Source organism: Tasmannia lanceolata, unplaced genomic scaffold, assembly GCF_043159265.1.
Source record: "Tasmannia lanceolata isolate RefF3 unplaced genomic scaffold, GAP_Taslan_0.1 ptg000004l, whole genome shotgun sequence".
In the NCBI taxonomy this organism is placed as follows: domain Eukaryota; kingdom Viridiplantae; phylum Streptophyta; class Magnoliopsida; order Canellales; family Winteraceae; genus Tasmannia; species Tasmannia lanceolata.
In genome coordinates, this window is record NW_027518681.1 from 121767 (window position 1) to 193572 (window position 71806).

General features: G+C 39.3%; 3 protein-coding genes and 1 long non-coding RNA gene across 7 annotated transcripts; 1 reads left to right on the plus strand and 3 right to left on the minus strand.

The window, feature by feature from the left end:
• Positions 1–22150: 22150 nt before the first annotated feature.
• LOC143875975 (uncharacterized) lies at positions 22151–45899 on the plus strand. Of its 4 annotated transcripts, XR_013250245.1 has the most exons (7): positions 22151–22472; positions 22743–22836; positions 37207–37254; positions 41206–41563; positions 42003–42458; positions 42839–42893; positions 45590–45899. XR_013250245.1 is itself a non-coding variant. In XM_077377552.1 (6 exons), exons 1-4 carry the CDS (start codon positions 31556–31558, stop codon positions 42045–42047), a joined length of 594 nt encoding a protein of 197 aa, XP_077233667.1. In that variant the 5' UTR covers positions 31541–31555; the 3' UTR covers positions 42048–42458; positions 42839–42893; positions 45590–45899. The 4 variants fall into 4 exon arrangements, 1 of the variants encoding a protein (XP_077233667.1); XR_013250246.1 differs by lacking the exon at positions 37207–37254 and having other exon boundaries at positions 22152–22472; XM_077377552.1 differs by lacking the exons at positions 22151–22472; positions 22743–22836; positions 37207–37254 and adding exons at positions 31541–31644; positions 36568–36669.
• LOC143875976 (uncharacterized) lies at positions 30590–37221 on the minus strand. Its single transcript, XR_013250247.1, has 2 exons — positions 34230–37221; positions 30590–30976 (listed from the first exon to the last, which is right to left on the minus strand). It is a non-coding gene; the product is annotated as an uncharacterized LOC143875976 (long non-coding RNA).
• A 12847-nt stretch (positions 45900–58746) lies between the features above and the next one.
• Positions 58747–59947, minus strand: LOC143875676 (ubiquitin-like-specific protease 1A). Its single transcript, XM_077377284.1, has 5 exons — positions 59749–59947; positions 59569–59667; positions 59243–59485; positions 59054–59148; positions 58747–58974 (listed from the first exon to the last, which is right to left on the minus strand). The coding sequence occupies exons 1-5, from the start codon at positions 59824–59826 to the stop codon at positions 58809–58811; spliced, it is 681 nt and encodes a 226-aa protein (XP_077233399.1). The 5' UTR covers positions 59827–59947; the 3' UTR covers positions 58747–58808.
• Positions 59892–62252, minus strand: LOC143875915 (uncharacterized). Its single transcript, XM_077377494.1, has 5 exons — positions 61951–62252; positions 61226–61864; positions 61009–61146; positions 60875–60931; positions 59892–60779 (listed from the first exon to the last, which is right to left on the minus strand). Exons 1-5 carry the CDS (start codon positions 62062–62064, stop codon positions 59892–59894), a joined length of 1836 nt encoding a protein of 611 aa, XP_077233609.1. The 5' UTR covers positions 62065–62252.
• Between the last annotated feature and the right edge of the window lie 9554 nt (positions 62253–71806).

The window sequence follows — 71806 nt, forward strand, 5'->3', positions numbered from 1 at the left end:
AAAATTGGTTACGCTATTTGTACTTTCGCACACAGAAAACTTTTTAAAGCTAATCTAATGGAAGTTCTTTTTGATGCACCTTTAGGATTCTAAGTTGTTTTACACAGCATGTACTATTCTGTACCAACATACAAGTACATCACTACATTTTCTGCTGTCTCTGAGATTAGTATCTACTTAATTCAAAAGTACATTATATGACCTCCACTAACAACCTTTTGGAAGCACTAACACCTCCATGAACTTAGGCATCTTTTGATGCCCCTAAAAATTATTTGCATATAATTTAATATGCATATAATCTTGTTTGGATACAATCTTCAATGATAATGTTACTTATTATACTTATGAATCGATCTTTGTTAATGGCTTGCTAGGCATTAATGTCCAATTGGTAAATAAGATTAGCTTAAAATAATCATATTTGCAGATAAGGACCAATTTGGTCAGATCTAAAGTGGCCCTCAGTTTCAAAAGCCTGTGTCAAAACCAATCGTAATGCTTGTGTGCTTTTATCTTTTTCAAGCTCTCAGTGGCCCTAGCTGTCAGTGGCCCTTTTAACTCTCTCCCTGCTTCATCATTGCAAATCTCTCTGCTTGTTTTTCCTTGGTAAGCACATGAAGCACGAGTTGATCATAAAACTTTTCGCAATCCAAAACCTCTTTCAAAAGTGAGTTCTATTTTCAATTGTTACTTTGATGGCTCTGCCTAGGCATGTCAAATCTTGAATAACATCTAATGTGGAAAGAGGCAAATAACTCCATTAATCTCATACTAGGGTAGATTGCCTAATATACGAAATATGATGAATCACAGCCCCAAATAGCAAAAATGATCATAGACAAATACGAATAGGCTCAACTGCTCAAGTACTAATACTAATGAAAACGTATTACTTGAGTCAGCATATACGTGTAAGACCTTGCATGCTGAATTGAAAGTGACTTCCTAAAAGCCAAGCGATCGGTCAAGAATCTTGTGTTAACTTCATCAATTTCAGCGGTGTGGAAACAGGATGGTTTGGATAAAGAGAAAAATGATCCTTTAGATCCCTTTGCGTTTTGTACAGGATACTACAAGTCCTGGGAGGGCATTGGATCAAGAGAAAAATGATCCTTTAGATCCACATAATGGAAATCGTGAGTTTTTTTTTTTTTTTTTGTTGCCTCTTTCCTTCTATGCTTCTATGGTTTATTTGATTTGGGTTTTGCTTTACACAAGGTACTAGAGGTCATGGGAGAGCTTTGGATCAAGAGAAAAGTGATCCTTTGGATCTACATAATGGAAATCATGAGTTCTTTTTGTTATTTGTTGCCTCTTTCCTTCTATTTATTAGGATGTGGCAACACTATTGATATGATCTTTTGTCTCTTGAGTAATTGTTCATCTATAAGTGTATTCAAGATGCTATCTAATTGTACATCTACATTTATGATATGCATAATCTGGTGGTGGGTGGGGCCAAGATGAAGAAAAGACCCTTGAGGGAGATAACCGTCCATGGGGTTAAGCATGGTGGGGTTTATTTCGAATTGCCGAATTGGTATGCAAAAATCTCCTATTTCTGTTATCTATTTTGAATTTTAGCATCATGATTTGGTTTTTGTTTTTTAAATTTTCTATTCCTATGGTGTTCTCTATATCTTTCATGAAAGTATGGTGCAGTCCTTCTCTCCTTCTGGAGGAATTGTCTCAAGTATGTTACTATCACTTTATATGATGGCCAGTTAACATTTTACTTCAAATTTTTCAGCAAGTAAGCTTTTTCCATGATGTGGCAAATTGTTAGGTAACCAGTTAAAATTATATGGTAATTGAAACATTTGCATGGTATAAAGTACTTGAATTTGTATGCTAGGGATCATGGGTCCGGTTGGTGATGTGTCTACAATGTCCCCATTTGCACATGGGAGTGTTGCTTTGCAAGAATCCGACCTTAACCATTCCCAACTGTTTATATGGCCCTTCATAATTTCTCTTAAATATTAACTTTAAAATCAGTGTCTCTATGCCCACATATTCATAAAATCAGCATTGAATGGCTTCGCATGTCCATTACTGAGGAGCCCTTGTGATCACTACCTTAGAACAATCAATAAAGACTTCGATCAGGTGAGGAGGCTTTTTTCTTTCACATATTTATGTTTTAGGATTGAGTTTTTATATGATGAAGAACCGTATAAAGCAGTATTGGAGTACGTTGGAGATCCCATCCTTGATATTTTGATCCAACAGCAGCTCACTTTTTGAGGCAAAAAGTGAGCTGCTGTTGGATCAAAAAAAATATGATATATCTGCTCTGTATATTTGGCCAAGATTTTTGTGTTTTTTTTTAGTATTTGTGAATGTTAGACTTTTATTATGATTAGAGCTCAAATTTCTGTTCAAGTTCCATACGAGTAGATGTGTAGTAGCTTTAGGCAAAATTGAAGGCAATGGACTTAGAAAATATTCTTGTTTTGTTTTTAAATGCACAAGGATCATTTTTCCGATTTCCTTTTACTGAATATTCTATCTTGGATGGATTTTTTGAGCCTGCTCATTGATTCTTTTGAGCCTGCTCATTTACTCTTTTGAGCCTCATATGTCATACAAACTTTGTTCAAGCTGATTGTCATTCTTGAGTTTATTTGAGTCAATTAGTCTTGGATTACTCCCCATAGATGGTCAGCTCACTTGAAGGAAGGTAACATTTGGGTTACTCCCCATGTCATTATGACAATAGTAGCATGAACAGATTCAAAGTCAATTTATAGGCTTATAGGGTATTTCCAACAGTGGAGGATAATACGATATCGTAGGATTAATAATGTGATGCTGGGCTTAATATCTTCAGAGATTGATTTTCTTCTTTCCATATGAATAAGGTTTTTATAGACAACAGTAGCCTTTTATCTCATTTACATATAAAATAAGATTTTTATTATCCAACTGAGAGCTTTTCCCATTGCATTTAGGCACTTAAAAAATTATTTATTTTATAAACATTTGAGTTGAGATTAGCACTTAAAAAATTGTACATAGAAATCATGACCCTTAATAAATAATCTGAAAGCTTTCATTTCATGGTTTAAATGGTCTTGGAATTTGGTTTCAAGGACACTTATATATTTTTTGTCTGAACTCCCATTTTGAGAAGTAGGCATTAGTTTTTTTTTTTTTTTGTTATGTGGAATTCATTTTTTTTTTTAAAAGAGAGTTCTTCCTGGTTAGTGTCCTTGGCCCAGAAAGTCAGCTGCAAGTTGAGATTCTTTTGGATTTTTTGTCAATATGGTGGTTCATTCAAGAGTTAATAAAGTGCTTCTTTCTTTTCAAAGCTATTAGGTGTTGGGTATATTTTACCAAAATTTGTGATTTGAAAAACTATGGTATTATGCAATAGAGGAAAGCTCTCAAGTTTTTTTTTTCAAGTGTATTGCTTTGGGAAAATTGCAGATTTGACTTATTAGATAGCTGGATATTGTTGTCCATGTATAATTTGAATTAGTAGTCGATTCTCTTTGGCTCAATCTACTTATTCATAGAAAGTGCTCTTTTCAATCTCCTCGTCCGTATAATTAGTTTTTCTGGCTTTGTATTTGTTCAGATTATTTTTTCAGGTCTTTGTTTTTTTTAACAACTATTGAAATCAGAGTAGCATGCAAAAGCCTAAGTCTTATATTAATAGGTCTTCAGCTTTGTTTAATAGATCTTCAGCTTTGTTTGCTAGATCGACTTATATTAATCTGTCTTCAGTTTTGTTTCTTTGATCTGCTCTTGAAAATCTTCTCTTGGACTTTTTCTCACTCTAAAGATCCCAATCTGATTCTCCTCCAGATATTTTAAGCTTACCTGTTTTTGTGCCCATTTTTTTAGGAAAAATTCCTAAGTATGTTTTTTTTATGTTCTTTTTTTTTGAATGGTTTCTACTGCTTGGTTACTAATTATAGCAACCAGCTATGTTCTATATACAATTCTGTAATTAATTATTTCCATTCATTGCAATTGTTATAAAAGTTCCTTTGTGAGTCTGTAGACTGTAGAATAAAGGTCTTTAAGAAATTGGTTTGTAAGTAAGAAATTCCAAACCATTTAATGACAAAGTGAGCGAATGCAATGGGACAAGTTTGAACATATTAAGATTGTTTCATGAGGCTAATTACTTATTAAGACACTGAATGTTTGCAATTCTTTATAAATTGAGTGGATGCAACTGTTGGATTCTTTTCGAAAACTTTTATTAGTTACGACAATTGCTTGATTTTTACTTACGGAATGATACAGTATTGCTCAAAACATAGAATTGGTTAGTATTTCCCTTTTAAATAGCATAAAGTTGTTCTTAGTGAAAGTTCTATTGGGTTGAGATGCTTGTTGGTTTTATGTCCAATACATAGCATACAATCCTCTATAGTATGACTAGTTGAGTTTGTCTGAAAAAAAAAAAAGGATTCAACTTGTTATCCCTCTTCTTAAGACATTTGTTCTTCTTGGCTGATTGTTTTTAAAAAACAAAGAGATAGTTCAATAAGCTGTTGGATGTTATTTTTCGTAATCCTTCATTTAGTGGTGTCTATCAAATGCTCACGTATGCATCTTTGAGTGTGAAATTAATTAATTCTTCTTTCTAATCAATTCCACACGGTTGGAAATAAATAATACTATCTTATTTGATCATACAGATATTGGGCATGCAGTAGTTTAGACTTTAGAATGAATGACCTTATGTTTTTTTTAGATTATTTGAGAATCTCTTCTCTTTATTCATTTCATTCATGGTCTGTACTGCGTAGGTATTTGAAATAAATGATTTCATTAATATCATAATCTGATAAGTTTCCCTTGTTGATTCTATGAGTCGTTCATGATAAGCTTGTAGTAGAGATGGATTAATGCCATTGATTTTATAACTTCTATTTATTTTATTTTAGATTCAAGATGTTGATGAAAGTAGTTCAGAAGATCAAAGAGGAAGCACGAGTTCCTTGTGCTCGCTTGATACTCTGCCGAGAAGCAGATCCAATGCATCCAGTTGAAGGATGATGTAGCAGAAAAAGTAATTCTAAATCCATTACGATAGTTATTTTATTATATAGGAGACTCCCAAGGTTCCTAATGACATGGGATTTGGCAGGAAGATAGTGATCTGATGGACATATTCAAAATAAAGGGATTTTTTTTTTAAAAAAAAATTTATCTATATTTACCGACGGTCGATTTCAACAATAAAAGTGCAGCCATATCCTATTCAACGATGTTTTGTGAGTGTCAGTCTTATCACCGACGCTCCAAAAACGTCGCTGAATAGCATATTCACCAATGGTCAGTAACCATCGGTGTACTTATCAACGCTCCAAAAACGACGGTAAATATACGTATCCAAGGCCCACTTGGGATTTAACGTCGGTGTAATATTATATACACCGACGGTTTCCTAAAGCGTCGGCGATTATCTTAACAGCAACATTTGATTTTTATTTATAACGACGTTCATAAACGCCGGTATAAATGGTATCACCGACGTTTTCAAATAAACGTCGGTATATACATTTAGGCACGGTAGCATCAGTGACGTTCACTAAAAGTGTCGGTGTAAGTTACACCGACATTCATCGGTATATACACCGACAGTCATGACCGTCAGTGAATATCCCTTTTCTTGTAGTGGAGGTACTTCTAATCAACTAAGTTTCTTAATCTAAATAATTAATTAATTAGTACCCAATAATCCAATGGTCAGATCTTAATGGATCTGATATATTCTAACATATATTAGACTAGAATTCGGAGGCCCATGCTATGCATGAGTGCAAAACAGTGGGCCCATGCTCCGCTGTTTTCCATTCGATCAATGTCCACCATCGCCTTTTTTTTCAAAAAAGAGATCTAAGGAGGTATGTCCCTCGTATAAAAATGAGGTGTGTAAGATCCCACATCGAAAAGCGAGAGAATGTTCATAGGCTATATATGTGGATTCTCCTTCTCCATGTGTAGATGTGTTTTCAGCATCTCCAAGGGACGGGCCCCGCGAAGTGGGTCGGACTCAGTTAGTGCTATTGGAAAATAAAACCGAGGAGGGTAGAAGACCCAGAATCGAACAATATTTACAAAGTGGGGTCGAGGCGTGACAAGGTGCATTTATTATCTCGCTAAAAGATGAATATTTCCTAACTATAGCTTTTTTTGCTCCCATGTGTACCTTCTGCATGTGATCAATATTGTTGATCTATCCGGTGACCGAAAGTTTTTTTAAAAAAAATGACAATTTATTTCAATCTTTCAAACATCTTTACAAGGGTTGCGACCAGGAGTCCCAAGTACAGAACAAAAGGTATCCTAAAGTATGACCTCGAATACCCAAAGACTAACTCTAAACCTTTGTAATTGTACTTATGTTACCAAAAAGACCTAAGATTCTGAAAATGCCCCTAACGCTATGGAAACCACCCTACTTTCAGAAAATTCCAGCAGCAACTCATCTTTAGACAGCTCACCTATGCCGAGCACTTCTCCAACTCCTCCAGGATGTGCTGGCTTTTGAAATCCGGCATTTCAATGAGGAGATCCTCCGGAACCCGATCCAAGAATCCAGGAATTTTTCTGCTAGCAATCATTTCCCCTACCAGCTGGATGCCCACCACCTTGTTAGCTTCTGTGGACCCCGATCCGAGAGAGGCGGGGGACGAGCCCCCGGAAGTCTTTAGATCATTCACGTGAAGGAGAGCTCTACCAAGGAACTCTCGAAAGAAGTGCCTCTCACAGCATGAGTGGCGATGTAAAGTGAGATACCTCTCGATTCGAGGACTAGCCCGGATTCGAGACGTACCTTAAACAAAGAAGAGTCGCCATCCAAGGAAGTAGGCCCTGGATCCCATACTATGCTCTGTTGCAAAGGATAACCAGAGATATAAAAAGGTTCGTGCCTGGTTACGAATTTGGAAGGTTCGAAGAGCTCCTCATCCGCTCAAGTGCAAGCACCTAGTCTCTTATGCCATTTATTTATTGATTTTGAAGAGTTTTGGGCAAAAATCATGTGAAATGGGAACATATATCTCCGAGAAGACGTCTACCTAATCATGCATGTCTCGGAGATGAAATAATAAGCATACACAAAATAAATGAAAGAAGTGTCACCTAAGAGTAGCTAGGTTTTGAGTGTCATGCCTAATTGATGTCTAAGTTCTGGTGTGCAAACACATGCATGCTACAGCTAAAGGTATAAGGTTTACACAAGATATAACAAATACGATAAGCTAGAAAGATAAATGAACTACAGCTAAGCATCTGATCAAGGTAAAAAAGGTAAATGCTACAGCTAAGCATGCGAGTAAGTAAAGAAATGATCACACACTATCATAATCCTATGCAAGAAATTATAATCAATATACAAACACAAACCCTAAAGTGCTAACAACAGACCCTAAGACTCTAAAGCCTAAATCCGAGTCTTTGGATGATCTGATGTTCATCCAAAGAAGCCTACATATCCCCGCCTCCACAAGAATCAGAGTCACGTAGTTATTCACATCTATTCTAAGTTATGATGCCTAAGACATCTAGACCTCTATCCTAGACTCGACCTAAAAGACCGAACTAGTTATTAAAGCTTCTTGTGTGATTATTTAAATTCCAGTGGATTGTGAATTTTAGGACACCCTATATGCCCTAACTAAATGCAGGTTAGCCCTAAGCTAATGTAGGTGGTTCCTAGAACCTATGTGTAACTAAGCTGTGTGTCCTAAGGAAAATAATGGGAACTCTAACACATCCTAGACCTAGTCATCAATTGGCGATGTAGATCGCCAACTGACCGGACGGAGGCGTAACCTACTCCTAGCTAGGACAGACTCCTAACTCTAAAACAAATACAATCAGTACAGACTCATATCTCTAAGACACCCCAAACATCTAGTATAGACTCCTAACTCTAGGGGAAAATCTTTTTTGAAAAGGTTTTGACGAAATTTTATATTTTTGGAAGGTTTAAAAGGTTTATTTTTAAAGGTTTGACTGAACTTGGGATAAGAATCCCAAGCTGCTACGTACCTCGTGGAAGAAGATCAAGCCAACGTAGTTCGGAACAGACTGTCCTAACTACTCTCCTAATGATTCATGACTTTTGAGAATATTTTAAAGATTTTCTGGTTTTTCAAGTGTTTTTGATGTTTTTGACTCAAGATGACAGAATCCTATCATCATAAGAGTAGGACCGACTCCTAAAATTCCGCAAAGGTTGAACAGAATCCTATACTTTGCGGGGGGTTTGAACAGAATCACGGGTCTGCAAGGGTTGGACAGCATCCTATGCCTTGCAAGGATTGGACAGAATCACATGATTTGATGAGAAGAGGTTGGACAGAATTCTAACTCCCTATGATGATGGGACAGACTCCTGAAAGATTGACTCTCTAACTAAGGACAGACTCCTATGCTAATGGACTGACTCTCAGACTAGTGACTCTAAGAGAGGTGCTAATGAGACATGGCATGTCTCCTAGGGATGGACTCACTAATGAGACAAAGCTTGTCTCTAAAGGATACAACTTTCTTTGCATGAGACATAGCCTGTCTCCCTGAAGGTAAGCTTTTCTACGAGACAAAGCATGTCTCTCTAAAAGGATGTAACTTTGTTTACACGAGACATAGCTTGTCTCCCTAAATGGGGGCTCTAGATAACTCTTTCATTGCCCTTGCAATGATAAGGCTCCTAATGTTTTAAGGGTATCCAAAAGATTGGGCCAGTCTTAAAATAAACGAGGGGAGTGTTACTTGGACTAAACGAGTCCCCTATAGATGGGCTTGGGCTATCATCTTCATCGCCTGCTACAATGATAGGGCTATTTCCATTCAAATATTAAAATTCCTAAGCAAATATACCACAAAGTATAAAGGAAAAGCAATAATTCTTATCAATAAAATCAAGACAACGTATAATAAAAAGGAACTGGTCTAAACTTTAAAGCACATTCAGCTGTAAAAAAGAAATCAATGTATAATAGGATGATATAAAAAAAATAAAAATAAAAATCCAAGACCTAAATTTATTATCTCCAAATCATGAGCAACAAGGACTAATGGCATAGGGTTCAAACTAAGAAAATAAACTCCTTACCAACAAGAGTAAATGATTACTGGTTCTCAAATATACACAAGCATATATGATTTCTGACGAATCTGAATTATGACAACCAAAGATATATAAACAAGTGAGTATTCCAAAGAGTCCAGGGGTTATGGTGCATGGAACCTAATGATAGCATATCAATAGCCTAAAGAAATATAATTACATTGAGAGGCCAAACCGAGTTAAAGAAAAAGTAAAGACTTGAAATGTTCAGGCAAGAGTAACTAATTGTGTCTTTATTTTCCTTATTCAATCAAAGAAATGTAATACTAGCTCATAGAGGAATTACTGCATAAAATATAGAAAGAAAAAATCAACCAAATCATATTAAAATGTCACACATTACCCAAACAGAGGCATTTCTCAGTTTATTTACTACTACAGATTCTAAAGATCAACTTATAAACTAAAATATTTTCTAATTATTTTACTACCACACCTCAACCTATGATGATCACACCCTTTAAGCACATGTTCCCAAAACTGGAATATGCTATCATTATAAGATGAAGGTGAAAGCCAAAGGGTTGAGAGTTCAATTAAAATTCTTTATTTTCTTTTTAGCTCTAAATTCCTTAACACCTGAGAATTCTGCATTTTCAAATCATCTGTCTTTACTATCAATTCTAGTTTTTTCAGATGCAATATAGACCAGACCTAAAAAAATTAAAAGGACAAAACTATATTTCAGCCAACTCCTTTGCTAATTAATTCAATGTTTCAACACTAAAACCTTCAGAAAATCAAATGAACAGCTCTCTAACATAACACAGAATACACTTTATATACAAGAATTATCAACATATAACGATGTTAACAATCAAGAAAAGAACGGATGCTATCTCTACAATATTCAGATAACCGACACACTCAAAATCTCATCATGTATTTTTCATTTATTCATGAATTGCTTGACTAAACATCTACTAATGCTAATTGAAGGATAATAGATACAATGATCATGAGGAATAGAGATATTGAAGTACAATGCTTGTTGGGTATATAATATAACCCTATCATGTTCTAATATAAGCCCAATAAGATAATCGACCGGTGTAGTGGGCCTATTTGGGCTAAAGCCCATTAACCTATTAAAACCCTAGTGTATCTCTATATATAGGGGCTGGAGGCAACAAACTTGGGATTCCAAACTAGATACCTTGGGTGTAATGCTTCAAGCAACCTCTTGCTTGACCTAATTACTCTAACAATCTTGAAGCATTAAAAAATAAAACCCTAATTTTCTATCTTTTTTGGACTTGAGACGAGGGTTTCATCTCTAACTTAGACGTGGGTTTCTTCTCTAATCGTGAGACGTGGGTTCCTGTGTGGGTTTTCTACAAATACTCTCTTGTTTGGGGGTTGGAGGAAACGGTGGATTCTGCTGCTTATTGTTTGAAAATCAATTTTCTAATTTGGACAACCGTTCCAACAAGAGGAACCTGCTCCAAATTCTGTTTTTTGATTGGGGTTTTTAGATCTCCTTCAAGCCCTCGTTTCAGTTTCTCTTCAAACGATTTGGGTTTGGGCTTGGGTTCGGCTTCAATCCCTCACGCCCAAATTTGGTGGTCGTTTCTCTATATACAGAAGAGAAGTTTGCTTCTCTACCTTACCGAACCATCAAGTTACAGAGAAGAGATTTCGCCTTTGTTGGATCCTTCTTCCGGCATCTCTTTGGGTGGCCCGTTGCTGTTATCCGAGCTGGTTGTGCCTTGTTGCACGGCGGGGGATGCTTCTGTTTTTTTTCCTGATCTCAACTCATCCTTCTCGTTTCTGTTGTGAGGTAGAACGATCATTGGAACACGTCTGTGTTGAGAGGTAAAGGAGACAACACGTCTCTGTTGCACATGCCCACCCAAATAAAGTTGGGTTTGTTTTGATAAAAACCTCACCCCTAATTTTTAGTACTTTTCACCCCGAGTGCTTGTTGTACGACTCCTTAGGAAAAGTGTTATAAAATTCCGTGAGAATTTTTATACTAGCGCCTAGCCCGTGGCTTTCCTAGTCGGCTTTGTTTGTTTTACATGAAAGGTTTATGACAGACAACACTATTTGGGACCGAACCACTGTTGGGGTCGAATTCTTGGAATTTGGATATTGCTGGCTAAATCCAAACTTGTAGCTGCAATATCTTGTGGCCGGATCATGCGGGTGCAGCAAAATTTGGTGCTCAAATTCCCATTGCCCAATTCAAAACATTGGCAGCCCCTCATCAATCGGGTTGAGTTTTGTGACTTTGTTTTTGGTTTCCGTCGGATCTCGCCGGTTCTTCACCGGTTTTGCCGCCGGTCTCACGGTGAACGCCGATTTCGCCATTCGGCTTTCGTGGTTCGCGATTTGGTTCTTCGGTTTGGTTCGAGAGTTGGTTCTTGGATTGGGTTCTCGCGATTCGCCTCTCAGGTGCACTTTTTCCAATTTCTAATTTTATCTAAATTATACAGTGGACAAGAATGCTATTTCGTTTGAGATGATCATATTTCAATCGTTTGATAGGTTTGAGTTTAATTCATGGAAGCGAAAGACTCAATTCGGTCTAAAATATATGCTTTGTTTTTACACCGTTTTGAGTACCTTTGCTGACTTGACTGAAGAAGTTGATGAATCTCAATGGCTTTCTTTTAAAACTGAACTGTATAGGAAAAAGGTGCAAGTGGGACTGGATGCTCTCAAACGATTCATTCGAATCGCTGATGAGAATCGAGCAAGGAATAACTTGGAGATGGTTAGACAGCAACAGTCTGCTGCTAACGCGGTAACAAATCCCAAGAAATTTCCTCGGGGATCCAAGTCACCTAAAAGTGAACATCCCAAGTTGGAGGCCAAAAAGACTATCTTTCAGAAAAAGAATGGCAAGTGCCACAACTGTGAAAAATGGGGTCACTTTGCTGCAGAGTGTAAACAACCTAAGTTGGTTAAATCTGACACACCACAGAAGGGAGCTACTATGGTTGTAGAAAATGCTGAGCCTAAAAGTTATTCTGCCATGTTAGGGAAGGATAAGGCCAGTACTTCTACAGACTGGTGGTTAGATAAAGGTGCTACATGTTATGTTTGCTACTCAAAGAAACTTATCAATGGTGTTACCTAAGTAAAGGAGACCGGTACAGTGGCTAGTGGAGTAGACATGGAGGTCACTCACACTGGTACTGAAAACTTGCCCTTTCTTCAGGTGAACAGTTTACTTTATAAGATGTTAAAGTAGTTGCTACTATTTTGTAATATGCACTTCATCTTTTGGATGTGTCGTAGAGTAACTTTGATTGTTAAGTCATACTATTTTAGTTGTGCATATGTGATAGATGGTATGTATTGGTTTAAGTTTAGTAAATGAGATTATTAGACAGGTTAGTTCAATGCTTATTGATCCTAAGTTGTTATACAACCGATTAGGACATGTGAACTATTAGAAAATGGTCCAATTTACTAACACTCATAATATACCATTAACTATGTCAATTAAGTATTGACAAGTGTAAGTTTAGGAGTGATAAAAGAGGAGGAGGATACACAATGACAGCATTTAAAGAATTCTATGCCTCTTAGGGCGTAATCCTTGAAACCAATGCTCCTCACTCGCCTCAATCATGTGGCATAGCTGAGTGTAAGAACAGGAAGTGAACTTAAGTGTTAAACTCCATGTTTTGTCAGCTAGCATGTCTGGTTGCATTTGGGGAGAAATTGCTTTGGTTGCAAGTCACATCCTGAATAGAGTGCCAAACTCAATTGCTCCTCCATTCTTTATGAGTTATGGCTTATGTGATAGAGTACCCAAGGGTTATGGTGAGAACTATGTGACCTACCATATGGAGAATGATCCATCATTCTATTAGGAAGTGATGAGATCTAGGGACTCTATTGACAGAAGTCATTCATGATGGAATGAGCTCTCTGTTGGTTATCTAACTTGGTAGCTAGTCGATTTGCCAATGAGGCTAAGACTATGGGCTGTAAGTAGATATTTGTTTGTATGTGATTATACAAAGCTCGTATGGATGTTAAGATCTAACAATCCTTGTATTGGTCTTAATCAAGCTCATAAATTGTGACATCAGAAATTTGACAAAGTAGTAAAGAGCTTTGAGTTTTCTGGCCAATTATTCGGATGAATGCCTTTACTATCGCTCTGTGTCAAATAGGGTCATGATTATTTTCTTATATGTAGATGTTGATTCTTGTTTCCAAACTCTCTTTATGGTCAGTGAAGTGAAACTAACCTTGGGTAAAGAATTCAACATAATAGACCTGGGTGTTAACACACCATCCTTGGTAAGAAAGTAAGTTTTGAAAGGCAAGGAATCACCCTTAGCCTAGCCCATTTTACTGAAAACTACTTTTCATTTTGGGATGCAGTGAGTGCAAACCGATTGAGACACCATAAGTTATATACCAAGAAGTTGATCTCTAAGGCAGAGACAGTGTGTGGATCAGTTAGAATATTCTAAACTGATTGGTAGTCTCATGTTTGTTATGTGTTGCACTAGACCAGACATAGCTTTTATAGCTGGCATGCTGAGTCATTTGACTAGCACTCCTGGCCATGAGCATAGGGATGCCATTATACAACTTGTGAGATGTTAAGAGCACTCACAAGAATGCTCAAAACTATGGTGGCCATCCACTTATTATGGAAGTTTATTCTGATGTATCATGGGGCTCAGAATCAAAGGACAGCAAATTTATTGCTGTTATGCTCTAACTTCAGCTATAGATGAAAGCTAAGGGATAAAGAATCTAATTATGGTTATGGCATTTCACTGACTCGGTTAAAGATTAGTTCTTTAGTGGGTTAAGGATTAGTTCCTTATGCGTGTTCTGTGATAATCAAGCTACAACAATGGTTGTGAAGAACTCACTCTTTAATGGTAAGAGGAGACTTCTTAGGCTGAAACATGCCATATGCTGAATTATCTCAAGAACACGGGATTATCATTTTGATTGATACGAAATCAAAGGATAATAGACGAAGCTCTCACAAAAGGGACTGACCAAAGATCGAATATTCAAAATTGTGGGGGAGATGGGGTTAAAAACCGTGTAGACATGTCTTAACCTACATCCATGTTATTTTGAATTTTTCGAATCTCCCTCTCTTGGCCAAGATAGGCACTTCATATGTCTCGATGGTGTTTTCAGTTGTTGTATGTCATTCTACATTTGATGACATGTCCTTTTTGGGAACGGTTGTACATTCCAAACTTGATGATACATCTTAACTCAAATATGGATAAGATGACTGTAATATTCCAAAAAGAAACATGAAATGGTTCTTTGCAAAAGAAACTATTTGGTCTCGTTCTTTATTGAAACTTGACAATTAGTAATGGTTCTTTGCAAAAGAAGCTATTTAGGTCTTGTTTTTTATTGAAACTTGACAATGATGCTTATGGTGAGAGTGATACTGATACTTTTTCAGTCATTTTAGAATTGTACTAAGTTCTTCTTCAGGTGAACTAGATACTTTCGTGAATTATGGAATTGTACTAAGTTCTTCTTTAGGTAGAACTAGATACTTTCATGTTTATAATATTGGTTGGATTCATTTTTATGAAATTCATATTTGATAATTCACAGGGATTGGCGAAAATAAGGAGCTTGTCTTGATTTGGACTTTGATGAGGATGACTTACTTGATGAGTAAATCTTCTAAAGTCATAAAGACTATGCTTTCATTTCAGTATCTATCGAGTTCACTTTTTTGTGGAATTATTTTGGATCTCGATGAGAATCATACCCCATGAATGAATTCCTCTAAGATCAGTGGGGTTCACTTATATGTGAAACTACCTTTGGTTGAGTTTAGATTGTATCTCAAACTCTTGGTTAATCATAAAGTATTCTTGTTTTCAGTTGGATTACAGATCTTTATTAATATGGTGATATGAATGATTCAATAATTTTGTTTGGACATCACATTAACTATCTATTGGATTGTGCTATATGTAAAACATAGGAGATTGTTGGGTATATAATATAACCCTATCATGTTCTAATATAAGCCCAATAAGATAATGGACCGGTGTAGTGGGCCTATTTGGGCTAGAGCCCATTAACCTATTAAAACCCTAATGTATCTCTATATATAGGGGCTGGAGGCAACAAACTTGGGATTCCAAACTAGATACCTTGGGTGTAATGCTTTAAGCAACCTCTTGCTTGACCTAATTACTCTAACAGTTCTCACACGAGATCATCCAAATATATATATATATATATATATATATATATATATATATATATATATATATATATATATATATATATATATATATATATATATATATAAATAGATGAAAATGTTTTATTACAAGAATTTTGATAGATCACCTGAACAAATCATTCAATCATTGAAACAAAAGAAATATATATATATATATATATATATATATAGATTTAAAAATCAACCATGACATGCAGCAAGATCATATGAAAAACGTCATTATAAAAGCAAATAGAATGTCTCTAATAACTCACGAATGCTTGCAAAAAGATCAAATCTATTAAAACTCAGACGAAATTCAATTAAAAGGATTTTAAAATATTTTTTTCTTTGAGTATAACAATTATCAACAGAACGATCACATCAAAAAAAATTATGAAATTAAATTATGAGGAGTAATTTAAACGGATACTTACCTCTTAAATCGCTCTTCTTATTCTTCAAATGAGATCAAGTGGAATTTAATCTTCTGCTCCAGCTTTCCCCTTTCTTTTTTTTACAGATCTGAGGTCTTAAAAAATTGATAGATCAAAGTTTTAAATGGTGAAAAACATAAATCTAGTAGTTTAGAGTACAAATCTAAGGCTTGAGGAGAAGATCTAAGGGCTAAGATAGAAAGAGAGCAAATGAGATCTAAAATTTGAGACTACAAAAGGCAGATCTAAGGTTTTAGATGAGTTAGGGTTTCTAGAAAAGGGGATCAGAGATTTGCGGCTTTAGAACAGGGGTTTTTAGCTCAAAATGGTGGAGACTTTGGTTAGGGTTTCAATAATTGGATCCATAACTCCGATGATCGGAATCCGGCCAAATCCGCCGGAGAAGATGAAGAGAAATAGTTTTGGGGATTGGATCAGATTTGTTCTCTCTTGTTCTCTTTCTCTCTAATTAAAAAAACAATTCTAGATCCTTAAAAACGAAACTGAAGTGAGTATTTATAGAAAAAATAGAATGGTGATATTAGCACAACCATCTTGATAAGAGCGCGGTTTTGTGATGAGCGCGCGGATTTGATAGGCGCACGAATCTTCATGTCCTATTCGGAGTATGATCTGAACTGCTTAGGATAAATTCACCCCTCTTTTTTGGATTTACACTACGCGCAATGTTCAGGTTCATTCGCTAGGCAAATTAGCTCGGATTTCAATAAAATTTTGCAGGAACCTTGCTGGGACCCTAACCTAGCTTATGGTGAATTTAGAGGCCATAAATATCTGATTTGACAGGGTTTTACTCAAACATGGAGGGTTTATGGCACCGTCAAAATGGGGTGTCTACAGCTTCCCAGTTGTGCCTCCTCACCACTCTTTCTTCGTTCAAGATTAGTTTGAAGAAAGGATGTTTATGCAATGGCGAGTGGGTGTCTTTGACTGTGTCTGTCCCATAGAGGCTATAAAGTTTCCAAGGGCAATCTTGGGTCTTTAGCTTAAATAGTTTTCATTGCTTCCGGAGAAGATCTCCCAACATCTCTTTATTGGTTGGCTCATTGAAAGAAGCCCTCTCTTCATCATAGGTCATCGTCCTCATCCTCTTAAGAAGTTTTTCTAGAACCAAAATCTCCATAAACAACCGCCTGCTCCAACTTCCATAAAGAAATTTTTTGGATCATAGGTAATCGAAAGTTGATCTATCTTATGGATTTGATTTTCATGTGGCATGGGACTAGCAATAATTAGGTCATCTCATAAAGGACTTGAAAACACTTCCAAAGCAGGAATTTGTTTGGAAAATACAGACGAAAGTGAAAGGGCACTGATAATTCACCCCGCTTCACAATAAATTCACCCCCATTAGCGATCCTTTAACTCAAAAGGTTAAAGGGACTTATGTATCCGGTTACCTATCTTTTATTTTTACAAAGCAATTCCCCCCTTGGAGAGCCACTTTTTTCAAAGGAGCCTTTGTTCTGAAACAGCGGACAAAGACGACTCTTTGAGGAGGAGAAAGACGACTCTTTGCAGTGTTTCTTCCTTCCCGTTGCATTTTTATCTTTTTTTTTAGAGATATATATATATATATATATATATATATATATTCCAAATGATTATTGATAGGGAGAGATATTTAAGAATTTGTCCCTTCTTAGGAAAAGTAAACATTATCTAATGAGGTAATATAAGGATAAAATGGGCAGAAAAAAAATTAAAATCTATCTAAGGCGAAGATTAAGCTATTGGTAATTAAGAAAATTACGTGGAGATTCTTATAGATATGTTGTGATGTAGTCGGTTTTTAGTAGTTTTCCCTAATATAATTAAGGTTGAAATTGGTAGAGACCAAAAATTAAAAACTATTTAGGACAATACTATGCTATTGATAATCAAGAAAATTTTGGGCAGACTCTTTTAGATATGTTTTTATGTAGAGGGTTTTCAGTCATTTTCCAAAAAAATAACTTGAAATGCCCTCACTAGTTTCTTACCAATAAAAGTCGAAATGGTAAAGTAGAAAAAGATAGAGGGTTACATTTTCAACTAAATGTTAAGGTTAATTAGTAGTATGTCCATTAGATGTGTTCAATGCCAGGTGGAGTCCTGCCGCTAACCAAATTTCGTCTGGCGGACTGCCCATTTGAGCCATAATAATTAGGGGACAAGGCTTTGATTGATGTTGGTCTCCGATTATTTTTCTGTTGGACACATGGCCCATATGTACACAATTTTTTTGAATAAAAATTATTCAAAACATCAGAGGAATATAACAACAAACTCTTCGGACTAAAACATTGCCTTTTTAGCGTTACTCAAACGGTCATGTTGAAGAAAACAAGTTCAATGTCTAATGCATGCAACATAAATAAAAACTTAGTAGAAATACTTTTTTTTTCTAAAAATTATTTTTTGGCTAAATAATATGTTAGAATGGCTAAGCAGAGTATATTTTATAAATGAAATACTTAGAGGTAAAAATCCCTTTCTAAAATTCTGCATACATGCACTCATAAATGTATGAGCAAACATACGAGCATACATCAAGACACAAACATATAAATATGCATACACATACAAATAATGGATGAATATTTTAGGATTACCTCCAAGTTGATCGAGTTGCCAGTTGAGACAACCACGCATGGAAGTAGACCACCATAAATCAGTCTTGCTTGCAACATCCCCACGTTTTCTTTTCCTATATCACCGATTCCATAATGTTATTATTTGGTAAGGGCTATTTCTGGAGTTGGATCATTACAAGAACCTCGTATGGAATGGCCCTACCATAGCTTCTCAACTTCTATGGCGTTGATGGCAATGGACTGTGATACTAAAAATGCTTGGTTTGGAGTTTGGTCATGGTGGCTATCCAAAGAAACTAGAAAAGGTTTAGATAGAGGTAGGATAAGGGGCCTTGTTTTATAGGGAAAATGACGTTGAAATTGAGGATACATTCAGTGTCACTAATAAATATGACAACCAAACAATATCTGGCAAAGATAATGGCGTGCGTTGAAATGTGGTGATATACTATGTATGGCGTTATCTTCTAGGATGCTATTTTCACATATTTAGTAGAAGTGTCGGTGTAGTAGACGGTTCGATGGATCTAAAAGGTCCGAACATCAATGTTCAAGACCTAGGCACAATAGTTCGATCCATCGAATCTAATTCGGACTAATATCATACAGTACAAAATTGTACCGGATCAGGCTCAAACATAGCGACAAAATGTATTGGTGTATCCTAAATTGTGTAGATGAAGCTATATATATATATATATATATATATATATATATATATATATATATATATATGAGGAAACTGTTGGTGCGCTTAAGCTCACCAAACTTATGGTGAGCTTAAGCGTCCAATCACATGGGGGCCCGCTTTGTTAGGATGATCCAAAGCATTCATTTGAAAGTCCCTTACATAGATGTGGGGTGTACCAAAAATCAGCTCCATAGGATCATCCTAACCCCTCCATTTGTGAAGGACAAAAATGGACAGACACAAATTTGCCCCTTTTTTGTCCTCCACAAATGGAGGGGTTAGGATGATCCTATGGAGCTGATTTTTGGTACACCCCCTATCTATCATAAGACCTTGCAAATGAATTGTTTGGATCACCACAGAAAATGTGGGACCCATGTGATTGGGGAGCTTAAGCGCACCATAAGTTTGGTGCGCTTAAGCTCACCAACAGTTTCCTCTCTCTCTCTCTCTCTCTCTCTCTCTCTCTCTCTCTCTATATATATATATATATATATATATATATATATATATATATATATATATATATATATATAAGCTGGATGGAAAAGAATAGAATTTTTTAATTTTTTTGAAAATTCTATGAGAATTACACATCACTTTTTTTGACTTTTTTTAACAAATGCACCCATTCAACTCACATATTTTCAATCCTACCCCCTCCTTTATGCTTTTAACAAAGGCACCCATTAAAGCCATATAATTTCCAATCTTACCCCCCTCCTTTATGCTTTTTTAATAAAAAATCTATAGGGTGATCTTAACCATCCGATTTAAGAGGAATTAAGGAAACATCTATAGATTGGAGGGCTAGGATCAGCCTACGGAAATGATTTTTGGGGCACAACCTATTTATGTTGTGTTCCATCACATGGACGGTTTGGATCAACCTATGATGTGGTCCGTACAGTTCTTTGTCGGCCCGTGCATCGCACGCACCCATTAAAGCCACATAATTTCAATCTTACCCCCCTCCTTTATGGTTTTTTAATAAAAAATCTATAGGGTGATCTTAACCATCCGATTTAAGCGGAATTATGGAAACCTCTATAGATTGGACGGCTAGGATCAGCCTATGGAAATGATTTTTGGGGCACAACCTATTTACGTTGTGTTCCATCACATGGACGGTTTGGATCAACCTATGACGTGGTTCGTACAGTTCTTTGCCGGCCCGTGCATCGCACGGGGTTTTTTACTAGTATATATATATAGCAGAAGAGAAAAGAAGAGAATTTTTTATAAATATTATGAGATTTAGACATCAATTTTTTTTAAGGGTGTCAATTTTGGCTCGGGCTCGGAAGCTCGCTCGAGCTCGGCTCGAAAAAAGCTCGGCTCGAATCCTTAACGAGCCGAGCCGAGCCCGAATTAGGCCAGGCTCGGCTCGGCTCGGCTCATTAAGGCTCGTTAAGAAAAACCCCTATAAAGTATTTTAAATATAATATAAATAGTCGTAAATATAATACAAATATAAGTACAGGCAGAGGTATAATCATTACTTTTTTTTGTAATCATGACTTTTTTCTGTAATTGTCAATAACTTACGGCCTTTAAGTTGTATTTTTTTGGTAATTGTAATAACTTTTTAGAATTTTTTGGTAATTTTTCATTTAAAACTTATACATTCAGCTATTATTTTGCTTTTTCCGTAATGATTACTTTGCTTTTTACGTAATGATTACCTTCTTTTTTTTTTTATTTCGCTTTGCTGTGATAATCCAAACCGTCCATATTCAAAATATAACATCCAAACCGTCCATATTCAAAATATAACCCAAGCTCGATAGGTCGCGAGCGGCTCGCGAGCCTAGCCGAGCCTGACCGAGCCGAGCCTGGCCAAGCTCGGCTCGGCTCGTTTACACCCCTACTTTTTTTACATTTTTTTAACAAATGCACCCATTCAACACACATATTTTCAATCCTACCCCTTACTTTATGCTTTTTAATAAAGGCACTCATTAAAGCCACATAATTTCAATCTTACACCCCTCCTTTATGGTTTTTTTAATAAAAAATCTATAGGGTGATCTTAACCATCCAATTTAAGAGGAATTATGGAAACCTCTATAGATTGGAGGGCTAGGATCAGCCTATGGAAATGATTTTTGGGGCACAACCTATTTATGTTGTGTTCCATCACATGGACGGTTTGGATCAACCTATGACGTGGTTCATACAGTTCTTTGCCGGCCCGTGCATCTCACGGGGTTTTTTACTAGTATATATATTATATATATATAGCAGAAGAGAAAAGAAGAGAATTTTTTATAGATTCTATGAGATTTACACATCACTTTTTTTACATTTTTTTAACAAATGCACCCATTCAACACACATATTTTCAATCCTACCCCTTACTTTATGCTTTTTAACAAAGGCACCCATTAAAACCACATAATTTCAATCTTACACCCCTCCTTTATGGTTTTTTAATAAAAAATCTATAGGGTGATCTTAACCATCCGATTTAAGAGGAATTATGGAAACCTCTATAGATTGGAGGGCTAGGATCAGCCTATGGAAATGATTTTTGGGGCACAACCTATTTATGTTGTGTTCCATCACATGGACGGTTTGGATCAAGCTATGACGTGGTCCGTATAGTTCTTTGTTAGCCCATGCATCGCACGAGTTTTTTTACTAGTATTATAATAAAGAGGAAAGAGTTTTTTACTGTTCATCATGCTGACGTGTCAGCCTCCCCTTCGTCTTAACATATATTTTCTGGGTTTTCGTTTATTTTAAAAAAATCTCAGAAAATAAGATTTCCTTATGTGTCAGCCTCTCCTTCGTCCTCACATGCACATGCAGAGAGAGAGAGAGAGAGAGAGAGAGAGAGAGTAGAAGCCAAAGAAAAGGATTGCTCGGGATATCGCCGAGATTTTCTCTGTCTCTTTCTCTCTCGAGATGTCGGTTGCTTTCCTCATCTCAACGTCACCACCTTCGTCTCGTGATACGCCTAAAATCTCGGCCCGCGATATTCTCTCTCTCTCTCTCTCTCTCTCTCTCTCTCTCTCTCTCTCTCTCTCTCTCTCTCTCGATGTCCGTTGGTTTCCCCATCTCAACGTCTTGCGATATATTCCGGATTTTTATTCCTGACTTTACTCTCAAAGGAACTACCTCGGGTCGGTACTTCCATGACACAATCTGTCTATTCCGCTCCCGTGCCTATCCACTTTCTTTTCTTCTACCGCAGCTCTTCTTTGATTGAAAGAGACTGTCACCTAGTGAAAATAAGTGGAGGATTCATTAAATTGTGAAACGTTGCCCAAACTATGTGATTGAATAAATCCTCCTCTATCTGTTGCGGGTCGAGGGCTCCTTCTCCTTCCCCTTCTTCAAACTCCGATTCGTATTTTTCTGCCATTCCACCATCACCCCTCTCTCTCCTCAGGCCCAGCTCTGCTTTCAGTTCCTGAAGGAATACACGGTCCAAGAAAAAAAGGTATTTTCCTTATCTTCCTCCTCTTCTTAGGTTTCCTATTTATCTTCTACAACATTGGGATTTTTGCATTTTTTTTTTTTTTGGGGGTAATTTAGGGTTTCATATCCTCAAAGCCTTTCCCTGTCTCCCTGTCTAATACATTGGCTTTAGGGGTATTTGTCTCCTGTATGAAATCTAAGATAATCTTTTAGTTTTCTTCATGGATGACAATTTCGTATCTATTTTTGCTACAAACCTATTCTCACGCCCAGCTTCATTCTTGGAAATCAGGATCTGGAGGGCAGTTTTCATCTCCAACGAAGGTGAATTTTACCACTGTGTGTTGCTCTGTCAAGCTATGGTATTACTTTTGATAGAAAAAAAGGTAATATTTTTTACTATTAATGAGGCAATTTTTTTCTTCTTTTCCTTCATATCCTCGAGGATATGAAGGAAAAGAAGTTAGTGAACTTGCAGTTTTATTCTTTTCTCTGTTTTCTCATTCCATTCACTGACTTTAAGGGGCAGTATATCTACCATTTGCCCAACGTCATATTCTTCTTTGTATTCCATTCTCTGATATCGCCGGGTGATTCAAAAATCCTATGCATAGTACCCAAATTGCAAGAGTGACCCACCACTTAGAGTTTTATATCAACCAGAGCCATAAGACGAACACAGTGTAGATTTAGCAGGCACAACATTTTTTAGCACAGTATTGTAGCCCCGGCATTCAGCAAGAGTGGAGCGAGGAGGGTGCTGCTTCTCCCAATTCCTTTTCAGTCTTGCAAATCATCATGGGTATCTTCTCTTTTTGTTACAATGGATGGGTGTCTTCTCCAAACATTTCCAAGAAAATCCTGCAATCCGAAAATTTTTGTTTGGGCTCCTAATTTTTAATGTAAATTTTTTTTCATTTCCAAAAAATTCTGGCAACCCAAACAGGGCTATTATTTTAGTCTCATCTTCTTTTTTATGGTGTTGTTGGATGGGATGCTCAATACACTGAATTGGTTTAGATTATCTTGCCATTTTGATGGCATGTTGGTATTTAGATTCATATTTTTCAGTCAAATTTTGGTAGGTGTTACTTGGCTAATTTTTTTTGGGATTGGTAATTTCTATCTCAAGACCTGCTTTGTTATAGAAAATGGTGTCCAAAGCTCAAAGCCGTCTTTGAAATGGGAGAAATTCATGTCAGTGCTCAATGCATTTTCTAAGAAGTTTCATCACATTTCTTAGTGGGCATGCACGTAGTTATGTTTGTTGCATTGATGTTTATGGGATTAGTTATGTTTGTGCCATTGTTTGTTGCATTGATATTTCCATAGAAAAATTCCTGCTGCTTTTTGTAAGGGGAATTTACGTGGTTATGGATGAAATGCCAACTCCAATCGTCATTCCAGTGTTAATATTGGTTTCTTTTTCATAACGATTTTACATATCTTCGACAATATGGGATACCTTCTTTGAGAGGAAGATATCCAAGTCAAGTGTACTTGGACTACGATTCAAGTATTTCAGCGTCTATTAAGATTTTTTTCCTCTGGTTTTCGTAAGGGGAATTCAATGCCAAGTCCAAACATTCTTCCATATTCCTTTCTTTTTTGCAAAGTTTCTTTCTCTCAATTCCGAACTTTGTTACAATATTACTATGCTGACTTTTTGCCAAGTCCAAACATCTATTAGGAATTCTTGCCAAATGAAAAAATCATTGTTTGAAGATGGTAGAAAACTAAGTTTCGAGGTCCTTTTTTTTTACATCCCTACCTTCAAAAAACAATCCCTCTTTCATGGAAAGATCATTGTTTCAAGATGCTAGATAACCACATTTCTGTGGCCTTTTTTTTTGTTACTTATTAGGAAATTGAACTCTGCAATTTATGCACAAAAACTTTCTAATCTCATGCCAAGGACCACTTTGATGCCTCTGATTTCTACACCTTTACTAATCAGATCCCTCATTCATTTTATACGGTCACCAATTGCAGATACTCTTAAGGTATTTTCTGTGATACATATAATCTCACCATAACCATGATTTCAAATTTCGGATTTAGATAACCATGGTTTCAAATTTCAGCCAAAATCCGAAATACCGAAAACCAAATTTGGCGAAATATGAAATTCCATATTTTACCATTCGAAATTTTAAGAAATTGATTTTTTTTTAAATATAAAATTATTCCAAAATTTTGGTAATTTCAGCCTAAATATGTTAAATAATTAATTAATAAATTTTCCAATTACCGGTTTTTGGCCAAAATTTTCGGTTTTGGTCAAGACCGAAATTATAACCGAAACTGAAATTTAAAATCGTGGCCATAACACAAGTTACTGTACTACAAATTGAGTTGAAGTTTATTTAAAACAGGGTGGGCCCACATTTTGTGGGTGAGGGGGTGATCTTAAGCATTCATTTGGAAGGTCCCATCATGGATGGGGTGTGTACCAAAAATCAGCACAATCTGATCATCTTAACATGTCCATTTGAGGAGGGAAAAATGGACAGATACTGTTTGTCCACAAATTTGCCCAATTTTTCCCTCCACAAATGGAAGGGTTAGGATGATCCAATGGAGCTGATTTTTGTTACACACGCCATCCATGATGGGGCCTTCCAAATGAATGCTTAGGATCACCCCCAAAATGTGGGCCCACCCTTGTTTTAAAAATCCATGCTCAGATAAGCTATCTGAGTAGCTGCTCTAAAAACTCATGTGGCCCACATGAGTTGGAAAGGCCCTTCCATGGATAGGGTGTGTACCAAAAATCGGCCCTATAGGATCATCCTAACCCAATCAAAGGTGGAGGGGAAAATGGACAGACACTGTTTCCGATAATGTTTTCCCTCCACAAATGGCAGGGAGAGGATGATCCTAAAGGGCTGATTTTTGGTACACACCCTATCCATGGAAGTGCCTTCCAAATGAATGCTTTAGATCACCCAAAAAATGTAGGGCTACATGAGTTTCTGAAGCAGCTGCGCAAGAACACCTCTGTGTGTGTGTGTGTGTGTGTAACACACACACACACTAGTTAGAAACCCGTGCGATGCACGGAGTGAGTGGTTGATGCCGGTGGAGAATGTACTGGTTTGACACGAGGCCAAATATCATATTATAAGAAATCATTTAGTAGTTGCTACAGAAAGAGGAGGGGGGTACATCTCAAATATAAGAAATCATTTATTAGTTGGTATAGGAAGGAGGGGGGCCAGCCATACCCTACGAAGCACGGGTACTCTCTCGGGGGTCCCGTACCCGTACCCCACACGTATGGGGTGCGGGTACGCTCGGGTACGTCCCGGGTACGCACCCCAGAAAATTTTAAAAAAAAAGAAACTTTTGTGATTCGGGTGCGTGTCGGGTGCGTTGGGGGTGCGCACCTGACACGTTTTTAAAAAAAAAAACTTTAAGTTAAGGGGTGTGTGTGGAGTAAAAGGGGGGGGGGGTTTAAAACTTTTAAAAAAGTATAAATGCACGATTTGGGTTTTTTAAAAACCCTAACATCTCTCTCTCTCTCTCTCTCTCTCTCTCTCTCTCTCTCTCTCTCTCTCTCTCTCTCTCTCTCTCTCCCGACGGCTCTCCCTCTCCCTCCGGCTCTCCCTCCGGCCCCGACGGCTCCCTCTCCCTCCGGCTCTCTCTCCCTCCGGCTCCGTCTCCCGACGGCTCTCCCGACGGTTCCCTCTCCCTCCGGCTCCCTCTCCGACGGAACCTCCGGTATTTCTCTCTCTCTCTCTCTCTCTCTCTCTCTCTCTCTCTCTCTCTCTCTCTCTCTCTCTCCCATTTTCTTTTTCTTTTTCCTTCCTCAGATTATGGCAACCGATTGTGTTCCCCAAACCTATTTCCTCAGATTAATAGGTTTAGGGCTGGCAATCAGTTGTCATAATCTCCAAACTTAGGCCCTTTTTGTTTGAGATTTTGCCAACTGATTGTTTTTAAATTTTAATCAAACCTATTTAGGGCTGACAATCAGTTGTCATAATCTCCAAATAGGTTTTGGGCTTTTTCCCTTTTGGGAGCACAATCGGTTGTCAAAATCTGAAACGAACAGGGCCTTAAATCTGCGTATCTCTGTCTCTCTTTCTTTTTTTGGGGATTTTGTGAATCTGTTTTTTTGGGGATTTTGTGAATCGATTTTGAGTCCAAAAACAGATTATTGGGCCCTCTTTCTTTTGGATTTTGAGGACAGATTGTGACTCCAAAGCAGATTTTTGGACTCAAAGTCTGTTGAATCTAATTTTGAGTCCAAGAATCAGCTTCGGACTCACAATCTGTTCTCAAAATCCAAATCTGATTTTTGGGTGCAATACATGTTGGTTGTTGAGAGTCCAAAACTGAGTTTTGGGTGTAATACCTGTTGGCTGTTGAGAGTCCAAAACTGATTTTTGGGTGCAATACCTATTGGCTGTTGGTTCTTGGCTCTTGGCTGTTGAGAGTCCAAAACTGATTTTTGGGTGCAATACCTGTTGGCTGTTGAGAGTCCAAAACAAATTTTTGGGTGCAATACCTGTTGGCTGTTGAGAGTTCAAAACTTATTTTTGGGTGCAAATACCTGTTGTCTGTTACTCTGTTGAGAGTCCAAAACTGATTTTTGGATGCAATACGCCAGTACCTGTTGAGACTTGAGACTTGAGAGTCTAAAACTGCTTCATTATAAATTTATAATTGCATTGCATTGGATTGCCATTTGCCATTTGCCATTTGCCATTTGCTATTTGCCATTTGCCATTTGCCACTTGCCTTTTGAATTTACATGGGTATGTTTGGTTGTGTATACAATTGTTTAATTTACATGGGTATGTTTGGTTGTGTATACAAATTTACAATTGGTGTTGCCTTGTAACCTTGTTTGTTTCAATTTGTGTAATTGAGAATTAGAGTCCCTTGTTTTGTTGGGTTGCAACGTTGCGTACTAAAATTGTTTTTGCTGTTTAATAGATTTTAGAATGTCTTCATCCGGTGCTAGTAGCGCCGCCCAAACCGCACATACGTCTTCTACTGATGAAGATTTGTCGAAGCCTTTATGGAAGCATGTCTCTAGATTTGATAAAGATCCTAAGGGTGGAGGGAATGTGAGGCGGCAATGCAATTTTTGCAGTAAGAGTTTCAGTAGCTCCTACACAAGGGTTAGGGCGCACTTGTTGAAGATAGCGGGACAAGGAATCGGACCATGTTCTAAAGTGAAAGCAAGTGATCTACTTGCAATGCAAAGGTTTGAGGAAGAATGCAAAGAGATTATGAAGCAAAATGCTCCCAAGAAAGTGCCATTGCCGCCATCGTCGAGTACTGGATCATTGGGTTGCACAAGTATGTTTGTGGCTCCAAGTTATGATTTGAAGAAGAGAAAGACAAGTGGAAATGTGAGTGCACTTGAAAAAGCTTTCAACATGGCGACCCGTGATCAACTACATGCCGAGATTGCTAGGATGTTTTACTCCGGTGGCTTGCCCTTTCACCTAGCAAGAAACCCATACTATGCTAGTTCCTACACTTTTGCCGCCAACAATGCACTTTCGGGGTATTTGCCTCCGGGGTACAACTTGCTTAGGACAACTCTACTTCAAAGAGAGAGGGCTAATATTGATAAGTTGTTGCAACCTATTAGAGACACGTGGAGGGAGAAAGGCGTGAGCATTGTTAGTGATGGATGGAGCGACTCACAGAGGAGGCCTCTCATTAACTTCATGGCGGTATCGGAAGGTAGAGCTATGTTTCTTAAGGCGATAGATTGTTCGGGGGAGACAAAAGACAAGCATTTCATTGCTAACTTATTGAAGGAAGTCATTAATGAGGTTGGACATGATAAGGTTGTCCAGGTAGTTACCGATAATGCTCCAAATTGCAAGGCGGCCGGACAACTTGTTGAAACTCAATTTCCTTCCATATTTTGGACCCCGTGTGTGGTGCACACACTCAATCTTGCTTTGAAGAACATTTGTGCGGCAAAGAATGTGGAAGTAAATCAAATTGTCTATGGAGAATGTAGTTGGATCTCGGATATTGCGGGAGATGTCATGCTAGTGAAGAATTTCATCATGAATCATTCGATGAGATTGGCCATATTCAACGACTTCAATAGTTTGAAGTTGCTTTCCGTTGCCGAGACTCGCTTTGCGAGTGTTATTGTGATGCTTAAGCGATTTAAACTCTTAAAGCAAGGTCTACAATCGATGGTGATTAGTGACAAATGGAATTGCTATAGAGATGATGATGTAGGAAAAGCAAAGTTTGTGAAAGAGAAGGTGTTGGATGACATTTGGTGGGATTCTATCGATTACATACTCTCTTTTACATCTCCTATGTATGACATGCTAAGAGAGTGTGACACGGATAAGCCTTGTCTTCATTTGGTTTATGATATGTGGAACACGATGATTGAGAAAATGAAGACGGCAATCTATAGGAAGGAAGCAAAGAGAAAAGAAGAAGAGTCTAGCTTTTATGAATTGGTGCAAGAAATTCTTTTTGATCGTTGGAACAAGAGCAACACTTCGCTTCATTGCTTGGCTCATTCATTGAATCCAAGGTTAGGTGACTTCAAATTTTATTTAGATTAATAGTTATGTTCATTGTAAACTTTATTTCCTACTTTTAACATGAAACTAAATTATTTTTTCTATTCTTGAAGGTATTACAGCGAAGAATGGCTTAGTGCCGGTTCCAATCGTGTTCCTCCACATAAGGATACAGAGATTTATGCAGAGAGGGTAAGGTGCATCAAAAGGTACTTTCCCAATTCAGCAGATCGCACGAAGGCTAATGTGGAGTCTGCCCACTTCTCTATGAAGTCTAGATTATTCAATGACGTTGATTCCATCAATGACCGAGCTACTTTAGAGCCTCATGATTGGTGGGCTGTCCACGGTACGTGTGCTCCTATGCTTCAAAGCTTAGCTTTGAAGCTTCTTATGCAGCCTTCGTCTTCATCTTGTGCCGAGAGGAATTGGAGCACTTACTCCTTTGTGCATTCTTTGAGAAGGAACAAGATAACTCCACAACGGGCTCAGGACTTTATTTTTGTTCATAGTAATCTCCGTCTTCTATAAAGACGATCTCCACAGTATGCACAGGGAGAGAAGAGGATGTGGGACATAGGTGGAGATTCATTTGACTCTTTTGAGGATGTTGGGGTGCTTGAAGTTGCTAGCCTTTCACTCGATGAGCCCGATTTGGAAGCCGTTGTTTTTACCGATGATGTAGATGATGATATTGGAGATGAGGCGACGGACATTGTATCTAATGAATGATGCGATCGTAACATCTTGTACTTAAAGTGGGAACTTATGAAATATGGAGTAATATTAGATTTTGCTATTTTGGTGATGTTAATTGTAATTTGATTGTTCTTTAATTGTTTTTAATTTTTATAAATATATAATAAAATAATAAAAAATATTATTATATTTAACGTACCCGCACCCGGGTTTTTTGGAAAATCACGTACCCGTGTCGTGTCGTACCCGTAGCCCGCACCCGTGCTTCTTAGGCCATACCAGTTGCATCTCAACAAATTCGGCATGAAGCTACAACATTGTATAAAAAGTGGACAGAGTAACCACTGTAAAACATTTAGTAGATGCTACAGAAATTCGAACGGATAGAACTCTAGCAGACAGTAGTGAGGCCTACAAAGAAACGTACAAAGAGATATGAAAGTAAGAAAGCTGTAACTTTTCATGTGTTGACGATACCAAGAGATACGAAATTAAGGAAGATGTAACTTTTCAATGAAGAGATGTGAAAACAGGGAGAGATTCCAGCTCCTTATTTTTCTTTCAGTCGTTATAATTCGACCCTAAAAGAGTAAAAAAATCCAATCAAAGAAGATTGTTTAATGTTTTTACATGGGTGGAAATGCAAAAGCTAATAAAAATCCCCATCTTAAAAATGGGTATCAACTAAGATTATACAATTCATGTTATGATGCTGTCTATAAAAACATCCTCATTTCATGGGATAACAAATGTTAAATCGAGGAAGAATGTTTTGGATTTGTCTAGTGAGACAACCAAGAAATTCTACACATGAAACATGTCCAACTGTTATAATCAAACTAAAGACCAATTCCTTTCCCAATACAGGAAAATAAAGACAAAAGTCAGACAAATAGAGAGAGCTCCTTTTGCAAGAAACTGTTGAATGTGAAAAAAATTGCTATAAAAAATTAAAAGCGCACAACATTCCCAGAATTCGGCAGTATACATATGCAATCAAAATCCAAAAACTGAAGCAAAAGGATAAAAACAGACAATAACAAAGAAGAGAAAAACATTCCAAAAAAAAATACAGCTTACCACATTCTTGAGAACATGTTGATAAAACTAACTGTGGGTCAATCTCGGGATCATGCAATACTATGTTTCTACTTCCACCAAATGCTAAGCATCGAGTAGTTCTTGACATTGAAATGTAACATCAGATCTTCTCAGCTACAGTTCCAAAAAACAGAAAAGTGCAAAGAATCATGAAAGTTTCGAACCTTCTGTATAAGCTTCTTCCACCTATAACAGTTTTCAAAACCTGCCCAAAAAAGAAATTAATTGAGAATGATACAAATAAAAGCATGCAAATGGTGGATCAAAGAAAATAAAATTAGAAAAGATATAAAATAAGAGGAACCTCCACAAATTAGAGCTCACCTCAGCTCACCTTCTTGAGTGAGACATTTTTAGCGGCCCTAATATACCGAGATTAAATATAAAAAAAACAGTTCAAAGACTGAAAATGTGACACTGATTACATGTTCTTTAAATGTTTTCTCGCAAATTGGGATAATTGTGATATGCTGACTTTGTGTTGTTTTAAAACAGTTCCAAAATCAGTTAAACTGATAGTGTCCAATGTTTAACTTTGACTGGTTGTAGGATTATAGTTATAGATTTGATTTAACCAAGGATGTGAAACAATTTATGGTTAAGATTGGGTTTGATTAGAAGTCTATTGTGTGTCTTAATAAGTGTATTTGACGGTCTACAAATTGAGATAAAAAAAACTATTCACATTCAAAAAAATGCGGTGTTGAAGATGAGCTCCAATTTCTTGACCTACCTCCTACTTTATGGACCCACACATTTTTATTCTCTTTGATTAATCATTTGCATGCTTTTATTTGCAGTATTCTCAATTAATTCCATTTTTTGTCACGTTTTGGAAACTATTACTGGCGGAAGAAGCTTATACAGAAGAAGGTGAGCTCCAATTTCTTGAGCTTCCTCTTGCTTTTATCTCCTTTCTAATCTCTATTTTCTCTTTGATCCACCCTGACGTTTATCATTTTCAGCTCTCTTTCTTACAGTAATAGGTTCTCACTTCCTCTGCTTTTCTTCCATTCCTATTTTTTTTTTCATTTTGTTGTTCACTTCTCAGTGTCTATTACCATTTTCAGCTCTCTTTCTTACAGTAATAGGTTCTCACTTCCTCTGCTTTTCTTCCATTCCTATTTTTTTTTTTCATTTTGTTGTTCACTTCTCAGTGTCTATTACCATTTTAAAGTCATCTATTCTGGTTGTAGTTGCTTTATAGGACTTTGGCATATCTTCTTCCAAGGGTGGATGCGTTATAGAAACTGCCATGAATCACCAAATTAGAACTCACCTCAACTCACCGTCTTGAATGAGAAATTTTAGCAGCCCTAATATACTGAGATTAAATAAAAAAAACAGTTCAAAGACCGAAAATGTGAAACTGATTACATGTTGTTTAAATGTTTTCTCCCAATTGGATCATTGTGATATGCTGATTTTGTGTTGTTTTAAAACAGTTCCAAAATCAGTTAAACTGATAGTGTCCTGTGTTTAACTTTGACTGGTTGCAGGATTATAGTTATAGATTTGATTTAACCAAGGATGTGAAACAATTTTTTGTTAAGATTGGGTTTGATTAGAAGTCTATTGTGTGTCTTAATAAGTGTATTTGACGGTCTACAAATTGAGATAAAACAAGTATTCACATTCAAAACCTAGAGACCATAGTTTACAAACGCATTTCATCACTTTTCCTGACATGGGTTCTACATAAAATCACAGTAAAGTGAAAAGCTTCATTTCCATATCAACAATCAAAATTCCAAAACAAATAGAAAGGGAAAGAACTGCCTGCACATACTGAAACAAAGAATACAGATTAAACAAAGAGATATATCAAGTTGTACCATGCGAACAAACGATCTCAGGCAATCCTAGATTCAACAAATCAAAAACCTTAAAAACCCAATATAAGCAATGTTGGAACCCATAGTAGATTATTACAAAGCTTAGGAAAATCATGCCTACAATTAAATGAAACATATCTTTATAGAATTCCATGACTATCTATACTATATAAATGTGAAAAAGAGAAAGTTTTTTGGATAAACCTGAAAGGAATTGTCATGAAAAAAGGAAAGGCCAGCAAGAGCAAATCTCTGCTCAGATGTAAAAGACTAACATTGCACAAAGGTAGGTAAAAAATTCTTTCTTTTCTTAAAAACATTTCATCGAGCAGTTTCTGTGCAAGTGAAACATATGTGGAATGTCAAATGTTTTTCCCCATACCTTTCAAGCTACCACAACCCATCCTTTGCAGGGGCTACTCTATGTGGAATATCAAAGGTTTTTCCCCGTACCTTTCAAGCTACAATAACCCATCCTTTGCAGGGGCTACTCTGTAGATTTAAAAGAAGAAGAAAGAAAACACAGCAACCACATCCAAATTTCATTGCACTCCACCTTTATAAACCAACTTTTATCTCCTTCATGGCAGTGAAATTGATATATGCTCTCAACTTCATTAATTGCTATTGTACTTAATACATACTTGAGAATCTGAAAAGCCACCAATACTCTCTCAAAATCACCCATAGACCATAGTTGCTATAAAAAAGTCACCAATACTGGCTCCCAAAATCAAGCTCATAAGAAATTTGCAGAGATCATTAGAAATGATCATTGGATTGATTTTCATCGTTTTCAAATCTTTAAGAGAAGAAGGGAAACCATAGAAAATCTTAAATACTTATAAAGAGTGGATAGTATGGTTTCTGAGTTAGACCTTGCAATAGAGGACGTGAATTCAATGGTACAATAGATCTATCTAAATAATAAAGAGATTCATATAATTACCTCTGTAGACAATTGCAAAAAGGGCTCTCTCTCTCTCTCTAAAAAAGTTCCACTACTTCCAACCAGATCTGGTAAAAGAACCCAATAACCGGAGGGCTCATAGACAGGACAAATTGGGGAAAAAGGAAAAGAAGCTGGAGGTACTTCGATGCCCAACCTTAAAGAGCATGAGAAAGAGACTTTGAAAATTAAAGAAATGACATCATTGCTACATATTAGCTTTTGTCAAAAATATACACCACTGTTTGATGGTTGGAAGGGTGTGTACAAAGAGCCAATGTGAACAACTTATATCCAAAGAAACTCATCCTTTCTAAATCTTCTAGCTCAGAATTAAGTAAACTTAAAAAATAACAATGGTTGATGGTTGGAAGGGTGTGTACAGAAAACCATAGTCAAGAAGTTAAATTCAAAGAAACTCATCTCTTCATCGAAATTCAAAGAGACTCATTTATTCTAAATTTTCCAGTTCACAATTAAGTAAGATACAGAAATACCATGACTAAATTTTCAAATTATGTTGCATCCAACAATGACCCTATTGGTTCAATTTCAAACATGATTAAGCAAACTACAAAAATACCATGATTAATTTTTTTCATGAGAAACTTTTATATCCAGACATTGTGTGCAATTCCAACAGACAATAGAGCAATGGTAAGATTTGTTTATACCTGCAATACAATTTTCTTTTAATGGTATACCCGCAATCTTTGAACTATCAACCAAAATATAGAGCATCCCCTTCCTGATAAATCCATCAAAAAAAAGGCTAGAGAGGTGAAATCAAAGTCTGGAACCCAAACTTAGCAGCAGATGGCAACAGAAGGTGTCTTAAATGTTTGACGCCCAAAAGCCTACTCCTGGAAGAAGAAAGGAATCGAATCAACAACAACAAAAAAAAGGAAGGAAGGAAGAAAGAAATTCCAAAACCAACAGCAGAGCTTGAATAATCAGTCGCAGATTGGGAAAAGAATCTCCAGATCGATTGTTGAGCCCCAAAATCCATCGAATCTTTAAAAAACCAGGACATGCCGAAGGGATGGAGAGGGTGAAGGCCGATGGGAATTCGTGGACATCTCTTTTTGCACGATTTTCTCCCCTAAGAACTCGCCAGTAAAGAGAGCGATTCCGATTTTCTCCCCTAAAAACTTAGCAGCAGATGGCAACAGAAGGTGTCTTAATCATTTATAAAGTAGCGAAGGGGGAAAATGTAAGCAATAGGAAAAAGCGGTTGAATAAATGGGCTTGCTAAGCAATTTAGCCGAAAGCCATTTTGTGGCTAACTTTTGCACCAGAGAACCGGCACTTTTGAGCCTCCGTGGATTTTCTCACATGCAAAAGTCAGCCGCGACATGGCTTTTCTTAAAATTGCCTAGCAAGTCCCAATGAACACATGTATAGTACAACATCAAGTGGTCTTAAACTATGTTGCCTGTAAGAACATTTGAGGAAAAAACTGAGAAAAGAAAAAGAAAGCATCATAAGTAAGAAAAACTCAGAAGAATCCCAAATCCAAGAAATTTCATAAATGAAAAAAAGAAAAGAACAGAGAGGTAGCGTTTCTAAAATGTGACATGGGTAAATTACCCTGAAACAAGGTTTCTAAAATTTACCCTGAAACAGGGTTTCTAAAATTTACCCTGAAATACGGTTTCTTGAAGAGGGGCAGAAATATGGGAGAGAAGAACAAAAAAAACATCAATCAGGCTTCTAAGTAGAAAGAAGACACAAAATTTTGGACAAATCCCAAGACCGAAAATCACAAATCAAGATGAAAAAAAAAAAAAAAAAAGTATTACTGATGCACAGGTCAAACATTTACAAAAAAAGTATTACTGATCACCATTCATTTGTAAATTTACAAGTCCTGAGAAGATAAGTTCAGTGAGGATTTTCGGGCTTGCTAATGATCTCGCGATACCGAGATTTTGGAGAGAGAGAGTCTTTGTGGGAATCTTGGGTCGAAAATCTCGACCGAGAATTTCTCTTAGGCGAGATTTTGGGGGTTTTCCCTATTTTAATGGTTTTTTTCTTGTTTTTTTTTTTTTTTTTTTTGTATTTTTTGCAAAATTTCTACTACAAATGAAGGACATAAGTGCATGTGAAATTTCTACTACAAATGAAGGACCAACCACTGACGATCTTGGAGAAGAAAATGAGTGAATTTGGGTGGAATTGAAGGAGGAGATAAGAAATGAGAAAGCAGAAATGGGAGAGCTATTAAAGAATTCACTTTGAGTCAAAAAAGAAAAAAGAGATTCTTTTTAACTGGCCCATATTCATCATCACTCACCCAAACCCGAAGGGAAGAGTACTTAGAAAATTCATTTTTGAGCTCTTTACAAGTGCACAACTACTCCCTTTATGCTATGTGGCTTGTAGGGATTTGCTCGGTTCCACACTCGGTTAGGCTGTCAGAGGTTTCGGTAGGAATACTCTCTTTTATTGCATTTAAAAAAATATATTTAACTTCAATCAAGATAAGAAATATTCTTCGCATGAGTATGACTAAGGAATTATCCGAAAATCTAAAATGTTCAATTTTGGTCACATGATGGGTATATATATCTATAATCTATCTATAATATATACTAAGCCTCTAGGATTACAAAATGTCATTGGCCTTTTTCAGGAAAAGGTTTCTTTGGAAAAGTTTTTGGGTTTCCCTCCTGTAAGAAATCGTTTGCCACCCTTACATATAGTTGCCAATCAATTTAAATTTCCCCAAACCAATTCGATTTTGCCTCGTATTTGATTTTGCCACCGGTCCACCCCTTAAAGTCAGCAATTTTTCCTAAACTGTAGCTTAACATTAGAGGATTTTTTGGGATAATTTACCCAAAATATCAGCTCAATACTATTTCAGTTTCTTATTTTTTGATTCTGGGCAAGTCATCATAAATCAAAATTTTGGGTAAAAGAAATAAGAGGTAAGGGGAGTACGGGTTTTACAAAATAGAAGTCTTGGGTAAATGAAATAAGAGGTTAAGAGGAGTCCTGCTTTTACAGAAGAAATACTAGAAACCCCCTTTCTTCTACAGCGGCGGCCGGCAACAACGTTCTCATGCCTATCATCAGCCAAATACAACAAATACATCCATCTGCTCACTGGTAAGTTTATTCAGCTTCTTTCTCATTTCTTATCTTTGCATCCTCCTCCTTTCTTTGTTAGCTATATTTCTTCATTGCAAGAACCAAATGAAAGGGATAACAGAGATTCAGACTTCAGCTATGTTCCTTTACATCCAGATTTTGCCTTTTTTTTTTCTTTCATTTTGCCCTTTATCTTTGATGTTTTACCCTTTACCATCCAGATATAGCATTTGATTTGCTTTATTTCTTTTGCTCCAGTGGTCTCCTGTTGGCAAGATCAGATTTCTTTTCATCTTTTCCTTCTTTACTCTTTTTTTGAATGTTAGTTGAATATTAATTCACAAACTTTCCACTTAATCTTTTAATTTGTGCATCTCCTGTGTTAAGAGTTTATGATCTAATATGCAGTTAATAATTATATTGCTCTGTACTATCTTATTGCAGTCACGGCTTTTGGATTTTCTAGGATTGCCATGATTTCAACCATGTGTTCATGTTTTCTGAGATTGCTTAATAGTTAATACTATCATTTGAGTTTGTATGATCCACACACAGGTACATCAGGATGAAGGAGCCTAACTTAAAAAACCCAGTGTAGCCAAGGTTTCGTCTACTGCCATCAAAATTTAGCTTCCATCAGTGCTAACATTGTGAAAATTCATGTCAACATCGTAAAACCATTTTCTCAACTCTATTAATCTTCTCCATTTAACCCTTGGTCACTATTGGTTCCTTGGTGTTTTCATAAATATCAAAAGAACAAAACTGTAAAATATATATCTTTGCTCGACAGCTGCACCCCAATGGATGCTCACATATACAGCATCCTTCATGAATTCATAATAACCTATGCATTAGAGTGGGGCCCACCATAATCTAGACTAACCTATGCATTAGGGTGGGGCCACAATTTTTACACCCATGCATAGTTTTTCTTGAGACCCAAACATGGCCTAAGGGAGGTAAAGATTTTTCAGCTATATGGGCTGAAATCTTGCAAATTTTAATCTTTATTTTTTTCTAAAATAAATTATTTGAGATGGAAAAAATGATCCAATTAATTCAAAAATTTATTCCCTTCTAAATCGAGGAAAGGAAACATTTCCCCTAGAAAAAGTTTCGGTCGGAAATATTTTTCTTGAGATCCAAACATGGCCTAAGGGAGGTAAAGATTTTTGTAGTGGGCGCCTCAATTTCATATTTGTTGCTACGTCTTTGGATTTAAGTTAAGGACTGAATATGTAGTGGCTTCAAAGCACACCAATTCTAGAGTTTCTACTGCTGTGATTAAAAGTTGCTTTTGCTGACCACTCTACATTGGATTGGTATCAGAGCATACCAAATCAAAGAGTATAACTGTATAAGTTTAGAAGCTTCAATGATTTCTGCTGCCGATGTTTAGAATCCACTTGGTTTTCACTTCCGCTCCACATCATATTTGGTATCAAAGCCAGGTTGTTGTATAAATTTCATTTTATGTGGTCCTGTGTGCTCAAGGCAACAATTCAGAGCAAGGTTCATGTACGAGCTGCCATTGAGAGTGTTCTCATTGGATGTTGTATGTTATTGCCCCAATCTGTTTACTGTGTCCACTAGTTTTTTCTTACTATTTTTTGTTATTTATTTTTGATTTTATTTATTTGGATACCACACTTTCAAATCAGGCACACAAGAGGGGTATCCTATAGGTGTCTATTTAGTTTAATTTTATTCTATTTAAATTATGACCTACATATTATTCATGTGTTTGCTTCTTTGTCACTTGTTATATAGAAAAGAGATGAAAAAGAGGGGTAATTGTAACCGAGTTTTTATATGGTGGCCGACCGTGAAAATCACAAGGGCAGAGTGTCAAATCTCTGCCCCTTGATTTTTTATCTAAGTGGAAAGTCAAAAAAGGGGTTTTGACCAGGATAAAAAATCAAGGGGCAGAGTTTTGACACTCTGCCCTTGTGATTTTCACGGTCGGCCACCATATAAATTCTCATTGTAACCTATTGTTCTTTTATTTTTTATTTCAATAAAAGATTACCTTTTACCATAACTAGTAAAAGGCTACGGTCCTTATTTTTTCCAAAAAGTTTCTTTTACTTATATTTCTAAAATCTTTGTTCTTTCTAATAAATCTTCTAACTACATACATCCAAATATAGAAGAGAAAGTTTCTCAAAAACTGTGTTCTGTGGAGAAATTACTTCAGAATGGAACCATTATGACATTTCATGTATGTTTGGTGTTGTAGGATTAAAAAGACCAAAATGCCTTATTCTCATTCTTCTTTGTTTTCCTATTGTTTAATCTCCACCACCATGGCTGACCATTGCTGCAACTTGAAGGAGGAAGAAGAAGCAGAGGAAGAAGAAAATAGAAAGAATTGATGTCGGGAAAAATAGAAGATGCTAGAAAAATGGAAAAGAAGAGGGAGAAAGAAAAAAAGGAGAATCGACACTTGAAAGAATGGATCGAAAAAAATGAAAAAGGGGAAGAAGAGAATGTTGGGGTCGTATTGGTGGAATTGGGGTTGACTCGGTGAGATTTAGGATTGACTCAGTATTTTTAAAGTCAGCTTGGTGAAATTTAGAGTTGACTCTGTGAGATTTTTCGGTCGACTCAGTGACGCCACATTTCACGAAGTCAGCCGCAATTCTCACCGACACGGCCCCAATTTCTGCTTCCTCTCTCTCTCTTTTTTTTAAATTTTTTTCTGGAGTCTTCTACTTTTTCCATTGTCGATTCTTTTGTTTCATTCTTCACGCTCTTTTCTTCATCTAATTTGTCCACTTTTTCATCGTCTTCTTTCTCTTCTTTCTCCTCTTCTTCCACCTTTTTCGAGTTGCAGCGATGGTCGTCGGTGGTGGTGGAGATTAAAAAACATGAACAATTAAAAATGAACGAGGCATTATAGTCTTTCTCACAGTACGCGAAATTGAATAAAACACCATTGACGTGTCATTTCAGAAAAGATAACACAATTTTCGACGAACTTTCCTATTATAGAAAAGGTTCTTTTTTTTACATACAACCCTATTTCAATTAAAAATAATCATTTTTATTTTTGGCACTCCCCAAATATCTTTTTTTTTCTTCCATTTTCTTTTATAGTAGTACAAAAAATGGACTCCTATCCTACTTCTAAAAAAATAACAGTAGGCTCTCCTCTCAAGAGGATCTTTCATTTCTCTCTTCCCCTCAAAATCCTAGAAGGGGGTGGGGTGGGGATATTTCCCTCGACTGGTGCAATTCTCTCTCTCTCTCTCTCTCTCTCTCTCTCTCTCTCTCTCTCTCTCTCTCTCTCTTCCTCGCCTCCTATTGCTCAAAAGGTTACAGGAGAACTCTCTTAAAAAAAGTCATTTCTTTCTCTGCACACACTTTACTATAATGTAGACTTTCTACAATTGTTTTTTTTCACCATACAAGCCATTAATACACAAATACAAACTAGAATTTATACATTTTTCCAAACCATTTTATTTAATCTCGATCTTATATATTGGGGCGATGGCCGCGTCAAATCTTCGGCATTCATATTGATTTTCACACAGGGCTTTTACGGAATACCAACTTCTCAATCCATCCATGACAGATCCACCATCAATGATTGGACCCACGAATCGCAAGCATCGCGAAAGATTTAATCCTCTTCTTTTATTATTCTATTGTTTATTTATTAGATCCATACATAAACAGATTGCGCATAAGCTATTCTTAAATTTTATGTATTTAAATAATTTTTTTCTTTTGGTTATTGTTTTATGCATTTTATAGTAACCGATCATATGCATACTTTATCATTTATAAATTTCCAGATCAAATTTGATTTGATATAGATTTCTTTGAAGTTATTATTTTATTTAATTATAATCTTTGCTTGCAATACATCATTTTGTTGATAAAATTACATATCTAAATCTTTCTATACAAATTTTAGGTTAAAACTTTTACATATTCACTTCGACATGTTGAACTAGTCATGACTCATTAGAAATCCAACTTCACAGTTATATTTAAATTCGAAATTTTGATGTCCTCTCTTCCTACTACATTCAAAATTTCAAACCTTTTATTTATTTTTAATCTTGTTTTCTTTGGTGTATGAGATCAAGGGATAAATAAATACATTAAAAAAAGATCTTCTAAAGAGCATGTATAATTGAACTCTGTGTAAAGAAAAGATGGTAGAGAGATGGTGTGTCTAGTAGCAAAATATGAGAGAAATGACTTGTTTCTAAGAGAATTATATGATGAAAGGTCTTGTGAATACGTACTCAGCATCCCATCCTTCATATTTGATCCTACAGCAGCTCACTTTTTGATGGGCTGCTGTTGGACCAAATCTCAAGGATGGTACCTTTATCGTACCACCTTTATGTGTTCATACGGCCTTTCAGCATATAATTTCCTTCTAAAATGGGAGGGAGAAAGATATTTTGGTACAGGCAGATTTTAGCTATAATATAAAATTTTATTTCTTTCTATATTTATGTATTTCAAATTTAGATGTATACAACATCCTCTGCAGAAGAAGATGAAGAGATTAATTTCATACTTGCGCAGGGGTCGGGCTATCTCAAATGTAAGCAAAAGTGTGAGTGTTCTTGATCTTTCTGACAAGGAAAAAACTGCTAAACCACCCAGACGCCTCTCAATTCCTGCCAAGTCTTCTGTCAGCCCACTACCGAGACCGGTTAGCAGCATTACTCCAATATCAGAAATTAGAACAAAGAAATCAACTAGCAGCCAGGGAAATTGTGATACACCTGTCTCTGACGCGTCAAAGTCGACAAACAGGTGGAAATTCAGTGTTCTCTCATCTGTCTCTTATTGGATATCACAGATTAAGATATCTGAATCTGCCGCTAAGCATTCAATTTCACTTGGGTTTTTCAAGCTTGCCTTAGAGTCTGGATGTGAGGTATCTAGGCCCGTATATTCTTCAATTTCACATTACACACACTGCTTGTATTCAAATATCTCCAATATTTTCAAATTATCACGTTTTTATAGCGACATTTTGATAAAACGACAATTCCGAAATAATCCCTAGATTTTAAAAATATAGCAATAATATCATAAAATATTGCAATAATATCATGATGTTATCCTGACATTTTTACAATTTTTTTAATATTATATATTTTTCTTAAATTTTATATATTTATGTATTTTTAAATAACTTTATTTTTATATTTTTTTCCTGATATAAACCTGGAAAAAATAAAAGAAATTTAATATATTCTGAGATTTTCCTTTGCCTAGAAATTCCCAAGAACGATATTTGTGACATTGCCTGTCTTGATTTTTCTTTCCCACATAATTCTAATTTGCTAATGCGTTGTGGCTTGAATTCACAGCCTTTTCAGCGATTGCGTGATGAGCTGAAATCATATGTACTTTGACATAACCTTCTGGAACTTGGAGAACCCACAAAGGAATTGCTGAGAAGCTACAATATTTCAGAAGATTTAGAGCAGGTACAGGTCTCTGAGACATGCTCTCTGGTCCCTGAGTCATCTGATGAAGATGGTCATTCGACTTCTACTGCAAGAGCTGGCAATTTGAAACCCAAATCATTGAATTCCGAAAATATTAGAGCGTCTGTAGTTGGAGAAGCAATTTAGAAAGAGGGTGGTAAAAAAGAACTGCAGTCAAGAACAGGGCATCAGTTAGCAAAAGCTCTTCAAATTTGGCATCTGTTATTGATAATAGGAATAATTTGCAAAAGAAATCTCAGCGGCTAAGTAGGCAGGATACCAACAGAGAGAAGGGGAAGGTAACGAATTCAGAGACTAAGTTTGCTAGTGAGAAAGGTAAAAAAAACATCTCGAATTTTTTTTTTTCTGTTCTTTTTTTCTTTCTTTTTTTTTTTGAAAAATGATCAGGTGTATGATGTTCTTTCTTGCCTCAAGACCTTTTTTCTCATGGGAAAACTGCACGGCATTCATTTTTTGTTGTTGTGGCAGTTGACCTCATGGTTACTATTCAATGCTTTGTGGATAAACCCATGGTGAATGTATAATGTCAACCTTTGTCATGGCCTACAAATGGAAATTATTAATTTTAGTGCAAATTCTTAAAGAACCCACCATTTTGATAGGGTCACAAATGAGAGTAGATAAAAGGGGTTTAACTGTCAATAGCAGTGCTCTTCAGTTGGCCTTGCTCATCTTATCTTTTTGTTATGTTACAGATTCAAGCAATTCTATGTCTAACGAGGAAACACAGCAAGATGACAAGGAAATTTGGTATGATATTTTCTTCAATAAAATGAATTTCAATTGACTGTTTTTCTAGAAGGATGGGGCTGCCGTTATGGTTTTTTGTCACATTATAATACATGTGGCACACTTAGACATTTGTTCCACTCATTTAGCGTGCCACCATTACCTCTAGTCTCACCATTATTGGGTGATCCTCACCTGGATAAAAGGATATGACTGTAGGATAAAAGAAATGATTTTAACATAAAATGAGGACATAATGTTAATAATCAAGCTGAACACTTGATCACCTCGGGACTGGAGGCAATGTTCTAGACTAGCTGGGCACACCAGATTGATGAGGATGAACACCATTGGGTGTGCAATTTTTTACAGTTGGAAACCTGTATTACCAAAAGGTAATATGGGCACATCTATTCGTATCACTATTCATTTCTACATTGGGGCCTTATCTGAATTTGAAAGGTCTTTTCTTAACTTCTTCCTGCCACATCTGAATTGAAAAGGTCATTTCTTAACTTCTTCCTACCATATCTGAAGAATTGAAAAGGTCTTTTCCTAACTTCTTCCCGTTACGGAATTTACATTGGCATCATATCTGAATTGTTCATTTGAAAACTCTATTGCGATGTGTTCTATTCAAATGCTAGAAAATGAGAAATTAACTACGGGTTCATATTCAACGAGGACAAAAATCTTCTGACTAGACAATTAAGATTGTTCATCTAATGAGGGTTTCAGGCTACTGCATATTCATGGTTCGCTTAGCTAGATTATATCTTATGTGTCTAGTAGATGGTTACATTGATTGGGTTGTGGTACATATATTGCTTCAAGGGATTTGCTAGCGACTATCCCGGATGGCATTTCATGGCTGGCTGTTGCATGTGAGAGCAGCCTCACAGGCTCACTTTTCATCAGATTTTGTTTTATGAACTTTATTCATCTGAGGTGGCTGCTCTCAAATGCAACAGCTTGCCACAAAATGCCTTTCTGTGATGGTCCCTAGCAAACCCCTTGTTTCAATATATGGTGTTACCTCTTACCTGTTACCTTGATAGAAAAGGTGTGTCTCTAGTGGTCTTTCTGAGCATGACTTTGTTCAACTTGTTTCTTACAAACCTCTAGTCTTCATTATTTCAGCACTCTCATATCAATATATGGTGTTCCCTGTTAGCTTTATAGAACAAGTTTCATCAGAGGTGTTTTGGTTGTTTTGAAGGTTTTGGTTCAACCTTTTAAGCAGCAATGATGGTTTGTGGCGTTGAGCCTGTTCAATTAGAAGGTCCCATCTTACAACTTTTTATTGTTTAGTCCTCTCGTACCAACAATTTATTTTTTTCGATTTTAATCTGAGGAAAGGTATCTTTCATTACAACCATAGTTTTAAAACGTCTCAGCATCATCGTCGACTCTGTCGTGTCAACTCCCTTTTACGCTGGATGAGTTCCTGTCTGAATCCACATTTTCACCCTTCAAAGTAAATAAGATATCCTTTGACTCCATAATTATGACTATTTCATCTGGGTACACGATCGTGGCATTCAAAGTGACTAGGATTTGATTTGGCTTTTTTTTGAAACAGAGATTAAAACATTATTTTAATGATTTTGTTGTTTTTGCCTGTAATCCGAAACAAGTAATTCAAGTATGCAACTACACTTGATTTGTTTTCTTTATTGTGATGATCCAGAGATCTAAAGTGACCTTAGAATATGATTTTAGTCATTTAGTTGAAGGATTTTACTCACTGAATGTTGATTGTCGGTTGTGTATTGTTATTGCTATTGTCTCTAATCTGATACAAGTAATTCAACTGTACAAGATCTGTACTGTTGATTGTACTGACTCGAAGCTCAACATTTCCCTGGTAGCCGATTTTAATTATTTAATTGAATTCCTTTACCAATCGAAAGCTGATTATTGGTTGGCTTATTAGCAGTAATCCATTTGTGGTTCTTGAAATACCTCTAATCCGATGCATGTTTTTAACTCAGCTATTGAGGGGCTGTAATCCAGTTCTTTTGAAGGTTTCTTTTTTCCTTCAATACCGACCCTTTCTAATTTCTGACATCCCCGCAATCCAAACATAAAAGGATGTTTTTGGGGCTCTAGCCTAACTGCGATGTTACTCACAAGAGGAAGGGATTAGAAACACCCGTAACTGAATTAAAAAAAAGAAATGGCAACATTGGATAGTCCCTTGATCATTTATCAGTTTCATACCCCTTATACCCCTTGAGAGGAGCACGATTATCAAAATAAGAAATTGTGGATTACATCTCCTATTGTTATTATTATAAGTTGTTATATGCTTCTCGTTTTGTTTTCTATCTGTTTGAAGGTCAGTAAGAACATTTGATGTATATGCTATTCTCGTTTTATTTTCTATCTGTTTGAAGTACACAAATCAGAAGGTTAGTATGATCATTTGATGTGAGGCACTTTTGAAGTACACAAATCAAAATGCTATTCTCGATAGCAGCCTTCAACAGGTAAACTTGTTGAGATTATGAATAAGTTTCTCAGACTTGTACACTTGCCTGTTAATATGTTTCACCCCAAAAATGCCCACAATTTGTCATCTAAATGCTCTGTTCCTGTTTTGCAATTTTTTTTATAGTATTAGTATTTGCAAGTAAACATATGCATTTGCATTGAGTTAGATTATTTTTAATTAGTGTTATTCTCATTCGAATTTTTATCTTTTTTTTATGCAGGGAGCTTCACAGCTTGAAGAGATCATCAGCTTGACACTAGAATAGTAGACAGTCAAAACTAAACATATATTAAAATTCTATAAATGTATTCATGTGCTTTTGTGTGCTTGTTTGAAGGTTTTAAGCAGAAGACAAAGAACAAGTGTTTGTGTTTGAGTGGTGAACAGTGATAATTGCTGTGTGTCATTGTTCTATTCTTGTGGTGATTGCCAACACTATATTGATATCATTTAATTTTTTGTTTTGTATACATTTGAAACATAAATTATGGGTTTTTGTTATAAAGGTTGCATGGTTTCTATACTGCAGATATCAACTGTACCAGCTATTCACAAAAATATAAAATAAATAGTGAAGCGCCATTATCAAAATTTAAAGTGCAGATATCAACTCCCTCTAGTTATGGCTTTCAGTTTTGAATCAATGCATTGAGAATCACAGTCCAAATTGCATGAGGGAGAATGGAAGAGAATGCTGGATATTTGGAGACAAAACTAAAAAACAGGTGAATGAAACAAATAAGACAAGCTAAATCAATCAAACAAAGAGAATTGAAATACGACAGGTCGGCAGGCATATAAAAATGTATAAAAATGAAATCAAAAGTACTTAATGTCTAACGTGTAGATATCAAAACCAAAAATGAAACCGACAAGTACTAGTAGTCGGCCGCTAAGGAGGGAGAAAATCAAGCAACTCTAAGCTTTCCTTAGACACTCTTGCTCTAACTAGCTTATTATTGGCTTCGCCATTTGCCAATCTTACATGCTGGAAAGAAATATAGGTCCCAATATAAATGGTTAATGGCCACACAATTCAGTACTTAGTTGAATTTTGAGATAAGAGTTGCTAAAATTCTCTGCATGCATGGTGACTCCAACTAGTTTGCTCTTTTTTTCTACCACCTCCAAATATAGTAGCATTGTAGTTCATCTTCATTTTATTTTGAAGATTTGACGTAGGGGGGTCAAATAAATCGTATAATGACACAGGGGTCTAGCTATAGCCAAAATGACATAAGGGGGTCAAAATTTGGTTTTCAAAATTTTCAATGACGAGAATGCCCTTGTGGCAGAAATAGGTGATATGACTTAAAAGTATTTCAGTTTCCCTCTCTTTCTCTTCCCTCGTCTCTCTTCCCTCTTCTCTCCTCCCGTCTGTGTTATTTTTTTTTCCGTCCTCTTCTCCGGCGATCTCTACGGCTCTGTTTGGTTCGTGAATCTCGGCGGGAAGGGGAAGGGGAAGTGAAGGGGATTTGTGCAGAATGGCAATGAAAGGACCTTATGGGGGTGGGGTTTTGAAATAACGTTTGGTTGTAGGGATGCTTACTAGGATTTTGTTGGAACTAAATTCCCAAATGCCATTTGATTACAAGAATTTAGCGGAAGATATGCGACGAAACAGTGCGTGGAGCCTCATCCGTCGTTTGAGAAGGCCATTCCTGTTGAAATTCTAATACAGAAACTCGGTTTTGGGGGTTTGCCATTCGGTTCTCATTGGAGAGCCACGTGGGCCGACCGTATCCCGACATTGTTGTGGGTGTTTTGACCATCGGGTTTGAAAAACACAACCAAACGACGTGCCGGCATCTAAAATTCCCACGAAATTCTAATGAGATGCCTGATTTTTGACAACCAAACAGAGCCGTAGGCAATCTCTCCGGCGATCTCGACGAAGGTGAAGCACGTATGAAACCTGGAAAACAGTAAACCCTACCTGGTCTCAGTTTATTTTTCATGATTTGTCTTCGGTGTGAGTACGAAGTAGAGATGTAGTTTGTAGTCAGTTGAGAAATTTGTATTCTCACCTGTCATAGTAGAGATGTAGATGTAGTTTGTAGTCTCACCTCTCATACTAAAAGCTTTTGAACTACATTTATGCTTTTGAACTTTCCATGAATAAAAGCTTTCTTAACATCCATTTATTTTGAGCAACAAATTGTTGAAAAGATAAACATTAAAGAAATTGATGCTTTAACAATAGGAGTTGAGTGTATATTTAGAGAAAAAATAAACCATTTGTGGCAAACACACCGTTCTTACAGTTGGGGTACATGTTTCCAGATGGCATTCTTATACAATCACATATCTTTCTCCGTTGCCTTCACCCCCTTGTTATCTTTCATATTATTTTCTTTACTATCTGAAAGAAATAATTTGCAAAGATTTTATTTAAGAGAAATGTGGCAGTGTGATATGATAATACGCAAAGGGTGGTTGTGCTCCATAAGATATTGCTATTATTAGTATTTCAAAACTCATGCTATCCAATTTAGCTTTGGTGTTAAATGTGAAAGTGCTTGCGAAAAGAAGACAGACATGAGTTTGAAGAGTGTAGGGATTGAATTTTTGAGGCCCCATAATCCCTTCTCTAATACCATGCATAGCTCCCCTCTATTGCCCTTGAGAAGCCCCCCTTAGGTACTAATAACCCCTTCTTTGTAGCTGAAAACCCATGCCTTTCAACTTGAGCACCATCTTTGGATTTGCTGCACCCTCCAAGGGTACTTCTCCTACCCCATTTGAGGGCCCATAATCCCTTCTCTAATACCATCCATAGGTCCCCTCTATTGGCCTTGAGAAGCCCCCCATAGGTACTAATAACCCCTTCTTTGTAGCTGAAAACCCATGACTTTCAACTTGACGACCATCTTCTGGATTTGAAGGACCCTCCAAGGGTACTTCTTCTACCCCATTTGAGGGCCCATAATCCCTTCTCTAATACCATGCATAGCTCCCCTCTATTGCCCTTGAGAAGCCCCCCTTAGGTACTAATAACCCCTTTTTTGTAGCTGAAAACCCATGACTTTCAACTTGACGACCATCTTCTGGATTTGATGGACCCTCCAAGGGTACTTCTTCTACCCCATTTGAGGGCCCATAATCCCTTCTCTAATACCATGCATAGCTCCCCTCTATTGCCCTTGAGAAGCCCCCCTTAGGTACTAATAACCCCCTTTTTTGTAGCTGAAAACCCATGACTTTCAACTTCAGGACTTTCTTCTGGATTTGATGGACCCTCCAAGGGTACTTCTTCTACCCCATTTGAGTGCCCATAATCCCTTCTCTAATACCATGCATAGCTCCCCTCGGTTGCCCTTGAGAAGCCCCCCTTAGGTACTAATAACCCCTTCGTTGTAGCTGAAAACCCATGCCTTTCACCTTGAGGACCTTCTTCTGGATTTGATGGACCCTCTGAGGGTACTTCTCCTACCCCATTTGAGTGCCCATAATCCCTTCTCTAATACCATCCATAGGTCCCCTCTATTGCCCTTGAGAAGCCCCCCTTACGTACTAATAACCCCTTTTTTGTAGCTGAAAACCCATGACTTTCATGGACCCCCCAAGGGTACTTCTTCTACCCCATTTGAGGGCCCATAATCTCTTCTCTAATACCATGCATAGCTCCCCTCTATTGCCCTTGAGAAGCCCCCCTTACATACTAATAACCCCTTTTTTGTAGCTGAAAACCCATGACTTTCAACTTCAGGATTATCTTCTGGATTTGATGGACCCTCCAAGGGTACTTCTTCTACCCCATTTGAGTGCCCATAATCCCTTCTCTAATACCATGCATAGCTCCCCTCGGTTGCCCTTGAGAAGCCCCCCTTAGGTACTAATAACCCCTTTTTTATAGCTGAAAACCCATGACTTTCAACTTCAGGACTTTTTTCTGGATTTGATGGACCCTCCAAGGGTACTTCTTCTACCCCATTTGAGTGCCCATAATCCCTTCTCTAATACCATGCATAGCTCCCCTCGGTTGCCCTTGAGAAGCCCCCCTTAGGTACTAATAACCTCTTCTTTGTAGCTGAAAACCCATGCCTTTCACCTTGAGGACCTTCTTCTGGATTTGATGGACCCTCTGAGGGTACTTCTCCTACCCCATTTGAGTGCCCATAATCCCTTCTCTAATACCATCCATAGGTCCCCTCTATTGCCCTTGAGAAGCCCCCCTTACGTACTAATAACCTCTTTTTTGTAGCTGAAAACCCATGACTTTCAACTTCAGGACCATCTTATGGATTTGATGGACCCTCCAAGGGTACTTCTTCTACCCCATTTGAGGGCCCATAATCCCTTCTCTAATACCATGCATAGCTCCCCTCTATTGCCCTTGAGAAGCCCCCCTTAGGTACTAATAACCCCCTTTTTTGTAGCTGAAAACCCATGACTTTCAACTTCAGGACTTTCTTCTGGATTTGATGGACCCTCCAAGGGTACTTCTTCTACCCCATTTGAGTGCCCATAATCCCTTCTCTAATACCATGCATAGCTCCCCTCGGTTGCCCTTGAGAAGCCCCCCTTAGGTACTAATAACCACTTCTTTGTAGCTGAAAACCCATGCCTTTCACCTTGAGGACCTTCTTCTGGATTTGATGGACCCTCTGAGGGTACTTCTCCTACCCCATTTGAGTGCCCATAATCCCTTCTCTAATACCATCCATAGGTCCCCTCTATTGCCCTTGAGAAGCCCCCCTTACGTACTAATAACCCCTTTTTGTAGCTGAAAACCCATGACTTTCATGGACCCCCCAAGGGTACTTCTTCTACCCCATTTGAGGGCCCATAATCCCTTCTCTAATACCATGCATAGCTCCCCTCTATTGCCCTTGAGAAGCCCCCCTTACATACTAATAACCCCTTTTTTGTAGCTGAAAACCCATGACTTTCAACTTCAGGACTATCTTCTGGATTTGATGGACCCTCCAAGGGTACTTCTTCTACCCCATTTGAGTGCCCATAATCCCTTCTCTAATACCATGCATAGCTCCCCTCGGTTGCCCTTGAGAAGCCCCCCTTAGGTACTAATAACCCCTTTTTGTAGCTTAAAACCCATGACTTTCAACTTCAGGACTTTTTTCCGGATTTGATGGACCCTCAAAGGGTACTTCTTCTACCCCATTTGAGTGCCCATAATCCCTTCTCTAATACCATGCATAGCTCCCCTCGGTTGCCCTTGAGAAGCCCCCCTTAGGTACTAATAACCTCTTCTTTGTAGCTGAAAACCCATGCCTTTCACCTTGAGGACCTTCTTCTGGATTTGATGGACCCTCTGAGGGTACTTCTCCTACCCCATTTGAGTGCCCATAATCCCTTCTCTAATACCATCCATAGGTCCCCTCTATTGCCCTTGAGAAGCCCCCCTTACGTACTAATAACCCCTTTTTTGTAGCTGAAAACCCATGACTTTCAACTTCAGGACCATCTTATGGATTTGATGGACCCTCCAAGGGTACTTCTTCTACCCCATTTGAGGGCCCATAATCCCTTCTCTAATACCATGCATAGCTCCCCTCTATTGCCCTTGAGAAGCCCCCCTTAGGTACTAATAACCCCTTTTTTGTAGCTGAAAACCCATGACTTTCAACTTCAGGACTTTCTTCTGGATTTGATGGACCCTCCAAGGGTACTTCTTCTACCCCATTTGAGTGCCCATAATCCCTTCTCTAATACCATGCATAGCTCCCCTCGGTTGCCCTTGAGAAGCCCCCCTTAGGTACTAATAACCCCTTCTTTGTAGCTGAAAACCCATGCCTTTCACCTTGAGGAACTTCTTCTGGATTTGATGGACCCTCTGAGGGTACTTCTCCTACCCCATTTGAGTGCCCATAATCCCTTCTCTAATACCATTCATAGGTCCCCTCTATTGCCCTTGAGAAGCCCCCCTTACGTACTAATAACCCCTTTTTTGTAGCTGAAAACCCATGACTTTCAACTTCAGGACCTTCTTCTGGATTTGATGGACCCTCTGAGGGTACTTCTCCTACCCCATTTGAGTGCCCATAATCCCTTCTCTAATACCATCCATAGGTCCCCTCTATTGCCCTTGAGAAGCCCCCCTTACGTACTAATAACCCCTTTTTTGTAGCTGAAAACCCATGACTTTCAACTTCAGGACCATCTTATGGATTTGATGGACCCTCCAAGGGTACTTCTTCTACCCCATTTGAGGGCCCATAATCCCTTCTCTAATACCATGCATAGCTCTCCTCTATTGCCCTTGAGAAGCCCCCCTTAGGTACTAATAACCCCTTCTTTGTAGCTGAAAACCCATGCCTTTCACCTTGAGGACCTTCTTCTGGATTTGATGGACCCTCCGAGGGTACTTCTCCTACCCCATTTGAGGGCTCATAATCCCTTTTGCTGTAATTTAATTAAGAAAATATTATATCCTTGCCAGATGTAACATGTTAAACTAATTTCTCGTAGATTTCGTCTTTAAACTAGATTTCGTACTGTGACCTGTGTACTTGAAATGCAATGTTCACTTATGTTAAATTATTTCCATGCTTCAGTCTGGTATTAAATGTACTGAGAATCAAAATATGTTATCATCTTCTTCTCATGTTTAAGTCTTAACCATATCATATACTCCTTTTGCAGACAAGTTTTCAATCAGGAAGGTCATATTTTCTTCTTTCAACGTGTGCCTCCGAAGGTTTTGCTTATGTCGGCCTCTACTTATTCGCCTTGAGAAGCCCTCTTTACGTACTGCTTCTTATCATATCTTGTCTGCCCTTTGCAGGTCTTCGTAAACTGGCACGCACAATGCTTTCTCTGCTGTTACACTATGATGGCATACTGAAGGATGAAGTTAATTGGGAATATGTTGGTGGGAGTAAGAAATTGTTATTGGTAAGTCCCCGAATGAATCTTAAAGAATTGGAGGCTCTAATCCACAGTCGAATTGGGTGTATTGGAGGAGGGGTGTCACTATCCATCAAATGTCGATATGTTGTTGATCCATATATAAGCACTCTAATCGACGTCGATAGCGATGAAATCTTCCAATCGTTGGTTAAGGTGCTTGAGAAAGATAATTTCAACTCTGTGATGCTATACATAACAAAAATTGACAATGGCCTAAATTCATCTTATTCTTCAATTCTGCCCACAAACAATGTCATACCTTCTACTTCCTTTTCACCTCGAAATCCCTCTCATAACCTGCCCATACGTTTGACTTCTGTACCACCGATTCCCTCTCAAAATCCCTCTCATAATGCATGCATACCTCCTACTTCCGTTCCACCGATTCCACGCCTAAGATATCCATCGGAACGAGTAACTGTCACTCCCGACTCTCGTTTTGAAGTAGACTTAGAAAGAGAATATGAAACAGAATTGGGTAGTACAAGCATAGGAGGTGACTCGGCACAATTTAGTTCAAGGTATGTCTTGTACAATTTTATTTATATTGAAGTACTCAATCTACTATCCTAATTTAATATTGTTGAACTGTGTAGGGTACGAGTTGGCCTAAATGAAAACTTCTCGGACGATATGTATGAGAACCTACCTCCGAAGATATCATTGTCCCCGGGAATGATGCAGATGTGCCGTTGGAGCATATTAACGTTTTGGAGGATGATTTTCATGTCTTCGGTTGTGATTTCGAAGAATTTAGAACTGAAGATGACAATGATGATGATCCTGCAGAGGATGATGATGAGGATGATGACGAGGCTGAGGTTCAGGATGAGGAGGGTGATGAGGCCGCCCATGATCTTGAAAATTATAATGGAAATGAAAATCAGAATGAAGATTCTGGTGAAAATCTTAGGCCAACAGAAGTGGCTCCCCCTACCGCCAATGGTTGGCCATTTCTACCTGCTGGCACAAGTCGGCCACTGGAAGTAGACGACATGTATGTTGGGGCTGATGAGGTAGATGCAGATAATCTTCAGTTCGATGAGTTAACTGTTGGGGCTATGTATCCAAATATGAAGCAGTTCAAGAAGGCCGTTAAGGAGTATGCAATTCGGCAGCGATTCATGTTCAAGAAGTCACGGTCAACTCCCAAGAAGTATGCCGTTGTATGCAAAGAACCAGGTTGCAAGTGGCGTATATCAGGCATTAGCCGTATGACTTATGTGTTAGTGAAGAAGTTTGTGAGCGACCATACGTGTACATCTCACTTAAAGGGCAATGATAATCATCTAGCTACATCCCCATGGGTTGCCGAGACATGCTTACCCCTATTTGACCGTCCAGAAGATGTGGGGACAAGGATCATAAGACAGTACATGAAGTCGCACTGGGGTATAACCATGACCTACCGTAGAGCACACCTTGCGATGAACATCATCCTTGAAATAAAGTGTGGAAATGTGGAGGACTCGTACCGCTTGCTCCCTGCACTGATAGTTGAGATGATGAGAACAAACCCGGGCACCTACATGCGTGTTTTTCGAGCGAGAGATCTACGTCCAGGGGGAGATGATAAATTTGCTCGCTTATTCTGGGCATTTGGTCCCAGCATACGTTCTTTCCAACGAACACTCAGATCGATAGTTTTGGTCGATGGGACGCATCTACGTGGAAAGTATCTTGGAATCTTACTGATCGCAGTTGGGGTAGACGGGAACAACGGCTTAGTTCCATTAGCTTTTGGTGTTGTCGAGACTGAGAACGAAGATAGCTGGTGCTGGTTCCTCTATTTGGTGAAGCGGCACGTATTGCCTGAGGGGATAGGCGCATTGACCCTGTGCTCCGATCGACAAAAGGGGTTGATGCAAGCAGTGCCTAAAGTAATGCCTATTGCAAACCATAGCTACTGCATGCGTCACCTCGCCGCCAATCTGTACACCGACTTCAAAGACCCTTTACTTAAGAAATTGTTCTGGAGAGCTGCTAGGGCTTTGAGAGAGAGTGTTTTCATAGACACAATGGAAAAAATTAAGGCGAGGAATGAAAATGCACACAACTGGATAGCCACTATTCCGAAGGAAAACTGGGCTAGTTTCTACTTCAAGGGGGAAAGATATGATGTGTTGACCACCAATAGATCGGAGTGTTACAATGCAGTGCTAAAGGATGCCAGAAAATTGCCGATTGCAGCTGCGGTGGAGCTGACTCGTTTTAAGAGCTCCGAATACATACAGAAACGTCAAGCGATGGGCCTTCAATGGGAAACAAAGTGCACGCATTATGCAGAAAAACATTTGGGACTGGCCAGGGAACAGGGTCGCGGATATACTGCTTATCGAGTAGGTGTGCACGAATTTGAAGTAAGGTCCCGTGATCATCATGATGTCGTAAACTTGCTGCAACAAACCTGTACATGTCGTGAGTTCCAAACGCTTGGGCTTCCGTGCGGACATGCCATGGCAGCCATTGCCATCACAGATTTTGATGAGTACGATTATTGCCATAAATGGTTTCGTATACAGATGTATCGGGAAACGTACTGTAAGGTGCTTCACCCTACAGTAGATCGCACTCAATGGGAACTGCCTCCAGAACCTCTACAGACTGTATTACCTCCAATAGTGAAAAGACCACCTGGACGGCCGCGAACGAGAAGATCTGACCGCGAATTGCAGAGTGGAGTGCATCGCAAATGTACGATCTGTGGAAAACTAGGCCACAACAAAAGGACTTGCAGAGAACCTCCCATGGAGAGACAACTCCCTGATGAATCTTCCATTGGACCCTCTGCCCCCGTTTTCAATAGGTACATGATACGTAATATATTGAGGTCAATAAGTAGTATAGAACATCCCCGATTCCATACTTATTCGGTGTGGTGGTGGTGTTGTAGGTCGGGTGTACCTTGTGCAGCTCCTTTTTTCACGTAATTATTCCGCGGAGAATGCATTGGAGGCTCCAGTTGGATGAAGGAGGAGAAGTGGATTAATTGAAAGTGTGCACAGTAATTAGTTGCTGTATATAATAATTTTTTGAGGTATAGTGGTGTGCATAGTTGAAGGCTGGCAAGTTTTCTGAGGAGAACCCAATTTTTTGAAGGTGGAATATTCTATTTTTTGGACCCTACTGTAATTAATGGTATACTGTAATTAGTGGTGTGCATAGTTGAAGGCTGCCCAGTTTTATGAGGGAAACCCAATTTTCTGAAGGTGGAATACTCAATTTTTTGTTATACTGTAATTAATGGTATACTGTAATTAGTGGTGTGCATAGTTGAAGGCTGCCCAGTTTTATGAGGGAAATCCAATTTTTTGAAGGTGGAATACTGTATTCTTTGTTATACTGTAATTAATGGTATACTGTAATTACTGGTATACTGTAATTTTTGGAGGGAAACCCTGTTTTCTTAAGGTGGAATGGGTTGTCATAGTTGAAGGCTGCCTAGTTTTCTGAAGCTCGAATGAGTTCTACCTTGCAAGCATTGTTAAAATAAGCTTTTCCCTGCTGGTAAGAAAATTCAAGAACTGAAAAATTAAATTGGTTGTATATATATGACCTTTTTGTTCATTTTGCAAAAAGTTTGTCATTTTGCAAAAAAGTTTGCAAAAAGCTTTTCCCTGCTGGTAAGAAATGGCGCAATAAAGTTTGTCATTTTGCAACCTTTATTTATTGACCTTTTTGTTCGTTTCATGGGCATTGATGTCCCAAAAAAATGGAGCATAGAGCTTTACTCCCCCTTAATATATGCATATTATTATGACTTGGGAGCTCAAATATTCTCCCCCTTTTGTCATCACCAAAAAAGGTGGAACAAAAGGAAAGAGAGTAGGTGTGAGCCAATGAAAGTGCGTACAACCACTCAAAGGACATAGCATCCACGACACATCATAACAGTGACAGAATTATATAAAACGGAATACATCCCAAAAAGATCCAACTTACTATCCAAGCAACTACCTAAATATGATCCATACAACCAACTGATAATCCAAACACTATAGAAACATATAGATAATGCTAATATAAAAAGAAATCTGAACAACACAGGATCCATCATCAGAGAACTAGAGCTATCTACTGTTCCGAAGGAGGCGGTGGGTGATGAGAAGAACTGCCCGGCGCCTGGCCCCACTGACCACTGGAGATGTAGCGATAATAGGCGGCCCACTGGTCATCAAAGTGGGAAGTCATGGTGTGGAAGCGAGTCGAAATCGCAGAGTCGACATGGGTAGACAACTGCTGAAACTGAGAGGCCATGGATCGCTCAATGGCCTCCTGCATGTGAGCCAAATCCTGGCGAGTGCAGAACTGAGATGTATCTTCTGAAGGCTGAGGTGCCGGTGCAGGCTGGTCCTCGGCTTCATAGCCTCCTCCATCGTGAACATCGATGTCAATCGCTGCTTCATTAAGAGCCATGCGGTTAAATGTCGGAACATCAAACGGGGCAGTTGGAGTCATGGTCATCTCTCCATCCAAGGTGATGCCGAAGTGCCGGAAGACACGGGTGAGAATCATGCCATATGGCAAGGAAGATCGGTAGCGTTCAGGGGTCTGAAACATGAAGCGAAACATGATATATGGCAGACAAAGCTGGCGGCCCTCTAGGATGCTGTAGATAATATATGCCTCTAAGGGTCTTACGGCTTCACGCATCCCACCACGAGGTATGAAGATGTGGTACATGAAGTTATGGAGCACGCGCGCAACCGGAATGAGGTCGGCAGATTGTACGGGCATATTAGGGTGGTAGCGCCGTGTTATCCGCCCATAGACAGTGTCATGATCAATATCATCAAGTTCATGCGTCCCATCGTCCGGCCAAAAATAGTGTAAGAGGCCGTCATGGCTAATCCCAAATACTGTGGCAAAAGTCTGATAGGTGAGTTTGATGACAGTTTTCTTCACCTTAGATTCGATTTTGAAGAAGGAAGGGGAAATGGTGAGATTGGCATAGAAGAGACGCACCAATCGAGGGTAAACGGGTTCGTTAATGTGAATGATGGGTGTCCAATGAAGAGCATCAAATTTGGCCTTTAAATCAAAATTTTCAAGGACAGGGGGATCAATGTACCTACCGGTGAGGACGCGCCTAGTGCCGACGTCGTCCCAGAGTTTCTTCGCCTTATCCCCAGTGAAATAGGACTTGGCCACAACCTCGGCAGCCACAGCCTTGGCCTTGGACTTCTTCCGTGAAGGCCCTTCTTCGTCGGGAACTTCTTCACGAACGTATTCGGGGTCTTCAACTTGGGAGGAGCCTCCGATGTTGAGATTTTTGGTTTTAGGAAGCATGGTGACAGGAAATATGGATGGAGACAAAAGTGATATGTAAAGTAGAAGAGAAATAGCCCTAAAATGGAGGCCAAAAAGAGAAATAGAGAAGGGAAGAAAGAAAAAAATGAAAAAGGGGTGAAATGCTAGGGTTTTAGGAAGAAGAGAGGGATTTGGAAGGGAGAAGAGGGTTTTGGAGGAAGATGTAGGGAGAAAATGACGGAACGAAAGAAAAAGTGGACTTACGGTTTCAAGAGAAGTGGTTTAGGTATAGGGAAAGAAGAGAAGAAAAGTAAAGTAAAAAAAAGGAACCGGGTCCAGGGTTATGAAGCTCCTGGGCCGATTCTCGGAGTTCCGAGACACTGTGTCGGAGTTCCGAGAATATACAGGTTTTTTTTTAGGCTACTGGAACGAATCTCGGAGTTCCGAGAAAATTTCTCGAAGCTCCGAGAATATACAGGTTTTTTTTTTAGGCTACTGGTACGAATCTCGGAGTTCCGAGAAAATTTCTCGGAGCTCCGAGAATAGACGGTTGTTTTCACATTATACTGGACCGAATCTCGGAGTTCCGAGACATTGTCTCGGAATTCCGAGAATCCTTGGAGGTTCCACTTTAGGATCTGCTAACCCATTTATTTTATATTTTTATTTTGTATGAATTGTCTTTTGCTACACAAACTATTGAAATTGTGGCCCATCAAATGGACGTTATGGATCATCCTATGGTGTGGGGTGGAAAGTCCATTTGGAAAGAAGAGGGTGGGTGTTGTAAGAAATTAAGTGTGCAATTTATGAACAACTTTGAGGAAGAATTTTTTTCTTCCCAACAGTTCAACCAACCAAACAAAACCGGAAAAGCACAAAAAACAGGGGTCCCATTGCCAACTATGACGATGAAAATATAAAGTAGAGAGAATAACCACAATTACAAATAAATCATATTTCCATCCAATAGAAATATAAATTCCCCCAAAACTTTATGAACAAATATTTGATGATTTTCAAAGACCTTTACCATATTTCGCAATGAACCCAATGCCACAACCACCATCACTTCACAGAACTTGATTTTTCATTACAAATACATAGTTGTCAGTATGCTGAGATACAAACAAACCCTCCCTCTGTGTCTCTACACCCTGCTTTCTGTCCTACACATATGCGCCCAACAAATAAATGTAGCCCATTTTACCCCATTTTGCTTACAAATACATAGAAAACTTCACTGGAAAGACCATCAATGTCCACCATGTTTACAACATCCATCAGAACTTGAAGAGAGGTTCTTCATTTTTCAGTCATATATCCCCCTTAAGGAAATCACCACAGTCCCCAAACTCTCCGCGCAAGAATCTTTCGCAGAGCTGCAGCCGATAAGCGGGAATGTCAGACTTGCTGAAAGTAAATGGATCATTTGCATACAGATGGTCGATCGCTTTAAGCACGAACAAACCACAGTCGAACCTGCATAACAACAGTTGTATTGAGCGAATCAAAATCATAGCCTAGAAAAATAAACATTTAAATATACTAATATACTGACCCATTGGCCTGTTGTGGGAAATTTTCCATCTGCGCATATTGAAAGTGGTCTATATCACAGCCCCTTTCCTTTAAGTACTCCTTCAACAACACAACCTGCAAGTGGTTAACATTGACAGGTTTAGGAAACATAAGTGTTATACGTATAGATTTATAAGTAGGAAAACATTAAAGATGCTAACCCACTTACGGTCAATCCTGCTCTTTCCTGGAACTCTATTCCTTTACAGGAATTGCATTCGTGGAAGATTTTGTTGACCATATCGACAATGAGGAGAACCCAATGGTTGTCTTCACATAATGGTAATAGTACCATTTTTACTGCTTCGAGGTGGTGGTTTATAAGTCTACTGTGCAGAGCGTCCTTCGCTGTCCTCCACTTTTCTACCCTCTGGACCTCAGTGACTTCGGTCCCTACTGCAGTAAGAGTTCCCTATAAAAAAAAGGAATTCAATGGGATACTACAGATAAAATCTTATGTAAACCTCAATGTGGGATGATAGAAATAACACTTACATGTACCACCGATGGAACGAAGACAATTCCCCCCATTGTAGGATCTGCTAACCCATCGTCGTTGGAGGACTGCACGTGCTTCCCATATATATCGACAATCTTCAAGGAAGAGAAGTAAATGTCAGATGTACATTATTCCCTACAGTAATGTAGAAATTAATGATAAAAAATGACACTTACAGTGCCAGTCAGGTATTGTCTGACATTCCATAGATGTTGTAGGTCTTCAGCTATTAGGTGTACATCATCCGTTTCCATGAGGATATCACTGCAAAATTGTATTAAATTGTTAGTTAATAATTTTCAATTCTGATCAACTTAAATCATGGTATAATATAATTCACATCTACTTGCCTTTTATCATGCTTTAGAAGTCTCTCTATCAGAGTTGTTCTCCTTCCCTTGCGCATCTTCCCGTCATCCCCTTTCTTCTTGGGCGGTGGTTTAGGTATGTTGGGGTCCTCCCCCTGTTTCTTCCCTTCCTTCTGCCTCCTCTTTCGGGTCTTCCCTGAATAGTAGGGGCTTTTTCTGGCTCTCCCAGGTTTCCTACTCCTTCCATCCATCTTCACACCCCTCACAATGCTCCCTAATTCGGAATCCACCATCTCATCCCTTACACCACTCACTTTCATCTCAACTTCAGTAGATGGTGCCTCTTCCTTGGTCACCTCCATTTCGAACAATCGTTGTAAAGGGTTAAGGATCACCCCGTCTGTGGTGCCGAATATTTCTTCATGTGACTTGGGGTTCTGAGCCGATACATCTATTAGGGTGGCGGCTGCATCCATGTCACATCCAAGGTCAGCTAAATCCGTCCAATCCTCGCACAGCTGCGAAGAGAATCGTGCACCTTGAGATGCATTTTCGCCCTTCCTCTCCTCCTCAACCCCCTCCACCTCAACCCCCTCCATTCTTCCCCCAGTCCCTTCATTTGTTCTCCGCATACGCTCCCATCCTTTTTTCAAATCCTCCTCTTTCTTTCTGACATCTTCCTCTCTTTTTCCAACATCTTCCTCTCTTTTTCTTATTTCTTCCCATGCTGCTGTAATCATCTGCCACTGTCTATCAATTACATCTCCCTCTCTCGCCAAAAATTTTATATGCTTCGACTCATCTTCACTACTTCCTTTCTCCATTTCACTTTCTACTCCCAAAACTATCCCCTCGGATTCCAACTGTTCCTTATCGACTTCCATTGTCTCATCAACATCCTAATGTTTAAACATGACAGTCAATGATCAAATTTAAAAAATCAATAAGTAAAATAAAATAACGTACGCAACATAGTCATGCTCGACTGCATTACCTCATCCTGTAGGTACTGTGACTTCTCTAACAGAGATACTTTCAATGTCACCACCACCTGAATTTTTGGAAAACATAGTCAGTTATCAAGATACTAGTATTGATATATACGTTAACAAAATTTTCATATCTCACCTCCGATTTCTTTATCTGCTTCTGCTCCACTAATCGATATGTCTTTGATTCGTTTGCTTTCCAGTCCCATTTAAGGACACGTGGACGAGCAGTTGGATTGGTGGGAATCCAAAATGTGGTATGCTCGTATAACCATACCTGCATACATACGAAACACCATGTTAATCAAACTATAAACAGCACGGTTAGAATATTAAATGTCATGAGTCCAAATTACCTGAATTACCAACGAGCAGCCACCAAGGTACCTGCCACCCTTGCTGACTCTGTCTAGGTAATCTACGAGCCAGTCATACACTGCCATCGCCCAGTTATAGTTGCCAATGTTTCCTATGTCGTCGATGTAGGGCCAGAAGAGCTCGTCAGCTCGATGTGCGCTTTTTGGGAAAAGGACAGAGGCAAAAAGATGCAGGAGAACATATTTCACTGTCTTCTCTATCGAAACTTTATTGCGTTCTCTAACTAATGCTGTAATTTCATTCTCAATAACCGATGCCTTGACGTTGGCCTCTGGATATGGCCAGCCAGGCACTTTAGGTTGCGGTTTTGTCCTGTCGAATGACAGAACCCTCACCACGTCCATTCGCTCTCCAGTAAGTGGCAGTCCTAATGCCAATGCCACATCTCTTGGAAGGAAGGGGACATTTATACTCCCTAACGTGAACGTGTTAGTGCCGGGAGTCCACTTATCGTGGATAGCTCTTATGAGAGGCTTGTGCATGATAATGTCCTCCATGCCAAACAGATGTCGGAAAGGAGTCTTTTCTATGGCATGAAAATGGACTGGCTTGAACTTTATCCTGTCCATTGCCGATTTGAAAGAAGCTGGAGAACATCGTGCTGGGACGTATGGAGCCTACAAAACAAATTACATCGCCAAAATATATGTCGTAAATGAATTAACTTACTATCATTGATACAATTAACAACATACACACTTACATCTGTTCCTCTCTTCTTCACAGCTGCAGTTTTCGTCTCCTCCCCTTCTAAACTCCTTTCTGTCCTTCTTGGAGGCTTTGTTACTTTCACTCTATCACTTTTTCGCATCACCATCTTTCAAGGCTTTGAATGGCTCCTGACCGGATAAAAACTGTATAACAATGAACAACCAAATCAAAATCACCGAGATCAATTCATAACCCAAAAACTCAGTTATATTGACAATCATTAAAAATCTCGTCCTCATCATCTCTAAAATAAATTACCAAGAAAATCAATAAAATCCAACCCATAGCATAAACTCATATTCCCAATCAGTACTATTATGAAGAAAAGCTACCAAGCAAACCAACAATTATTACAATTTTCATACTTACCTGAAAATATGTATCATGTCTGTAACCTCTAAGGTCTGGCTTCTTAGATATGAAACAAAGCAAAGAAGAAATAAAAGAGCTAACCAATAAGTGCAACCATCAGTGTTCTATATGAATTTTCTGAAAGCACAACAACAAGGACAAACCCCCAAAACAGATTAGGAGGTCTGTTAAAATTCTCATCCACATGGGCATCAGGCGAGTATTAGCTCACATGCATTTAAAAAAAAACTTATAGCATCAGACCTTTTGAGAAACAAAGCAGATAAGCACTAGGTATTGGAATTCAATGACCACCATTGGACCAATAATTTAATAAATGAAATCGAAGATAAAACAAGTGAACCATGACTGCTTCAACAATGAACATGGGTCTCCACATGGTATTAAAGAAGGCCCATCAACTATAAACTGTGCCCTCTACATGGTATTGAAGAAGATGTTTTTGAAAACCCATTTCTCCACTCCACATATTGTAAAAATAAAAGCCTAGCATAAACAAATAGCAGACGACCATTTGCATTTATTTGACTCCGTAGGTGGAAATGTGGTACTTGATATGTACATGAAATGAAATCGCATTTCTCCATCCCAAAAATTAACGTAAAAAATAAAACCTAGCATAAATGCAGAAGAAGGTCCTGAAGTTGAAAATCAACTCTATTTCAGCTACAAAAAAGGGGTTATTAGTACGTAAGGGGGGCTTCTCAAGGGCAACCGAGGGGAGCTATGCATGATATTAGAGAAGGGATTATGGGCACTCAAATGGGGTAGAAGAAGTACCCTTGGAGGGTCCACCAAATCCAGAAGAAAGTCCTGAAGTTGAAAGTCATGGGTTTTCAGCTACAAAAAAGGGGTTATTAGTACCTAAGGGGGGCTTCTCAAGGGCAACCGAGGGGAGCTATGGATGGTATTAGAGAAGGGATTATGGGCCCTCAAATGGGGTAGAAGAAGTACCCTCGGAGGGTCCATCAAATCCAGAATAAGGACCTGAAGTTCAAAGGCATGGGTTTTCAGCTACAAAAAAGGGGTTATTAGTACCTAAGGGAGGCTTCTCAAGGGCAACAGTGGGGAGCTATGCATGGTATTAGAGAAGGAATTATGTGCCCTCAAATGGGGTAGAAGAAGTACCCTCGGAGGGTCCATCAAATCCAGAAGAAGGTCCTGAAGTTCAAAGGCATGGGTTTTCAGCTACAAAGAAGGGGTTATTAGTACCTAAGGGGGGCTTCTGAAGGGCAATAGAGGGGACCTATGGATGGTATTAGAGAAGGGATTATGGGCCCTCAAATGGGGTAGGAGAAGTACCCTCGGAGGGTCCATCAAATCCAGAAGAAAGTCCTCAAGGTGAAAGGCATGGGTTTTCAGCTACAAAGAAGGGGTTATTAGTACCTAAGGGGGGCTTCTCAAGGCCAACAAAGGGGACCTATGGATGGTATTAGAGAAGGGATTATGGGCACTCAAATGGGGTAGGAGAAGTACCCTTGGAGGGTGCAGCAAATCCAAAGATGGTGCTCAAGTTGAAAGGCATGGGTTTTCAGTTACAAAGAAGGGGTTATTAGTACCTAAGGGGGGCTTCTCAAGGGTAACCGAGGGGAGCTATGCATGGTATTAGAGAAGGGATTATGGGCACTCAAATGGGGTAGAAGAAGTACCCTTGGAGGGTCCATCAAATCCAGAAGATAGTCCTGAAGTTGAAAGTCATGGGTTTTCAGCTACAAAAAAGGGGTTATTAGTACGTAAGGGGGGCTTCTCAAGGGCAATAGAGGGGAGCTATGCATGGTATTAGAGAAGGGATTATGGGCCCTCAAATGGGGTAGAAGAAGTACCCTCGGAGGGTCCATCAAATCCAGAAGAAGGTCCTGAAGTTCAAAGGCATGGGTTTTCAGCTACAAAGAAGGGGTTATTAGTACCTAAGGGGGGCTTCTCAAGGCCAATAGAGGGGACATATGGATGGTATTAGAGAAGGGATTATGGGCCCTCAAATGGGGTAGAAGAAGTACCCTCGGAGGGTCCATCAAATCCAGAAGAAGGTCCTGAAGTTCAAAGGCATGGGTTTTCAGCTACAAAGAAGGGGTTATTAGTACCTAAGGGGGGCTTCTGAAGGGCAATAGAGGGGACCTATGGATGGTATTAGAGAAGGGATTATGGGCCCTCAAATGGGGTAGGAGAAGTACCCTCGAAGGGTCCATCAAATCCAGAAGAAGGTCCTCAAGGTGAAAGGCATGGGTTTTCAGCTACAAAGAAGGGGTTATTAGTACCTAAGGGGGGCTTCTCAAGGCCAACAAAGGGGACCTATGGATGGTATTAGAGAAGGGATTATGGGCACTCAAATGGGGTAGGAGAAGTACCCTTGGAGGGTGCAGCAAATCCAAAGATGGTGCTCAAGTTGAAAGGCATGGGTTTTCAGCTACAAAGAAGGGGTTATTAGTACCTAAGGGGGGCTTCTCAACGGCAACAGAGGGGACCTATGGATGGTATTAGAGAAGGGATTATGGGCCCTCAAATGAGGTAGGAGAAGTACCCTTGGAGGGTGCAGCAAATCCAAAGATGGTGCTCAAGTTGAAAGGCATGGGTTTTCAGTTACAAAGAAGGGGTTATTAGTACCTAAGGGGGGCTTCTCAAGGGCAACCGAGGGGAGCTATGCATGGTATTAGAGAAGGGATTATGGGCACTCAAATGGGGTAGAAGAAGTACCCTTGGAGGGTCCATCAAATCCAGAAGATAGTCCTGAAGTTGAAAGTCATGGGTTTTCAGCTACAAAAAAGGGGTTATTAGTACGTAAGGGGGGCTTCTCAAGGGCAATAGAGGGGAGCTATGCATGGTATTAGAGAAGGGATTATGGGCCCTCAAATGGGGTAGAAGAAGTACCCTCGGAGGGTCCATCAAATCCAGAAGAAGGTCCTGAAGTTCAAAGGCATGGGTTTTCAGCTACAAAGAAGGGGTTATTAGTACCTAAGGGGGGCTTCTCAAGACCAATAGAGAGGACCTATGGATGGTATTAGAGAAAGGATTATGAGCCCTCAAATGGGGTAGAAGAAGTACCCTCGGAGGGTCCATCAAATCCCGAAGAAGGTCCTGAAGTTCAAAGGCATGGGTTTTCAGCTACAAAGAAGGGGTTATTAGTACCTAAGGGGGGCTTCTGAAGGGCAATAGAGGGGACCTATGGATGGTATTAGAGAAGGGATTATGGGCCCTCAAATGGGGTAGGAGAAGTACCCTCGGAGGGTCCATCAAATCCAGAAGAAGGTCCTCAAGGTGAAAGGCATGGGTTTTCAGCTACAAAGAAGGGGTTATTAGTACCTAAGGGGGGCTTCTCAAGGCCAACAAAGGGGACCTATGGATGGTATTAGAGAAGGGATTATGGGCACTCAAATGAGGTAGGAGAAGTACCCTTGGAGGGTGCAGCAAATCCAAAGATGGTACTCAAGTTGAAAGGCATGGGTTTTCAGCTACAAAGAAGGGGTTATTAGTACCTAAGGGGGGCTTCTCAACGGCAACAGAGGGGACCTATGGATGGTATTAGAGAAGGGATTATGGGCCCTCAAATGGGGTAGGAGAAGTACCCTTGGAGGGTGCAGCAAATCCAAAGATGGTGCTCAAGTTGAAAGGCATGGGTTTTCAGTTACAAAGAAGGGGTTATTAGTACTTAAGGGGGGCTTCTCAAGGGCAACCGAGGGGAGCTATGCATGGTACTAGAGAAGGGATTATGGGCACTCAAATGGGGTAGAAGAAGTACCCTTGGAGGGTCCATCAAATCCAGAAGATAGTCTTGAAGTTGAAAGTCATGGGTTTTCAGCTACAAAAAAGGGGTTATTAGTACGTAAGGGGGGCTTCTCAAGGGCAATAGAGGGGAGCTATGCATGGTATTAGAGAAGGGATTATGGGCCCTCAAATGGGGTAGAAGAAGTACCCTCGGAGGGTCCATCAAATCCAGAAGAAGGTCCTGAAGTTCAAAGGCATGGGTTTTCAGCTACAAAGAAGGGGTTATTAGTACTTAAGGGGGGCTTCTCAAGGCCAATAGAGGGGACCTATGGATGGTATTAGAGAAGGGATTATGGGACCTCAAATGGGGTAGAAGAAGTACCCTCGGAGGGTCCATCAAATCGAGAAGAAGGTCCTGAAGTTCAAAGGCATGAGTTTTCAGCTACAAAGAAGGGGTTATTAGTACCTAAGGGGGGCTTCTGAAGGGCAATAGAGGGGACCTATGGATGGTATTAGAGAAGGGATTATGGGCCCTCAAATGGGGTAGGAGAAGTACCCTCGGAGGGTCCATCAAATCCAGAAGAAGGTCCTCAAGGTGAAAGGCATGGGTTTTCAGCTACAAAGAAGGGATTATTAGTACCTAAGGGGGGCTTCTCAAGGCCAACAAAGGGGACCTATGGATGGTATTAGAGAAGGGATTATGGGCACTCAAATGGGGTAGGAGAAGTACCCTTGGAGGGTGCAGCAAATCCAAAGATGGTGCTCAAGTTGAAAGGCATGGGTTTTCAGCTACAAAGAAGGGGTTATTAGTACCTAAGGGGGGCTTCTCAACGGCAACAGAGGGTACCTATGGATGGTATTAGAGAAGGGATTATGGGCCCTCAAATGAGGTAGGAGAAGTACCCTTGGAGGGTGCAGCAAATCCAAAGATGGTGCTCAAGTTGAAAGGCATGGGTTTTCAGTTACAAAGAAGGGGTTATTAGTACCTAAGGGGGGCTTCTCAAGGGCAACCGAGGGGAGCTATGCATGGTATTAGAGAAGGGATTATGGGCACTCAAATGGGGTAGAAGAAGTACCCTTGGAGGGTCCATCAAATCCAGAAGATAGTCCTGAAGTTGAAAGTCATGGGTTTTCAGCTACAAAAAAGGGGTTATTAGTACGTAAGGGGGGCTTCTCAAGGGCAATAGAGGGGAGCTATGCATGGTATTAGAGAAGGGATTATGTGCCCTCAAATGGGGTAGAAGAAGTACCCTCGGAGGGTCCATCAAATCCAGAAGAAGGTCCTGAAGTTCAAAGGCATGGGTTTTCAGCTACAAAGAAGGGGTTATTAGTACCTAAGGGGGGCTTCTCAAGACCAATAGAGAGGACCTATGGATGGTATTAGAGAAGGGATTATGAGCCCTCAAATGGGGTAGAAGAAGTACCCTCGGAGGGTCCATCAAATCCCGAAGAAGGTCCTGAAGTTCAAAGGCATGGGTTTTCAGCTACAAAGAAGGGGTTATTAGTACCTAAGGGGGGCTTCTGAAGGGCAATAGAGGGGACCTATGGATGGTATTAGAGAAGGGATTATGGGCCCTCAAATGGGGTAGGAGAAGTACCCTCGGAGGGTCCATCAAATCCAGAAGAAGGTCCTCAAGGTGAAAGGCATGGGTTTTCAGCTACAAAGAAGGGGTTATTAGTACCTAAGGGGGGCTTCTCAAGGCCAACAAAGGGGACCTATGGATGGTATTAGAGAAGGGATTATGGGCACTCAAATGAGGTAGGAGAAGTACCCTTGGAGGGTGCAGCAAATCCAAAGATGGTACTCAAGTTGAAAGGCATGGGTTTTCAGCTACAAAGAAGGGGTTATTAGTACCTAAGGGGGGCTTCTCAACGGCAACAGAGGGGACCTATGGATGGTATTAGAGAAGGGATTATGGGCCCTCAAATGGGGTAGGAGAAGTACCCTTGGAGGGTGCAGCAAATCCAAAGATGGTGCTCAAGTTGAAAGGCATGGGTTTTCAGTTACAAAGAAGGGGTTATTAGTACTTAAGGGGGGCTTCTCAAGGGCAACCGAGGGAAGCTATGCATGGTACTAGAGAAGGGATTATGGGCACTCAAATGGGGTAGAAGAAGTACCCTTGGAGGGTCCATCAAATCCAGAAGATAGTCTTGAAGTTGAAAGTCATGGGTTTTCAGCTACAAAAAGGGGTTATTAGTACGTAAGGGGGGCTTCTCAAGGGCAATAGAGGGGAGCTATGCATGGTATTAGAGAAGGGATTATGGGCCCTCAAATGGGGTAGAAGAAGTACCCTCGGAGGGTCCATCAAATCCAGAAGAAGGTCCTGAAGTTCAAAGGCATGGGTTTTCAGCTACAAAGAAGGGGTTATTAGTACCTAAGGGGGGCTTCTCAAGGCCAATAGAGGGGACCTATGGATGGTATTAGAGAAGGGATTATGGGACCTCAAATGGGGTAGAAGAAGTACCCTCGGAGGGTCCATCAAATCGAGAAGAAGGTCCTGAAGTTCAAAGGCATGGGTTTTCAGCTACAAAGAAGGGGTTATTAGTACCTAAGGGGGGCTTCTGAAGGGCAATAGAGGGGACCTATGGATGGTATTAGAGAAGGGATTATGGGCCCTCAAATGGGGTAGGAGAAGTACCCTCGGAGGGTCCATCAAATCCAGAAGAAGGTCCTCAAGGTGAAAGGCATGGGTTTTCAGCTACAAAGAAGGGGTTATTAGTACCTAAGGGGGGCTTCTCAAGGCCAACAAAGGGGACCTATGGATGGTATTAGAGAAGGGATTATGGGCACTCAAATGGGGTAGGAGAAGTACCCTTGGAGGGTGCAGCAAATCCAAAGATGGTGCTCAAGTTGAAAGGCATGGGTTTTCAGCTACAAAGAAGGGGTTATTAGTACCTAAGGGGGGCTTCTCAACGGCAACAGAGGGGACCTATGGATGGTATTAGAGAAGGGATTATGGGCCCTCAAATGAGGTAGGAGAAGTACCCTTGGAGGGTGCAGCAAATCCAAAGATGGTGCTCAAGTTGAAAGGCATGGGTTTTCAGTTACAAAGAAGGGGTTATTAGTACCTAAGGGGGGCTTCTCAAGGGCAACCGAGGGGAGCTATGCATGGTATTAGAGAAGGGATTATGGGCACTCAAATGGGGTAGAAGAAGTACCCTTGGAGGGTCCATCAAATCCAGAAGATAGTCCTGAAGTTGAAAGTCATGGGTTTTCAGCTACAAAAAAGGGGTTATTAGTACGTAAGGGGGGCTTCTCAAGGGCAATAGAGGGGAGCTATGCATGGTATTAGAGAAGGGATTATGGGCCCTCAAATGGGGTAGAAGAAGTACCCTCGGAGGGTCCATCAAATCCAGAAGAAGGTCCTGAAGTTCAAAGGCATGGGTTTTCAGCTACAAAGAAGGGGTTATTAGTACCTAAGGGGGGCTTCTCAAGACCAATAGAGAGGACCTATGGATGGTATTAGAGAAGGGATTATGAGCCCTCAAATGGGGTAGAAGAAGTACCCTCGGAGGGTCCATCAAATCCCGAAGAAGGTCCTGAAGTTCAAAGGCATGGGTTTTCAGCTACAAAGAAGGGGTTATTAGTACCTAAGGGGGGCTTCTGAAGGGCAATAGAGGGGACCTATGGATGGTATTAGAGAAGGGATTATGGGCCCTCAAATGGGGTAGGAGAAGTACCCTCGGAGGGTCCATCAAATCCAGAAGAAGGTCCTCAAGGTGAAAGGCATGGGTTTTCAGCTACAAAGAAGGGGTTATTAGTACCTAAGGGGGGCTTCTCAAGGCCAACAAAGGGGACCTATGGATGGTATTAGAGAAGGGATTATGGGCACTCAAATGAGGTAGGAGAAGTACCCTTGGAGGGTGCAGCAAATCCAAAGATGGTACTCAAGTTGAAAGGCATGGGTTTTCAGCTACAAAGAAGGGGTTATTAGTACCTAAGGGGGGCTTCTCAACGGCAACAGAGGGGACCTATGGATGGTATTAGAGAAGGGATTATGGGCCCTCAAATGGGGTAGGAGAAGTACCCTTGGAGGGTGCAGCAAATCCAAAGATGGTGCTCAAGTTGAAAGGCATGGGTTTTCAGTTACAAAGAAGGGGTTATTAGTACTTAAGGGGGGCTTCTCAAGGGCAACCGAGGGGAGCTATGCATGGTACTAGAGAAGGGATTATGGGCACTCAAATGGGGTAGAAGAAGTACCCTTGGAGGGTCCATCAAATCCAGAAGATAGTCTTGAAGTTGAAAGTCATGGGTTTTCAGCTACAAAAAAGGGGTTATTAGTACGTAAGGGGGGCTTCTCAAGGGCAATAGAGGGGAGCTATGCATGGTATTAGAGAAGGGATTATGGGCCCTCAAATGGGGTAGAAGAAGTACCCTCGGAGGGTCCATCAAATCCAGAAGAAGGTCCTGAAGTTCAAAGGCATGGGTTTTCAGCTACAAAGAAGGGGTTATTAGTACCTAAGGGGGGCTTCTCAAGGCCAATAGAGGGGACCTATGGATGGTATTAGAGAAGGGATTATGGGACCTCAAATGGGGTAGAAGAAGTACCCTCGGAGGGTCCATCAAATCGAGAAGAAGGTCCTGAAGTTCAAAGGCATGGGTTTTCAGCTACAAAGAAGGGGTTATTAGTACCTAAGGGGGGCTTCTGAAGGGCAATAGAGGGGACCTATGGATGGTATTAGAGAAGGGATTATGGGCCCTCAAATGGGGTAGGAGAAGTACCCTCGGAGGGTCCATCAAATCCAGAAGAAGGTCCTCAAGGTGAAAGGCATGGGTTTTCAGCTACAAAGAAGGGGTTATTAGTACCTAAGGGGGGCTTCTCAAGGCCAACAAAGGGGACCTATGGATGGTATTAGAGAAGGGATTATGGGCACTCAAATGGGGTAGGAGAAGTACCCTTGGAGGGTGCAGCAAATCCAAAGATGGTGCTCAAGTTGAAAGGCATGGGTTTTCAGCTACAAAGAAGGGGTTATTAGTACCTAAGGGGGGCTTCTCAACGGCAATAGAGGGGACCTATGGATGGTATTAGAGAAGGGATTATGGGCCCTCAAATGAGGTAGGAGAAGTACCCTTGGAGGGTGCAGCAAATCCAAAGATGGTGCTCAAGTTGAAAGGCATGGGTTTTCAGTTACAAAGAAGGGGTTATTAGTACCTAAGGGGGGCTTCTCAAGGGCAACCGAGGGGAGCTATGCATGGTATTAGAGAAGGGATTATGGGCACTCAAATGGGGTAGAAGAAGTACCCTCGGATGGTCCATCAAATCCAGAAGAAGGTCCTGAAGTTCAAAGGCATGGGTTTTCAGCTACAAAGAAGGGGTTATTAGTACCTAAGGGGGGCTTCTCAAGGGCAATAGAGGGGACCTATGGATGGTATTAGAGAAGGGATTATGCGCCCTCAAATGGGGTAGAAGAAGTACCCTTGGAGGGTCCATCAAATCCAGAAGATGGTCCTGAAGTTCAAAGTCATGGGTTTTCAGCTACAAAGAAGGGGTTATTAGTACCTAAGGGGAGCTTCTCAAGGGCAACCGAGGGGAGCTATGCATGGTATTAGAGAAGGGATTATGGGCCCTCAAATGGGGTAGAAGAAGTACCCTCGGAGGGTCCATCAAATCCAGAAGAAGGTCCTGAAGTTCAAAGGCATGGGTTTTCAGCTACAAAGAAGGGGTTATTAGTACCTAAGGGGGGCTTCTCAAGACCAATAGAGAGGACCTATGGATGGTATTAGAGAAGGGATTATGAGCCCTCAAATGGGGTAGAAGAAGTACCCTCGGAGGGTC

Bases quoted from the DNA above. Each gene is read 5' to 3' on its own strand.
- LOC143875975 (XM_077377552.1), top strand. From the start codon at position 31,556: ATGCTTTTATTTGCAGTATTCTCAATTAATTCCATTTTTTGTCACGTT. The intron at 36,670-41,205 runs GTAAGTTTATTC...ATACTTGCGCAG, and splicing joins ATACATCCATCTGCTCACTG to GGGTCGGGCTATCTCAAATG. The intron at 41,564-42,002 runs GTATCTAGGCCC...TTGAATTCACAG, and splicing joins CCTTAGAGTCTGGATGTGAG to CCTTTTCAGCGATTGCGTGA.
- LOC143875676 (XM_077377284.1), bottom strand. From the start codon at position 59,826: ATGGAAACGGATGATGTACACCTAATAGCTGAAGACCTACAACATCTA. The intron at 59,149-59,242 runs GTAAGTGGGTTA...AACCACTTGCAG, and splicing joins AGGAAAGAGCAGGATTGACC to GTTGTGTTGTTGAAGGAGTA. The intron at 58,975-59,053 runs GTCAGTATATTA...GTTGTTATGCAG, and splicing joins TTCCCACAACAGGCCAATGG to GTTCGACTGTGGTTTGTTCG.
- LOC143875915 (XM_077377494.1), bottom strand. From the start codon at position 62,064: ATGGTGATGCGAAAAAGTGATAGAGTGAAAGTAACAAAGCCTCCAAGA. The intron at 61,865-61,950 runs GTAAGTGTGTAT...TTTGTTTTGTAG, and splicing joins TGAAGAAGAGAGGAACAGAT to GCTCCATACGTCCCAGCACG. The intron at 61,147-61,225 runs GTAATTTGGACT...GTATGTATGCAG, and splicing joins GCTGCTCGTTGGTAATTCAG to GTATGGTTATACGAGCATAC.